General features: G+C 43.3%; 3 protein-coding genes and 1 non-coding gene across 6 annotated transcripts; all 4 read left to right on the forward strand.

The window, feature by feature from the left end:
- The first annotated feature begins 4,284 nt into the window (after positions 1–4,284).
- Positions 4,285–19,190, forward strand: LOC145393057 (immunomodulatory peroxidase-like). Its single transcript, XM_080267395.1, has 16 exons — positions 4,285–4,564; positions 5,638–5,746; positions 6,647–6,774; positions 8,079–8,256; positions 8,715–8,852; positions 9,120–9,207; positions 9,510–9,682; positions 10,401–10,518; positions 11,898–12,023; positions 13,469–13,639; positions 14,347–14,494; positions 15,635–15,801; positions 17,387–17,481; positions 17,861–18,004; positions 18,476–18,650; positions 19,119–19,190. The coding sequence occupies exons 1-16, from the start codon at positions 4,285–4,287 to the stop codon at positions 19,188–19,190; spliced, it is 2,310 nt and encodes a 769-aa protein (XP_080123521.1).
- A 3,370-nt stretch (positions 19,191–22,560) lies between these two features.
- On the forward strand, positions 22,561–39,196 carry LOC145393058 (salivary peroxidase/catechol oxidase-like). The gene is made up of 15 exons (XM_080267396.1): positions 22,561–22,689; positions 26,742–26,893; positions 27,711–27,838; positions 28,138–28,311; positions 29,494–29,638; positions 30,042–30,126; positions 30,565–30,722; positions 31,293–31,410; positions 33,150–33,275; positions 34,249–34,419; positions 35,283–35,436; positions 36,079–36,245; positions 37,177–37,271; positions 38,656–38,796; positions 39,157–39,196. Exons 1-15 carry the CDS (start codon positions 22,561–22,563, stop codon positions 39,194–39,196), a joined length of 1,983 nt encoding a protein of 660 aa, XP_080123522.1.
- Positions 39,197–47,609: 8,413 nt separating this feature from the next.
- On the forward strand, positions 47,610–65,785 carry LOC145392922 (uncharacterized). Of its 3 annotated transcripts, none has more exons than XM_080267203.1 (4): positions 47,610–47,644; positions 50,511–50,638; positions 57,609–57,908; positions 64,652–65,785. In XM_080267203.1, the coding sequence occupies exons 2-4, from the start codon at positions 50,519–50,521 to the stop codon at positions 65,438–65,440; spliced, it is 1,209 nt and encodes a 402-aa protein (XP_080123329.1). In that variant the 5' UTR covers positions 47,610–47,644; positions 50,511–50,518; the 3' UTR covers positions 65,441–65,785. The 3 variants fall into 3 exon arrangements, with proteins under 3 accessions (XP_080123329.1, XP_080123330.1, XP_080123331.1); XM_080267204.1 differs by lacking the exon at positions 47,610–47,644 and adding an exon at positions 47,837–47,859; XM_080267205.1 differs by lacking the exons at positions 47,610–47,644; positions 50,511–50,638 and adding an exon at positions 54,298–54,422.
- LOC145393073 (5S ribosomal RNA) lies at positions 48,389–48,507 on the forward strand. Its single transcript, XR_013896091.1, has one exon. It is a non-coding gene; the product is annotated as a 5S ribosomal RNA (ribosomal RNA).
- Positions 65,786–71,882: the final 6,097 nt, after the last annotated feature.

Consider the following 71,882-nt stretch of genomic DNA (forward strand, 5'->3'; position numbering starts at 1 on the left):
CTCACCTCATCTCACCTTCCTCCAGCCTCAGCTCACTCTCACCTCTTCTCTCCTCACTTCAGCCTCAGCTCACTCTCACCTCTTCACTCTCACCTCTTCAGATTCACTTCACCTTCACGTATCTCATCTCACCCTCACTCCAGCCTAACTTCACCTCACTCCACCACTCACCTCACCTCATTCCATCCTCATGTCACACTCGCTTCACTCCATCCTCACCTCACTCTACGCTTGCCTCACCTTACATAACCCGCATCTCACAATCACTTCAGTCTAACCTCCATTCCATCGTCACTTCATCCCACCTCACTCTATCCTCACCTAACTTCACTCTCACGTCACTCCAGTCCCCTCATCCCACCACACCTCACATCTGTCAAACTTCACTTCCTCCTAACCTCACCTCACTTTCATCACGTCACTTCACCCTCACTTCACTCTCCCCTCTCTTAGCTTTCTCACCAACCCCCATCCATATTCATAGACTTTCTTAAAACCTATTATGGGTATAAGACTCCATGCTTGTACTTAATTTTCTCTTATATACCTATAGTTTTTTCACCTTAACTTGGCCCAGATTGTCGTCCCTCTGCATCCTGTTTCACATCATCTCAGCGACAGAAAAAGATAATCCTGCGACTCTACATCCTTTCCATGGCACTTCTTCGTGACTAGCATTATGTTTTAGTGCTAGTCTATTGTACCAACTCAGCCTTCGAGAGAGAGAGAGAGAGAGAGAGAGTGTCTTTGCAGTAGTCTAGCTGTCAGGTCTGCGTCACACTCCTCTCCCGCAGCTGTTGACGTGTGACGCAAGGGTGACGGCGGAAGGGAAGTGACGGTAGGGCCTACGTAACACGCGTAACAGCGGTTTGTTTCACGCGAGGGGTAAAAAAAAAAAAAATCCTCTCTCTCTCTCTCTCTCTCTCTCTCTCTATCTATCTATCTATATCTCTCATTCTGCTTAGTTCTGTCTGGTTTTAATTTTGTTTAGATGATGATGATGATGATGATGATGATGAAGAAATCACTTAAAATTCTGGTTCCCTTTTGAATACATATTTTTCGATAAAGGAAAGATTCAGTCACTATAATGGTGTGTGTGTGTGTGTGTGTGTGTGTGTGTGTGTGTGTGTGTGTGTGTGTGTGTGTGTGTGTTATATTACTGACATTCTGGCTTTTATTTTGCTTTTCATGGCTTTTTAAAAACCGGTTCTATTTTTCTGAACCATTAAGGAAGTGAAAGACGAAGGATGAAGAAAGGAAGGAAGGAAGGAAGGAAGGAAAGAAGGAGGGAAGGAAGAAAGAAGGAGGGAAGGAAGGAAGGAAGGAAGGAAAGAAGGAAGTAGGGAAGGAAAGAAGGAAGTAGGGAAGGAAAGAAGGAAGGAGGGAGGGAAGGAAGGAGGAGTCAGGAAAAGCTACACGTCTGCTCACAGAATGGAGAGTTAGTTTTTTTTGAAGAAGAAGAAGAAGTGCTGGATCATCTTCATTTCCAAGTTTAGAAAAAAAAAGGAAAAAAATAATATATAAAGCTAGCCAGGAAGCTTTCACGAGGAAGGATGTTAACTCTCACTAAGGTGATTTATTCTTTGGAGTGTGATGGGAACTGTGGGGTAGGGCAGCGTGATGAAGAGGGACAGGGGGCCATGGAGGCGATCTGTTTGTGACCACCCCCTGCCAGGATTAGGGGATTTCATTACATATGGACCGATTTTGAGATTCCCTCGGATTTAAATGGATTAATGGAGGCTTAAGCTAATCCATCCAGTTCCAAAAATGGCTGAAAATAATAATAAATGCAACAAAATGGCGTCCTTAGCCTAAAGAAGTCAACAATTCTGCCGTATAGAAAATGAGGTATATACAAACTCTTTTAAATAATGGAAGGAGATGCGTAGGAGTGATGTAAATTGGAATGAGCGTAAGAATGAGTGTTCTAAATGGGACTGGGAGTGAGAATGATAGTGAGAGGGTGAATGAGTATAAAAGAGTGAGAGTAGGAATCAAAGAGTAAGAGAAAGAATGTGAGGGAAACTAGGAGTGAGAGTGAGTGAAAGAGTATGTGTGAAAATAAGAATAAGAGTGAGAGTAAGAGTGGAAATGAGAGTGAGAGTAGGGAAGTGATGCAATGTCTGGGAGGTGATGTGTGATGTGGGTAATGATCACTGGGAGGGACTTGGTGGTTCTTCCTCGCCACACACACCTGGCACCTCTCTCTCTCTCTCTCTCTCTCTCTCTCTCTCAGTCACACACACACACACACACACACACAGAACTGATTACATGTTGTTTGTGGCTCTAATATGGGGTGTCAGAAACGAAATGGACGAGGGCCGTGTTATAACTGGGCTTGGAGATTCCAAACACCTGTTCTTTAACGACTTATTCTGCAAATTACATTTAAGTATTCTCCTGTATGTTCTTGATGCAAACCATGTCGGTATTAAAATGACCTAAATAACTTGCAAAGGAATGTTAAGGCGTCATGTGCAAAAATAAATCGCCGAAACAGAGATGCCACGAAGTCTCCTACGCCACCAACAGACTAAAGGGCAAACCAGCAAGACTTGAGGCTTCGGAACCGACTCTCGAAGCTTCACTACCCCAAGTGAGTTCCAGCCAGTGACGATCCACGATTATACATTGGAAAGAGACAACCAATAGAAAAATTAATGGCCAAAATAAGTATTGGTATCTTTAACACCGTCCCTCATGCCATCTATTGTGGATAAGCAGAACCTTATTGTTTATGGGTCACTAATATAATATCGTGTCTGTTTATTTATTCACACAGAAACTATTGCAATTAAAGCATATTAAGAACACATATTAACTCAATCACCAGCATATGGATAAAATTTTTGATAAGCACTACATTAATAAAGCATAACAAACTTTGGCTTTGATGTCTAATACAGTATTCCAAACAGGCACTGGAGGCATATATATACAGTAGGTTTCGAACATATGCAAGTCAAAAAGCACGTCTGAAGCACATAACTACAAATAACTACTTAATGCACAAACACCTACACACTCGTAAAGTCCAGCCAGCAAGAGGGAATGCTGCACACCTCACATGAACACACACAAAAAGCCAAATGAAGAGCGAAATGAAGAGACACTGAGATCTGCATGTAAACAAACGCACTCACAGCTTCTCTACTGTATGTCACTTGGGCTAATGGCCAATATCCATTCATTACTATCACCTCACAACACTTACTGATCTGTTTCACTGAGAAGCTGATGATACACATATTCCGTGTGTGTGTGTGTGTGAGAGAGGGGTGGCTTTATCACTCACAGCAAGATGAATACGTACGGCCGACTGCGTTTCTTGTTTTCGGAATCATATATGAGAAAAGGCCAGCTCGTCTCCCTAAATACATTGCAAAACTACAACAGTACTTCCTTTCGCTGTTCCCTTCACTGTTGAATCGTGTAATTAAAACGTATTTATTCACATGTATGAGTCTGATGCGATCTCATGAATTATAAACAACTGTTTTTCAGGTATACAGAGGGTAAAATGACGACAGCCGAGATGTGATCATGGCGAAAGGTCTATGCCTCAGGCTGTTTTGTTTACGAGCAGACGACACACTTCTTCGCCAACGCCATCTGCATTCGTCAAATACTACTATATTACGCTGAGGCTCCAGTTACGTTTAAAGATCATATTTAGAGCTTCCCTATCCTCATGTGTGGTTCCAGCGCCACCTGAGTGTTTCGCTATGAACCTCGTCACTCCCTCTCTAACAACGGCGGTGATAGTGTGTGTGTATGTGCGTGTGCGACGGCGAGGCTAAAACGGCTCAAAATGCAAGAAATCCTCGTTATCCTAGTAAGTCTTGCTTCCATTTCTTCTTAGGTGATTTATATGAAAAACGTGGTTCATTCTCCTTGTGTTTATTTCAGCATCTGTTCTCACCGTGTACATTGTGTCTTTGTGTGTGACGGTGAGGCTGAAGCACCTCGTTTTCAAAATATTCTAGTTATTTTGGTAAGTTTTGTATCTTTAGCTCTTCTTTGTTAATTTGGAAAGCGTGGATCATCCTACTTGTACATATTTCGACTTCTCTCACGGGTTTTGTGTGACGGTGAGGCTAAGTAATCACGCAGAAGACCTTAATTATCTTCGTGAGTCTTCCTTGGTGACAAATCAGCCATCAGCGAGTAGAATCCACTGTCAAGGAGGGCTGTTGAAAGTGTTAGTGTGACAAATTTAACCAACAATTCAGGTGAGATGATTGTAGGTATCAAGGCATAAAAAATAGAAGCGAGATGATGACAGGTATTGTGTGTCGACAGGCCTTGTATGTATCGTGTAGGAGTTGGGGTCTGGCCGCGAACTACAATCCACAGTTCGACGACTCTCCTGACACCTTGACCTCCACCGCAACGCAGGAGGAGGAGGAGACGCCCAGCGCGAGTTTCAAAGTGCGGCCCAGCAACCTCCTCAACTTCATACCAGTCGGCGAGGACCAGGGGAAGGCTGGTTTACAGGGACGCACGGGAGCCACCAGCAACCAGATATCAGGGGATCAACCTCAGGGGGTCAAAGGTGAGACTAAAGATACTGTTGTTCATAAAAGTTCATGTGAGTGTGAGTTCAGTCCCCAAACCTTTCTAGACAGCGTGAATGTAACCCCAGGATGTAGATATCACGGGAACAACTACTGACGCTCCAGAGAGAGGCTAAAGTACCGTCACTCAGAGTTCTTGCGGGTTTTGTGTTAGTGTGGGTGAATCCAGCCTCAGCTCAGGGGAAAAGCTTCTGATGGGACAGGCTGAGGATGGGAGTAGGGTAATACATAAAGGTTCATTTGGGTCTGTGTTGTGTGTTTATGCTTGTGCCCTAGTGCGAATGTGCGAGTGAGTGAGAGTGAATGAGCCAGTTGGCAAGCTAGGGAAGGCATACACGCATGTACCCACGCACTCCATGGCATTACTATACTCCTTTTTTTCCTCTCTCTCTAATTTGGCCCAAAACTGGTATCTCTTCGTCTTTAATGCTGTCAAAACAAAATAACAATAGAATAGTATACTAGTCACGAAGAAGTGCTGTAGAAACTATGTAGAGCCGTAGTACTTTTTTCTACGCCTAAGCTACGTGAAATAAGCAGCAAAAGGAAGAAAACTTGGGCCAGGTTGGGAAGAAAATCATATAGTAGGTAACAGTGGAAGCAAAACAGATTTATAAATACAAAAAGCTCTTGCTAATAGTCAGGTATGTATTTTAGTATATCAACTTTTTTTTTTTTCATAAGGTACGATAAACTGAGGAAAATCAAGTGTAATTCATAGGTACCAATGTAATATTAGTTTGAAATAGTTTTGCAATCTGCAGTTGAATTATTGCAAAGGGAAAGGGATACATAAGGGAGATTATATCGAGATTATATCGAGAATGTAATGTCTGTCAATATCCAGACGCCTTAATCAATCAGGCTGCCCTTTCCACACACACACACACACACACACACACACACACACACACACACACACACACACACACACACATTCTCTCTCTCTCTCTCTCTCTCTCTCTCTCTCTCTGCCTCATACCTTCCAACCCCATCCCACAATCTTAACATATGACCACAACACCTGGACTAATTAAAGACTGTATTGCAGGTACCGATCTCAGCGTGTCTCCGTACTGGGCAGACCCTCAAGGCCGCACCCCGAACCAGGCTCCGTTGGTGGTGGCAGAGGACCTAGCTACCAAACTTCACTCCTGCATGTAAGTTAGGGAATCCAATGACGCCTGGTGATTCAGTGGGCCAAGGCGATCCAACCAAACTGAGCCATAGTGTACATCTGAAGGGTATTGGGGGGTTTATTGCTACGTTGTTATAAGGGACAGTAAGAGTGGATGATGGATGGATGGATGGATAGATAGATGGATGGATAGATAGATGGATGGATGAATGGTTGGTTGGAATGATCAACCAGCTTACATCACCTATTCTATCCCTATTTATCTACATTTATTCTTAATTATACTTTCTCTGCCCAACTTATTTGCTGGCTTCTAAACTTCATTACAAAAAAAGATATCCGTAGTCACTTTTCTCACAGACCTTTTTGTTTTGTTTTTTAAAGATATTTTGATGTTCACTCTACTCAGATCATTATCACAGAAGTTGTATGCATGAAGACAGCTTTATAATAAATGTTAATACGTGATTTAAGCTTAAGAGAGTTTATAAATATGGGCCCTGAGCCACGAGAAAAATATCAGCATTACCCTTGAGTTCTGAAGAAGCAAATACCTAGTTCTTTAAAAACTGATCTGAATGTAAACTAGACAGACACGTTAGCAGTAAAGAAAAAAAGAAAAAAAGGTAATTCACTCTCCTCTTTCTTTCGGTTTCTTGTTATTACTCTGCCACCAGGTGATCGTAGTTGAGATAGAGAAGGATAATGAGACGAGAGGTGGTAATTGGTTAGATGTGAGAGGGGCGAGTGGGATTGTAGGAGGATAGTGAGGAAGGCAGACCCATAGCATGCCTTCCTACCCGCCCCCCACCTACCCTAACTGTCCCTCCACACACACACACACACACACACACACACACACACACACACACACACACACACACACACACACACGGGAAAATTAATACTTGCTGTGTTGCAGAGAGGTGCCCGGTCCTTGCAATGCCTCCAGCCGGTACCGCAGCATCTCCGGCCGCTGCAACAACCTTCATTTCCCCCACTTGGGTACCAACGGACAGCCCATGCCTCGTATCTTCCCTGCGGTCTATGGTTAGGCATTGTTTAGTAGTAGTAGTATAGCAGTAGTAGTAGTAACAGTAGTAGTAGTAACAGTAGTAGTAGTACTAGTAACAGCAGCAGTAGTAGTAGAGTAGTAGTAGCAGTAGTAACAGTAGTAGTTGTAGCAGCAGTAGTAGTAGTAGCAACAACAGTAGTAGTAGTAACAGCAATGGTAGTAGTAGTAGCAGTAGTAGTAGTAGTAGTAGTAGTAGTAGTACAAAGGCACAGGGGGAACGAAGGTTTGTGTTAGATTCTGAGCAACATGTACGGCCGTGCGTGTGCGTGCTTGAGTGCGTGCGTGCTTTTTCCAGAGTTGGTGGATGGGTTGAGGGTCAGTCAAGAAAGAAACATTTAGAATAGGTCAAAGGTCAAGGTCACAGGGAAAAGTCAAAGGCCAAGGTCAGAGGGCAAGATCAAAGTTCAACCCATGTATCTGTGTGAGAAAAAAATAACTAAAACGCTTCTGGTCAGACTTGGATAAAACTTGGACGAAACTCAGACGAAACTTAGATGAAACTTAGATGACACTTAGACGAAACTCGGACGAAACTCAGACGAAACTTGGACGAAACTTGGACGAAACTTAGATGAAACTGACGAAACTTAGATGAAATTTAGATGAAACTTAGACGAAACTCAGATGAAACTTAGACGAAACTTAGATGAAACTTAGACGAAACTTAAATGAAACAGGTGAAACTTTAATGACAGGTGAAACTTAGATGAAACTTAGACGAAACTTAGACGAAACTTAGATGGAACTTAAATGAAACTTAGACGAAACTTTGACGAGACTTGGGCGAAACATATATGAAACTTAGATGAAATTTAGATGAAACTTAGACGAAACTCAGATGAAACTTAGACGAAACTTAGATGAAACAGATGAAACTTAGACGAAACTTAAATGAAACTTTGACGAAACTTAGGCGAAACATAGATGAAATTTATATGAAACAGACGAAACTTAGATGAAACAAACGAAACAGACGAAACTTTGACGAAACTTAGATGAAACCTTGACGAAACTTAGGCGAAACATAGATGAAACTTTGACGTAGGAGTGGCAATGGACGTAAGAAGTAAATGATGCAAGACAAACACGAGAAATTACCTGTCATAGAGGAAAAAGTGCGTATATGATGTCTGGTGTGTTGAGGGCACGGCTTGGTCTGCTGGTGTGGGCGTAGGGGTGGCAGTGGTAATAAGAAGAAAATGATGCAAGACAGACACACGAAATATTACCCAGCAGAGCGAAGAAGGGAACGTTACATATAAAACACCCTCCATTACAGACTCCGGCCTGATGCGTACCCTGTCTGCTGGTGGGGGTCTGCTGCCGAACCCCCGCCTGGTCAGTCTGCTGGTGAGGGACGTCCCCCAGGGGCCCCCAACAAATTTAAATCTCCTACTTATGCAAATGGGGCAGATAATAGACCACGACTTCAGCATCATGTCAATCATCCTGGGTAGGTAATGCAAAAACTATACTCTTTCCACCTTTACTTGACTCAGATTTTCGCTACCTAAAACTATACTCATTTCACCTGTACTTGACGCAGATTTTGGCCACCTACCTGTACTCTTTTCACCCTAACTTGGCTCAATTTTTCATCCATTTCACCCTAACTTGGTTCAGTTTTCACCCTTTTCATCCTACCTTGGCTCAGATTTTACCCTTTTCATCTTAAAGTGGCTCAGATTTTTGTCCCATATCTGTACTCTTTTCACTTTAACTTGGATCAGATTCACATAGGTCAGTGCCACACGAGGCAGAAAAAAAACAATGCTGCGGCTCTGTATCACTTAACTATACTCCTTTCACCTAAAACTGGCTCAGATTTTCTTCCTTGGGCTGTCATGCATGCGTCAATTTGGAAAGACAGCGCTACGGCCTCTTTGATCATGTAACTTTCACTGACAGAGCCGAGGGAAGTGCAAATGAAGTGTCGAGACTGTACATCGTGGCATAACCCGATCTGTGCCCCCATACCCATCCCAGAGACAGACCCTTACCTCCACCCACACACCTTCTTCTCAGGTGAACCCAACTGCCTCCCCTTCGCCAGGTAAGCTTAAAGTGACCTCATCTATTGTCTATCTATCTGTTTTCTAAGACCATTATGAAACAAACTAAATAGCCTGTCGTTAAAAAGGCCTAATCAAATTACAAGTAGACTATGACGATAAGGACGATGACGACAGCTGTGGTGACGATGACGAAGAAGACAGCGACGATGACGATACCGATAACAATAAAGGTATCGATGATGGTGATGATTAATGATGATGATGATTATGGTTGATGATGACATGATGATGATGATTGATGGCAGGAGCGGTGCTGTGGGCGGGCGAGACGAGTTGGGCAGACCCACTTTGGACCAAGTGACTTTCAACACAGCCTTCCTCGACATGTCCACTGTGAGTAATGCTTTGTTTTTGGCCTCACACATACATACACGGAAATACACACACACACACACACACACACACACACACACACACACACACACGAGAATGTATACTAGTAGGCCGACAATCGTAAGTGTGTCTGCTGCCTTTGGGTGTGAAGGGGAGAGCATTGTCGTAAGATGAGGTTGCGACACTTACGAAAAACCACGGAAGTCGCTCGCTCCTACAGGTGTACGGAAGCGACAAAGATGCGTGGAATGTCGCTCCTCGGTAGGTATGAAGATGCGACAAGTCCTTTTATCTTCCTGCAGGTGTATGGGAGCGACCATTGCCGTGAGAGGAACCTACGTCTCTACTCAGGAGGGCTGCTGGTGGAGGTGACTGCAGCGAAGGGCGGGCTGGGATTTCCGCCCATGATGGAAGGGCACAACTTCGAGAGCTGCCGGACAGATCAGAAAAAGTGCTTCTACACCGGTGACGAGAGGTGAGGCCGAGTATGAGACTTACACCTTCACATAATAATAATAATAATAATAATAATAATAATAATAATAATAATAATACCACCAGCCATTATTAAATTGTACCCACTATGGAAAAGACGTTCAGCAGTTACGGAACTACTTGGAACTTGAACTGGGGTCCAGGTTAGGGTAAGACATGATCGTTCTTTCGTTCTTTGTCGTTCCTTCGTTCGTTTATGGCTTGCATGCGTCGGCCTTGATCACCTAATGGCTGCTCTCCATGCTGCTCGATCTCTAGCAGTCTCTCTGTTCAGTCTCGTACCCCTGAGGTCACACTTTATTCCCTTTTTTTTTTTTTTCCCGGTCTGCCTGTCACAAACTTTACCCTCAGCGATCACACCTCTCACCATCGGCACCCAGTAGCTGAGTTTATTATTATTATTATTATTTTGGGGGTATCTTGAAAATAAACGGCTTTTTCATATGTACATTTCTTCCACTTGAATAATTCCCGGCACTGTGAAATAGGCATTAGATCATCGACCACTTCAAAGTAGAGAGTAAACTGAAGCACAATCACCCTGAGTATATTAAGTAGGTTGATTCAAGTGGGTTAAGTGATGCTCCCACGGTAAGCTTAACCCTAGTACTCTTTGCCAGCTTAGGCCTGATAATTATAGTCAACTGAGTGAGTCATAGGAGCCCGAGAGACCTGACCCCCCCCTTCTACCCCTTCAGGAGCAACGAGAACCTAGGCCTGATGGTACTGCACGTAATGTTGTTGAGAGAGCACAATCGCCTAGCAAGCCACCTCGCCGCCCTCAACCCCCACTGGGACGACGAGAGGATATATCAGGTGAGGCTAATTTTTTGCAGCATCCACAAGGGCAGTAAGATAGGCTAGTAATTGTCTCTGTCCGTGTCACATAATTACGTACTGGGTTACTATACTGTTTTGATGTGTGAGGTCCCGGCCTTGTGGGGACGTAGATGATCCATTACCAGTGGAAATGTTGTGTGTGTGTGTGTGTGTGTGTGTGTGTGTGTGTGAGTGTGAGTGTGAGTGTGAGAGAGAGAGAGAGAGAGAGAGTTAGAATTAAAACTCTAGCCTCTGTCTCCCTCTCCCACCCAACATTCCGTTTTGGGGAAGTGTTGTTGCACCTAGAAAAAAGAAATGTTGCACACTGGTAGACTTCCACCAGGACCAGGTTTTAAGTTGGGTTAAACCATCGAGGGTCAGCCAGGGGAGGTCCCAGTCAAATATGGTGTGCATGGCCATCGGTTTTACCCTCCAACACGAAATTTTGCGCAGGGGAAGATCTCCACCCGGACTAGGTTTTAGAGAGGGTGAAACTCCCCCATCCCCCGAGAAGGCGACCCTAGGATAACAACACAATAGTTTTTACTTATGAGCGCGAAATTTTGAACAGCGATATCCCTCCATCCGTACAAAATTTTAAGCAGGGTGGAACAAACCCCTAAGGGACGCACTCCACACGGAACAGCCCTCGGTGGCCTTGGTCAGTGCCTGTATGGACAACTTTTTCTTTTTTTTTAACTAGAAAAAAAAAAAATAAGTGGTAGACCTCCATCGAGCCTAAGTTTTGGCCAGGATGTGACCACGGGGGCCGCCTCTCACCCATAAAATAATTGTTTCCCCTTATACTACAACAAGGGTGGGTGCGGCTGTTAAATGTGTCCTCTGTCTTATGAGCTTCAGTTGCCCATGAAATAGCATGTATAGTATATAGTTGTCTTCATTCCGATTCCCGTGAACAGCCATGAGACAGCTTGTTTATACTTTTATATTCAATCATACAGCTACAGACACCTTATAGCCAAGTGATGGAAACCCTTTTTTTTTTTATTAATTTACGTATGGCCTTACCCGTTCATAATTTTGTCTAGTTCCTACGGTTACAGAAATTTCAGAGTCAGTGTCTGTTATCATATTAATTTGTAGCTTTAATAAGTCCTTTTGTATCGTGTGGTTGTTAAAGGAGACGCGAGGAGTGAACTTAAGTCCTTTGTATCGTGTGTGGTTGTTACAGGAAGAGCGACATATGAACTTACAGCATTAATAAGTCCTTTGTATCGTGTGTGTGATTGTTACAGGAAGAGAAAAATGAACATACAGCATTAATAAGTCCTTTGTATCGTGTGTGGTTGTTACAGGAATAGAAAAATGAACATACAGCATTAATAAGTCCTTTGTATCGTGTGTGGTTGTTACAGGAGGCACGGAGATTGAACATCGCCCAGTACCAACACATCGTCTACAGTGAGTTCCTTCCTGTGTTGCTGGGGAGGGGCAGGATGGCTGACTACCTCCTGGATCCCCTCACATCAGGATACTATGAGGTAAAGGCCATGGCAGGTGTTCTTAATAGGGATTCGGAACTAGTGGAGACCATATTGTATTCGCTCGGCTTTTCTTCTTTTTACGAATTTGGTGTCGGTGTCATAATAAGATGGCTATGCATCCTTCCCATTTACCACTTCTTCGTGACTAGTGTGTGTGTGTGTGTGTGTGTGTGTGTGTGTGTGTGTGTGTGTGTGTGTGTGTGTGTGTGTGTGTGTGTGTGTGTGTGTGTGTGTGTGTGTGTGTGTGTGTGTGTGTGTGTGTGTGTGTGTGTGTGTGTGTGTGTGTGTGTGTGTGTGTGTGTGTGTGTGTGTGTGTGTGTGTGTGTGTGTGTGTGTGTGTGTGTGTGTGTGTGTGTGTGTGTGTGTGTGTGTGTGTGTGTGTGTGTGTGTGTGTGTGTGTGTGTGTGTGTGTGTGTGTGTGTGTGTGTGTGTGTGTGTGTGTGTGTGTGTGTGTGTGTGTGTGTGTGTGTGTGTGTGTGTGTGTGTGTGTGTGTGTGTGTGTGTGTGTGTGTGTGTGTGTGTGTGTGTGTGTGTGTGTGTGTGTGTGTGTGTGTGTGTGTGTGTGTGTGTGTGTGTGTGTGTGTGTGTGTGTGTGTGTGTGTGTGTGTGTGTGTGTGTGTGTGTGTGTGTGTGTGTGTGTGTGTGTGTGTGTGTGTGTGTGTGTGTGTGTGTGTGTGTGTGTGTGTGTGTGTGTGTGTGTGTGTGTGTGTGTGTGTGTGTGTGTGTGTGTGTGTGTGTGTGTGTGTGTGTGTGTGTGTGTGTGTGTGTGTGTGTGTGTGTGTGTGTGTGTGTGTGTGTGTGTGTGTGTGTGTGTGTGTGTGTGTGTGTGTGTGTGTGTGTGTGTGTGTGTGTGTGTGTGTGTGTGTGTGTGTGTGTGTGTGTGTGTGTGTGTGTGTGTGTGTGTGTGTGTGTGTGTGTGTGTGTGTGTGTGTGTGTGTGTGTGTGTGTGTGTGTGTGTGTGTGTGTGTGTGTGTGTGTGTGTGTGTGTGTGTGTGTGTGTGTGTGTGTGTGTGTGTGTGTGTGTGTGTGTGTGTGTGTGTGTGTGTGTGTGTGTGTGTGTGTGTGTGTGTGTGTGTGTGTGTGTGTGTGTGTGTGTGTGTGTGTGTGTGTGTGTGTGTGTGTGTGTGTGTGTGTGTGTGTGTGTGTGTGTGTGTGTGTGTGTGTGTGTGTGTGTGTGTGTGTGTGTGTGTGTGTGTGTGTGTGTGTGTGTGTGTGTGTGTGTGTGTGTGTGTGTGTGTGTGTGTGTGTGTGTGTGTGTGTGTGTGTGTGTGTGTGTGTGTGTGTGTGTGTGTGTGTGTGTGTGTGTGTGTGTGTGTGTGTGTGTGTGTTTTTTACGGTATTTCATGAGTAAAACCTCAATTGCTCAGTGGCAAAGACAGTACGACGGCTCTACCTCCTACCCATATAGCACTTCTTCGTGACTAGCACCTTATTCTCCTCAGGGCTACGACTCGACAGTGAACCCCGGAATACTGAACGAGTTTGCCACCGCTGCCTTCCGGGCGGGGCACACCATGATTCCGGACGAGGTGTTTCTGCTCGATAGGAACTACCTCCCCCTCGCCTCCGTCCCTCTCGTTCAGACCTTCCACAACGCCTCCATGGCTCTCCTAGTGGGTGTTTCAGTAGTAGTAGTAGTAGTAGGAGTAGTAGTAGTAGTAGTAGTAGTAGTAGTAGTAGTAGAAGTGGTAGTAGTGGTAGTAGTGGTTTTATTTGGTGTTTTCTTGGCGTATTCACACTGTTTACTTCCGTTTTAAAGGAGTGTCTTGAACTGGAGGGGTTATGTTTTGTCTTTGCTCATCTCTTCAGAACGAGATGTAGTTTAGAAGCTGAATAAAGCTGATTCGAGGTAGCAAGAACAGCCAGACAGCCAGACAGCCGTAGACAGACAGATAGCCAGATACAGATGCAGTTAGAGACAGAGAGAGACAAGACCGACGCCGACAAATGGATAATCACGTCGACATGGAGGCAGACAGACAGACAGACCTACATAAACCCCTCTTCGTCTACCCCAGCTCGACAGACAGACAGGTAGACAGATACAGGTAAGCAGACAGGCAGACAGACAGATATACAAGTAGACAAACAGACACGTTAGAAAGCCAGACAGACAGACAAACAGACCTACATAAAGCCCTCTTCGTGTACCCCAGCCCGACAGACAGAAGCATACAGGTAGATACAGGTAAGCAGACAGGCAGGCAGACAGGTATACAGGTAGAAACAGGCAGGCAGACAGGTATACAGGTAGACAGACACTAGAAAGCCAGACAGACAGACGAACAGCCCTACATAAAGCCATCTTCGTCCACCGCAGCCCGGGATGTGTGACCACGTTCTTCGGGGTCTGATTGGCACGAGGCTCAAACCCATCGACCTTCTCCTGGTGGATGCCATAACTAATCAGCTCTTTGAGGACAGCCAGCACCCCGGCCAGGACCTCTTCGCCAGGAACATCGCCAGAGGTATGGATTGGCCTCTTCAGACTCCTTACACCCCTTCCCCAGCGAGTTATTTTTGGATATGGCTGACTAATATCCTTTTCTATGTTATTTAGGCAGAGCAGGGTGATAATACTATAATTTAACACAGAAGAGGACAGTCAGGTGTAATTAGCAAAATAAATCGCTTAGGAAAAGGCATCAGGGGGCTTCCTTAACCGACGAGAAGATGGCAGACATAAACACAATATTCCCAAAAATCAGAATGTCCACAATTGATCGTTAGGTCAGTATTAGAAAAAAAAAAATAACTCAGTCATACCTGGAGTAGCAAAATAACTGTTTGGAGAGATGGGGAGAGATGAGGAGAAGAGATGAAGGGAGATGGGAAGAGAGATGAAGAGAAATGCAGTGTGTGTGAATTTCAAAAGTGTACTATATACGGTAAGGATTACGTACCGAAATCTTTCCATAATTACATTTGTTCTTGATTTCTGGAGAAAGTGCAGGTGTATTTTTTTTTTTTTCATTCATTGCCAGACGCCATGTATCCCAAACGGGGTGGCCAAGGGCTTAGAGTTAATTGTTTTACAGGGAGGGGCACTAATCCTCCACCAACCCCACTTGACACGTAGGGAGAACTTTATGCCAACAGCATCTGGTGTTCCCAGGCGGTCACCCATCCAAGTACTAACCAGACCCAACGTATTTTGCTTCATGATAAGACACCTGTTGTTATGACTGGCGATAAGTAGAATGAGGAATTATTATATATATATATATTTTTTTGGAATGGAGGTAGTTATGTGCAATTAAAACAACATGGCCGCCTCTCTAACCACCTTTACTCAAACCACACACCCACTTTCCTAACCATCTCCACTCTAACCACTATCCACTTCTGTCTAACCACCTCCACTCCAACCACCTCCACTCCAACCACCTCCACTCCAACCACATACCCACTCTTACCACCACCACTCTAACCACATATCCACTTCCCTAACCACCCCCACTCTAACCACATACCCACTCTAACCACCTCCACTCTAACCACATACCCACTAACCACCTCCACTCTAACCACTTCCACTTCATACCACCTCCTCTAACCACCTTTACCTTCTTCCCTAACCACTCCACCACCAACCCCTCCCCCTACAGGGCGCGATCACGGTCTAGCCCCCTACATACAATACCGGGAGGCGTGTGGGGGGGGCGGCACCTCCACCTTCGAAGACCTTCTGGGGGTGATGTCTGTGCCGGCCATGGAGGCGCTACGAAGGACCTACGCTGCTGTACAGGATATAGACCTATTTACTGGGGGCCTGGTGAGGATAAGTGGATTTCAAGTGGCATGGGGTTAAGTGGATTTCAAGTGGCATGGGGTTAAGTGGATATTAAGTGGCATGGGGTTAAGTGGATATTAAGTGGCATGGGGTTAAGTGGATATTAAGTGGCATGGGGTTGATAAGTGGATTTTAAGTGGCATGGGGTTGATAAGTGGATTTTAAGTGGCATGGGGTTAAGTGGATATTAAGTGGCATGGGGTTCATAAGTGGATATTAAGTGGCATGAGGTTGATAAGTGGATTTTAAGTGGCATGGGGTTGATAAGTGGATTCTAAGTGGCATGGAGTTAAGTGGATTTTAAGTGGCATGGGGTTAAGTGGATTTTAAGTGGCAATGGGTTGATAAGTGGGTTTTAAGTGGCATGGGGTTCATAAGTGGATTTTAAGTGGCATGGGGTTCATAAGTGGATTTTAAGTGGCATGGGGTTCATAAGTGGATTTTTAAGTGGCATGGGGTTCATAAGTGGATTTTAAGTGGCATGGGGTTCATAAGTGGATTTTAAGTGGTTGATAAGTGGATTTTAAGTGGCATGGGGTTAAGTGGATTTTAAGTGGCATGGGGTTGAAAAGTGGATTTTAAGTGGCATGGGGTTGATAAGTGGATTTTAAGTGGCATGGGGTTGATAAGTGGATTTTAAGTGGCATGGGGTTAAGTGGATTTTAAGTGGCATGGTGTTGATAAGTGGATTCTAAGTGGCATGGGGTTGATAAGTGGATTTTAAGTGGCATGGGGTTGATAAGTGGATATTAAGTGGCATGGGGTTGATAAGTGGATATTAAGTGGCATGGGGTTAAGTGGATTTTAAGTGGCATGGGGTTAAGTGGATATTAAATGGCGTGGGGTTGATAAGTGGATTTTAAGTGGCATGGGGTTGATAAGTGGATTTTAAGTGGCATAGAGGGACTGATGAGAAGGATAAGTGGATTGTAAGTGGCATGGGGGCTGGTGAGAATAAGTGGATTTTAAGTGGCATGGAGGGCCTGGTGAGGAGACTAAGTGGATTTTTAAGTGACGTGAGGGGCTTGGTGACTTTAACCCTCACCACTTTCTTTATATGCCTCTTACACCTTCATACTCTCCTTTGTTATACATTTCCTTTATCAACATAGCTCCCCGTAGCAATCTGTATGAGGGGAGAGGTTTAATATGCAAAATAAACCACCCAGGGAAAGGTGACACGGTGTTATAAAAAGTACGGCCCTATGCTTCATCATCTGTTGAAGATGGTGTCTCACGAGTATTTTTTTCTTTCCTTTTATTTTTCCTTTTTACACTTCCTTCGCAACGGGTAACAATTTCATGGCAACTTTTGAAATATTGCAACTATCATACATGCCTTTCTAGTGACAGTCACCAAGTAAAGTCACCAGCAGTTCCCCAGAAGTTGCCGCGAAGATGAAGCTGACGGAGGGAAAGTTGACAGAGAATCCTTACGTATGACACCACCTTAAAACTTTGACGGAGGAAAGTTGGCACAGAAAGAGACCTTTCGTGTGACAGTCTTGGCCCACTGAACCACCAGGCGTCCCTAGGAATGTAAACTTAAATACTGTGATGTTTCCAGGCCGAGAGCTCTGTCCCCGGAGGCCTTCTGGGACCCACCTTCTCCTGCATCATTGGCTACCAGTTCCTTAATCTTCGAAGGGCGGACCGATTCTGGTATGGGGAGATAAGTATTGGTGTGTGTGTATGTGTGTGGGTGTGGGTGTGGGTGTGGGTGTGGGTGTGTGGATGTGTTTGTGTGTATTTGTGTTTGTGTTTGCGTGTGTTTGCTCTAACTTGGCCATAATATGTCCTAACTTTACGAAATCCCTAACTCCTTTCAGCTCAGTTGGTGGCCAAGTGTAGTCAGATTAGAGAGAAATCAAAGAAGTCCAAGAGTTAACTGATTCCATGGCTTCCTCCTACTTCTCCTCCTCCTCCTCCTCCTCCTCTTCCTCCTCCTCCTCCTCTTCCTCCTCCTCCTCCTCCTCCTCCTCCTCTTCCTCCTCCTCCTCCTCCTCCTCCTCCTCTTCCTCCTCCTCTTCCTCTTCTACAGGTACGAGACTCGAGACAACGGGCTGACACTCTCTCAACTCGACGCCATTCGCACCGCCGCCTCCCTCACCCGCCTCCTCTGCGACAACATGGAGAAGGATTCCACGCTCCCCACACACATCTTCTTCCTCCCCTCCGCCAGAGAGTAAGTACATCATCATCATCATCACTGCTACCACTACCTCGATCATCATCATCACCATCACCATCACTGCAACCACTACCTCCATCATCATCATCGTCATCATCATCATCACCATAATCATCACCATAATCATCACCATCATCATCATCATCATCATCATCATCATCATCATCATCATCATCATCAGACTGTTCTTCGTCTTTGGAAGGTGGACCGTTCTGAAAGGGTTATTAAAGGCTTTGTTTAACACCTACTTTCTCAAGTCATTTAGGTATGATGATGATGATGATGTTGATGATGATATTGTTGCTGGTGGTGGTGGTGGTGGTGGTTGTAGTTTGATGACTGATGATGATTGCTGCTGCTGCTGATGATGATGGTTATATTGACGCTGTTGGTGCTGGTGTTGGTGATGGTAGTGCTGGTGGTAGTGATAAGCATGATGATGATGATGATGATGCACACTTTCAGAAATCCACTGGTGCAATGTGAAAGAGTAGCGTCGATCCCGCTAGCGCTGTGGGAGGAACAGCAGCAGGGGGAGGCGCAGGAGGTGGCCTGTACTTACCAAGGACGCCGTCACCAGCCTTCAAGATACGTACCTGTCTCCCCCTGCTTAACCTGCCTCTGCCAAGCTCACGGACAGGTGTGTATCCGGCAATAAACAGGTAATAACGTAAATACAGCTTCATATTATTAGGCAGCGCAGCACCCGTCTAGCAGCACACACTTACCCTCTTTCTGTCCGTGTAATGCTTGATAACCGGTATTTCTGGCCTTCAAATATGCTACTGGTCAACTCAGGAACTGTCTCCTTCACTCTGTACTTCCCTTTTCCTCTTCATTCTCTATTTCTCTTTGCCTATGACCTCCAGTCTTGTAAGCAAGATGGTTTCAGACGCCTTGAAATGAACGGATCTTCTTTTCTCCTGTCTCTAATTTGAAAGATACAACTTTTTCGCGCTTCCAGCCTTTCTTTCTTTCTTTGTCTCTCATTTCTGCAAAGAGAGAGAGAGAGAGAGAGAGAGAGAGAGAGGAGGGAGAGAGAGAGAGAGATGAGAGAGAGGGGAGGGAGAGAGAGAAACTAATGATGTTGTTCTGTGTTCCTCCTCAGATGGACTGCAAACCCAATCTCGGCGGCTGTCAACAGGTGGAACAGGATGAACATTGCAAACTTCTGTGTTAAGTGCTGGGGCTGTGTGGTGTGGTGTGTGGTGTGGTGTGGTGTGTGGTGTGGTGTAGTGTGGTGTGATTTGTTGCGGTGTTGGAGCTGTGTAGTGTGATTTGTTGCGGTGTTGGAGCTGTGTAGTGTGTACTGAGGTGGTATGCGGTGTGGTGTTGGAGCTGTGTAGTGTGTTGTGATATGGTGTGGTGTTTACTGAGGTGGTATGTGGTGTGGTGTGGTGGTGTTGCGTGATGTGTGGTGTGGTGGTGTTGCGTGATGTGTGGTGTGTAGTGTGTTTACAAGAGCTACGAACTGCAGATGACTGAGCTGTAAAAAAAAATCCCTCTGATATTAAGAACGATTATGAATGTTATCTATGCTGCTTAAGTGACTATATAAATGTACTCTGAATTTATTACGGAATGTCAGGCGCTCATAGTGATAGGAAATTAAAAATGCTATTTGTTATTAATAAACGTAATAACAAAACACTGACTTTGATATATCCAGAATAAATATTGATGTTTGATATTAAATGTTGCATGTATATTATTATTATTATTATTATTATTATTATTATTATTATTATTATTTGTCTCCAGGCCATTTTATTCACAAGAGTACGTAGGGATGATTGGTTGTTGCCGAGTACGTAAAGCAAGTGTAAGTGTAACACTCAAGAAGGACTTTGGAAATGAGAACAGAATCAGAACGTTCCCAAAAATATAAGACAGTGATGAGGTACTGACACAGAGTAGCAAATAATAAACAAGAGGGTCTGACGTGGGCGATAACTGTGCATGTAACAGGAGGATGGGAGACTGAGAGACGTGGGAGAGGTAGAGAGCTTGAGAGACGAACATCATCTCCCTATGACCTTCGCTTGATTGATTTATTCTGCTGATTATACCTTACTGTCCATATAGTTACAAGAAAATCCTATATCGCCATTCTCTGCATTATTAAAACCCTATTCTCTGTTGCAAAAATCCGTCCCATATCGCCATACTCTGCATTAATAACATACAAAAGGATATTAACCAACCATATCAAAAAATAAATCGCCTAGGAAGAGGTGCTAGGGAGCCTCCTTACCCGAAGAAAATACGGGTCTTGAAGCAGGGGCATTTTTTAGAACTGGGCCAACTTCAGGAATGCGCCGGATTTGCTTTAAAATAGTGACGTCAGAATATCAACAAAGTGGGAGGAAGAGAAGCCCAGTCTGTCCGAAACCAGAGAGAGAGAGAGAGAGAGGGGGGGAGAGAGAGAGAGGGAGAGAGAGAGAACAGATGGATGATTGATGCTTAACTGTTGTCCGTTCCACCGTTAACAAACAAGAGTTCCCCCTCGTACGGTCCCTTGCACGGCAGACGGAAGGATAAGAGAAAACGTGTGCATATGTCTGCTTAATATGGATGACTAAAGTATTATAAGACACACACACACACACACACACACACACACACACACACACATTCCAGGGAAAACTTTAGTCCCTCTACCCAAAAGAGACTCATTTTTACCACATAACGAAGGCTCATCTAAATTCATGCAACCATAGCACTTCTTCGTGACTAGCACCATACTCCAGTGTTAATCTACCGGAAAAACTCAGCATTCAAGATGGAGAAACGGCGATTTTAGGCCAAGTTAGAGTGAAAAAGGTATAGTAGAGAAATAGTTTGCATATAACCCTTCTAAATCGAATAGTCTCCCCTGAACTGAAGAAAACCGTCTGAAAATAAGATACAGAAATAGGATACACAAATGATAAACAAAAAAAAAAAAATTAAAAATGCGTGACAGAAGTGAGAGTTAATGAAGGCTGTATATAATTCACCCCCCCCCCAGAAAATCGAAGTCTCCCCTAGACCAAAATGAGGATATAAAAATAAGATACAAAAATAAATAAGATACAAAATACGGATAGAATTAAAAAAAAAAAAAAACAATACGTGATGAGAGTGCAGGGGACGATTTTACGGCCTTGAGACTATAATTCGTAATCAACAGTTTTCGAGCAAGGTCGAAGCAACCGAGCTCGGAAACGAAATGACAGAGAGAGAGAGAGAGAGAGAGAGAGAGAGAGACGGGGGGGATACTAGAGTCGTTAAGGTAAGCAATCAAGTTATGCTAAGTTCCAATCTTCCTTTACAATACGACACGCAACCATCAACATTGAATCCAGGTTCCTAATTGTACCCGTGGATGAAGAGAGACGAGTGCAGGAGTACTAGATTGATGCGGGACCATACGGGCTTTGCAACAGCGAATCCCCTTGCCTTTGAAAATGCATAGGAGGCTTCAGTGAAACACCATATGAGGTTTCGCTAATGTGAAGCACCAAAACCCGAACACCTCTTCTTAAGCGATTTATTTTGCTTATTACTCCTTTCTATCCAGTGTCATTTACATCATTCAAATGCCACCATAATTAGCATAAATTACATACAAACCGATATCAAGCAGCCGTATCGAGAAATAAATCGCTAAGGAGGAGGTGCTAGGGAGCGTCCTTAATCGACAGGTGTGTGAGGGTGGAATTGTACTTGGCGATCAGACATGGGCAAACACCACCCAACGAGCATTCGCGAACGTTCGTAATAAAAGTAGGCTTCATTATACCCTCTACAATCACTCATATGCCAGAATCTTGAGTGAAAGGAAGGAATTTGCATGTGCTGGAATTATTAACATCTATGGGGCCTTCAAGATGATGTTCCAGCATCCATCTGAACCTTTATATATGCTCGTTCAGGTTCGACTATGCTCGCCAGGTTCGTCGCGCATGCCCACTGCTTACCTTCGTTAGTGTTTGTTTACGTTCGTCTGCCTCGTGTAACTCCACCCTGAAAATCGTTGAGGAGCTAAATCGATGCATATTAAGAAGATTCGCTAGACTAATGCATCTTACGTGTGAAAAAAAATTATGGTACCCACTCACGATCAATATTACTATCATCTTGCTTGGAATATTTCTCATCACAGACTGGGGAAATATTGATCATTATTACTAGCGTTACCAAGTCAGCTAATATTTTTGTCATTATATCAATAAAAATAAAATACTTTTGGATATCATCAATATATTACACAAATCTTCAACGTAACCCATGCGTGACCAATAGTACTGTCAATATTAAATACTGATCAATTGTTACCGATCGTGAATGGACGCCTTTAGGCTGATCAGGCCGCTCTTTGAGATGAAAGCTTCTAAAAAATCCTATGGCTCTACATCCTTTCCATGGCACTTCTTTAGCACCATATCTAGTACTAGTTCATCTTGTTACAGTTCAGCATTCAAGAAGGAGGTAATTTTAGGCCAAGTTACAGTAAAAGAAGGATAGTTAATTTATAGAAAAAAACAACGACACACCAAAAGCCCTCCATGACACCGCTTACCAACTCGACTCAGGAAGTTCGAATCGCGAGGGCTCAAAGGCGCGGTATCGTGTGTCCAGTCTCGCCCCGCGTCCCTCAGTCGTTCCAGAGACTTGGTGAAGTGTTGGTTGGGCTGGTAGGTTGGGACGACTTCGGTTTGTTCAGCATAATGTTGGTTATGCTACAGGTAGGGAGATCAAGTATGGGTCCTTACTTACTGCTGTTGTCGTATTTATTTCATTCCTTACAGTTGGCTTTATTTTCATTTTGCGATGAGTTTAGGTTGCAAGAGAGACAGTTAAGAATTTAGCCTTGGCGCCATGTTTACTTACATTACTGCGTCAGGTCGAACTTTATTTTTTTATTTACAGATTATCTTATTGAGAGAGTTTTGGAACTGGAAATTTAAATCGAATTTCCCAGATTCTATCTATCTATCTATCTATTGCCAGACGCCTCAATCCCGTTTGGGGTGGCCACAAACAAATCGCCTCCAAGTCGCCCTGTCCCCCGCCATTTTACTGCCCTGCTCCCAACTCGCACCCCCCTCTCTCGTATACCTCTCCACCCCATCCCTCCATCTCATCCTCGGCCTCCCCCTCCCTCTTCCCCCCTCCACCTCACTCACATACACTCTCTTCGTCAGTCTTTCACCCTCCATCCTCTCCACATGGCCAAACCATCTCGGTGTGTTCCTCATAACGCTTCCTATCACATTCACATCAACACCACAACGCTCCTTTATATCCTCATTCGTCAGCCTGTCTCTTCATGTGACTCCACATGCTCCTCTTAAATAACTCATTTCCACTGCTCTCACTCTTGACTTGTCCTTCCAACAACGTCCAAGCTTCACTTCCGTACGTTAGAGTTGGTATCACAATACTGTTATGTAGTAACTTTTTCACTTCCATTCCCACTTCCCTGTTTCTTATCACTGCTTTCAAAGAACCAGCAACCTTTCTTCCCTGCTGTACCCTTTCAAGCACTTCACCCTCCAAACCTCCATCCTTACTCATCACACTACCCAAGTACTTAAACGTACTCACATTTTCCAATTCCTCACCATCCAACCTCGCTGTCCATTCACTGACTTCACCTCTCTCAAAGACCATCACTTTACTCTTCCCTACATTCACCTTTAGATTCCGTTTCTTACACACTCTCAAACTCATCCACCAAGCCTTGCAGCTCCCCTTCGTCTTCACTCAACAACACAGTATCATCTGCAAACAACAGTACAGGGAGTTTCCAAACACTATCCTCTCTCACCAGGGCCACTCCAACATCCACTACCCTACCTTGTATCTCTTTTATTACCCCATCCATGTACAGATTGAACAGCCATGGAGACATGACACATCCCTGTTTCAAACCAACTTTCAAAGAAAAATCCACTTAGTTCATCATCCACACGTACTGCAGACTTCGCACCATCGTACATACTCTTCACAGCATTCAACAACTTCCCATCTACTCCATATATTCTTAACACTTTCCACAATCCTTGTCTATCCACCCTGTCATATGCTTTCTCCAAATCCATGAAAGCCGCATACAATTTCTTTCCCTCCTCTAGAAACTTTTCCACTAAAGATCTAAGAATGAATATCTGATCTACACAATCTCTTCCCTTCCTAAAGCCTCCCTGTTCTTCTCCAACTAATTTCTCTGTTCTTTCTCTAACTGTCAATAAGTATCCTATCATACACTTTTCCTATTATACTAAGAAGACAAATGCCCCTATGATTACCACACACTTCTTTTTCCCCTTTTCCTTTGTACAAGGGAATAATTATACCTGACTTCCAATCCTCCGGGACTCTACCTTCCTCCCAGGCCAATCTGCACATCTTCCACATCCATTCTGCTACTATCTCTCCCCCATGCTTCAGCATTTCACCACACACTCCATCAATTCCTGGGGCTTTCCCCGATTTAACTTTCTTCATTGCTTCCACAACTTCTATCCTACTGATTTCTTCCTGTCTTCTCACCCCCCTCCTTCTCCCAGCCATTCCCCAGCCACTTATACTCGCATTACATCCATCCTCTACGTTCAACAATTCCTTAGTGTTCTCTCCATCTGCTCACTTTTTCTCCCTTCACCACTAGTAATCTACCATTTTTATCTTTCACTCCCCTGCTAACTTCACTTCCACCCTGTCTTACTCTTTTCACCTCTCTCCAGAACATTTTCTTAGTCCCTCCACTTTACACTCTAATTCCTTCCAAATTCCCCATCCACTCTCTTCTTATTCTTTCTTACTAATCTTTTCACCTCCCTCTTTCTTTCTACCTAAAACTCTCTCTTCCGCCTCTCAACTTCTTCCACGCCCCTATTTCTCGTCCATTCATTGTATGCTTTCTTCTTTTGTGCCACAGTCTGTATCACCTCTTAAGTCCACCACGCTGTTCCTTGCACCCCCCTCCGTCTTCTCTTCCTTCCACACACCACATCACATGCTGCACATATTTCTTCTGTAAATATGCTACACACACCTTCCACGTCTCCCATCTGCTCCAATTCATATTTGCCCAATCGTTCCTCCACTTCTCTCTTATACTCTGCCTTTTTCTCATCCTCTTGTAACCTTTCCACTCTCCTTGCAACTACTCCTTCCTCTCGTCTTTCCCTTCTTCTATTCCTCCATCTTACTTGAATTCTAATTTTGGCCACCACCAAGTAGTTGTCAGAAAGTCCACTCCCCCAACCTCTATACACTCTTGCATCCTTTACACATCTTCGCATCCTTTCATCCATACACACATAAGCAATCATTGCCTTCCTTTCATTCAGTTCACCACCCACCCTTCTCATCACTCGCCATGTATACCTGTGGATCATTTTATGCCTGAAGAGGATATTGGCTATCACCAACCCCCTCTCAGCACAAATGTCCACTAACGCACTCCCATTCTCGTCTATCTCAGCAGGCACACCCCACTCACCAATTATTCCATCCACCTTCACATTCCCAACTTTACCATTCATATCACCAATCAAAAACACTCTCTCGTTCCTTCCAAACTTTTCCATGCATATTTCTATATTTGTCCAGAACTCTTCTCTCACTCTTCTAGCACGATCTTGTGTTGGTGCATACACACACACAATCGCCCACATTTGTATTCCAACTTTCAACTTTACCCACACAATCCTTGACCCAACTGATCCATACTGTCTTATGCTCCTCTTCCATCTTTTACTCACAACTATACATACTCCTTCCTTTGCCCTCTCATTCTCATCTACTCCTGCACATATACCCCATCTATACTCCCATTCTCTCACACTTTCTCCTCTCCATTTTGTTTGTTATTCCACATACATCCACTTTCGCACCCTCAAGCACCTGGACAATCTCTCTCTCTTTCACCTCATCATTCGCTCCCCTTACATTCCAAGTTCCAATTACCATGTCCTTTGTCCGGTCCTTGGTCGTCATCGTTTGGTCAGTCCTTGTCCGAGGTCGAACTTTTTTTTCTTTACAGATTATCTTATTGAGAGAGTTTTGGAACTGGAAATTTAAATCGAATTTCCCAGATTCCATTATCGTAAATACTTCTCCCTTTACAAAACCTGATGGTAACTCTATGAAACTGGAAGGAATTAATGTAAACTTTTACAGTCCGTTGTTGGTTTGTATTTATTTTTAATTGATTGTTCTTGGTTACTTTCTTGCAATAATAGTATATATTTTTAAATCTTCCAGTAGCCCTGACCTCGTGGTTCAGTTTTCACTATAACATGGACAGTCCTCACGGGCATAGCGTGTTTTAATTTATTAGACTTTCAGTAGAAAATAATTAACCACTTCCCATAATATCTGTATTGTTTCGAGGAAGTTAGACATTTTAAAAAAAAAGAAAAGGCTTAGACCTGTTCGCCTAAAGGTTTGTCTTGAGTTACTTACGTTGGTTTGAATCTAATGACTGCCGTTTAAAATTGCAGTATGAGTCAGTTTGCTTGCCTGTAATTTGGTGGATTTTGTTCAGACTTCAGTATTAGGACCAAGTTACGCAGTACACTATTAAAACCGTCCTCATTTTCTCATAGGATTTTGGTAGTTAAATCCTTTTAAAACTGTATTATATAGGTCTGCTTGCTTGTGCTTTGGTGTATGCTTAAATTCTGGTGTTTGGAACCTATTAAGCGGTGCTGAATTAGAACTCATTTTTCTTTAGGTCCTGGTGTTGGTAGGGGCCATCGACGCCCTATCCATCGCCCATCCGCCCGCCCACGTCTCCCCCTACTGGGCCGACCCGGAAAACCACACACCGAACCCTCTGCCTCGACTCGACCCGGAAGACTTTGAAACACCGCCGTCACAATGCCCGTAAAGATGGATTCAAGACTTTCCTTCCAGTATCCTTTTCCTTTTTCATCTTCAGTCCGTAGTTTTCCATGACTATGCCTTACTTTCCCTTAACTAGGCCTAGAATTTTGTGTGGCTTGGTGGCAGAATACACTACTATAACTGCTTTAGAAGATTGAGATGGTAGTGAAGCGGTAAATAGTGTTCGTTTTTTTTTTTTTGGTCTAATTTGGACCAGATTCTCCTCCTTTCTAGCTAAATTTCACGTTACTCAGTAGGCATATCAAACCTTTTTCCTGTTTTTATACTTCCAGATTATTCTTTCACCGTTCAAGACTGTTGTAATATTAAAACAAAATGGCTGAATGAGAAGTGCTAATTCATGTAATTAAGGTGGCATATTTCCTAACTCTCCCTTGGTGATTCATTTTGCTTGTTAGACTTTGTCATGTAGGTTATAGATTTAACATGACGTAATTATCTATCGCTTAACTAGACACTCGTGTAATTTGCTTGGGGGCGCGGTAGCACAGTGGTAGCGCGCTGGACTTGTGATCGGGGGATTGCAAGTTCGAGCCTCGCCCGGGCTGCCGTGCCGGGAGGGGTAGCTCCCTCCTGTAACTCTAGCGGGGCTATATAGTCCAATACAGGGCTTAGCTCGGGGGAATTCCATTTCTCCCATTTCTCATGTAACTTGCAGAGGATAAGGAAGACGTTACAAATTCATTTAACTTTCTAAAATATAACCATAAGCTTCCTCTGCCTCCTACAATGTCCCCGAGGCGCCATATAGTCCCTGTGGCTCCCAGTGTCCCTCTACGACCCCTCCCTCCTTCAGGCGTGAGAGAGGCCCCTGCAACGACAGCATCCAGTACCGGCCGGTGTCAGGGCGGTGCGTAGACCCCCAGCATCCTGACGCAGGCGTGGGAGGACATACGATGATCAGGATTGTGCCGGCGGTGTATGGTTAGTGGACATGGTTTGGTGGGACAGAGATGGTTCACTGTAGACAAATTTAAGGTCTTTAATTATGGGATAACTTGGATGAGGCTAGTCGCTGTTACAATGTCAACAAGGGATTCGTGTTAAGTATAAGCAGTTTTGCAGTGGATTTACTCTTTAAGCGTTGTTTTACATGGTTTGGGGATCTAACATCACATTGTTTTCATGTTTCAAACTTAAATCTAGAAAGTAGCTAGTAGAGGCAAAGATTAAAGCCAAATACAGGTAACTATTTCCTGCTCAATCTATTTCTTGTTCCGCAGACGACGGCGTGATGCGTGTACGTTCAGCGGTTTACGGTCTGCTTCCCAACCCCCGCGTGGCGAGTCTCAGGGCCCGCCGAACCCCTCCACGGTCCAACCAACGCTACAATCTCCTCTTCATGCAGTTCGGCCAGTTCATCGATCACGACTTTTCCATCACCACCACCATCAAAGGTTCGGGGAACTCATTTCGTCGGTTAAAAATTTTACTTTTATCTACAGTATTAAATTACGTTCTTTTGTCATAAGTTTGAATTAAAATTGTTGTTCTCTTTTCATATATACAGTGTTTTAAACTTTAAATCGCCACGTTTACAATTTCTCAACGATCACTCAAAGGAATTTTACCCCGAGCCCAAATTAATCTTTATGTAAATAACGTGAGGATTTGGATACCTTTTTCAATCGCCTTCATACAGGTACTTTACGTGGCAGTACTTACCTCTTGACGCACATGACATTTCAAACACCAGGCCAGTTTATCAAATATTAAGACTTATCACACTCGGGTGGCTCACTCTTCAGGCCGAATTAAAACAGAAGTGAGCGGAAGGTGTATGAAAAGCTAGATTTTGACTCGAGCCCTTCAAGTTTGACTACCGCACTTCATGTCCCTGCTATCTAGTCAATTCTCTGAAGATTTATTGGGATCTTTGCGAACTAGATTATACGCACCCATCTCTTAAATTAACTGCTGAAGAGCCTCTGTTAATTGTTAGTCGGGAAGAACTGAGAATATACCAACGGGATTTTATATTCAAACTGAAGGGGTTAAGCATATTCGGGCGGATTATTATTTTTAGTAACGATAATTTCCTGATTTACTAGTTTATATTCTAGTAATTTATTTTATTTTACTAATGAATGTTAAGCATAGTTCCTGGTTATATAAAAAAAAAATGTAAATGACCACTGAATGAAAAAAAGTTTGGTGTTTATACCGTAGGACTCTGAGCCCATATAGAGGAGGAGGAGGAGGAAGAGGAAGGGAAGGGGAGGAAGGGAAGGAGAGGAAAAGCCAGAAGGGGAAGAAAGGGGAAAGGGAAGTAGAGGAGGGAAAAGAGGAAAGAGAGTAGAAGAGGAGGAAGGGAAGGGGTAGAAAAGGAACGTAGGGGAGAAAGATTGCTAGATAAATACTTCCTAATTGTTTATATCACAGAGGAAAGTAGGAGAGGAAGGAAGGAAAGGTGAAGGAAAGGAAAGAAGGGGAGACAGAGACTACCAGATTAATACCTCCTGCTTCAGTGTTTATGTCCTAATTTAGTGTACATATTCGACAAAGTAACTGGAATCCTAATTTAGTGTACGTATTCCAGAAAAAATAACTGGAATCCTAATTTAGTGTACGTATTCCAGACAAAATAACTGGAAGGAAGAACTGTAGGCCGTGTGAGTCGTGGATGGACCCCGCCTGCATCCCCATCCTCCTTCCAAAATACGACCCCTATATCTCTCCCACCATCCAGGGCACAGGGGAACGCCGCTGCTTGCCAGTGACTAGGTTGGTTTATTTTCGTACTATCCTATAAAATTCCCCGCGAGTCTAACCTTCCATACGTAACAAATTTTCGCAGGTAACTCGTACCTATAGAATCTCATCATAACCTGTCCTTAAAATTGTGACAATGACCAGGTTAGTCTTCTTTCTTTCTTTCCTGTAAAATTTCCCTTGTCAGTCAAAAATTTCTTTATTAAATTTTCGCAGGTGACTTAATTTCCTATACACCTTGTTATTCTAATCTTCCATCCTGCCTTTGATTTTTCCAGTCTGTATTCTCCCCCCCCTCCAGTCTCTTGAACCCCTGCCCTACCTAAAATGCTTCACCCCTCCTTAAATAGTTGCTGGATCCGCCCTCCGTCTCTGCCTTAGGGTTTCTTTGCAAATACCCTTCCTTGTTTTGCAGGAGTGTTGCAGAGTTTGAGGTGCAACAGGGACAAACCAAGCTGGAGCAGATCAACCTCAACACGGCCTTCATCGATCTTTCGCAGGTAAGTAGAAAAGTCGGGTGGAAAAGGTAATATCTAGACCAATAAGATGGAAGGAGTTGTACTGTCCAGAGAGGAAGGATGAAATGGATGGAAGGAGTGGTAAGATCTAGGGCAATAAGATAGATGGAAGGATTTGTAGTACCAAGAGAGGAAGGGCAAGATAGATGGAAGGGGCTGAAATATCCGGAGATGAAGGATAAGATGGATGGAAGGAAAAGATCTAGAGCAGGAGTAAGATAGATGGAAGGATTTGTATGAGTAAGATAGATAGATAGAGGGAAGGATTTGTATGAATAAGATAGATAGATGGAGGGATTTGTATACTATCTAAAGAGGAAGGATGAGATGGATGGAAGGAGCTGTATTATTTTGAAAGGAAGGATAAGATGGATGGAATAAGTTTCAAGGAAGTTCTCTCGATCTTCCCTCGCCTTTCAGCTCTACGGCAGTGATGAATGTAGGCTAAGGACTCTTCGGACCTTCTATGACGGACTCCTTGCCTCCTCGGCCCAAAACACCGTGCTACTGAAACCCAAGAACTTCTTCCCCGCCTGCCGAACACCCGATCAAATGTGCTTCTACTCTGGCGATCCGAGGTGTGTTTAAGTTGACCCAGAACGTCGAGTATACTGTTAGGTGATTCTAAGTTAATAGGGAACTTAAGGGTCCACGTTTGAAGTTTCGAAGCCTAAGTTACTGATGACTTCATGGGCGATAGTGGTTTCCCTCCCAGTTCACCGTAAAAGCTGAACTATATCCACTGATAAGAGCAAACAATCGCGTTTAGTAAAAAGTCGCGGGTCACTCTATGTATCGGTGATCATGGGAAAAGTGGAAGTGTGTAAGTCTTTGGGTATATATCTCGACGATATTTCATTATTGCTGCCTACAGATAATTTTTAGATTCTTCACACTTTGCATGATATTTTAATTGATCCCCTTGACTAAAAATATGTAAATCTAAATCGGTGTGGCTGGTGAAGGATAAATATAACTTCTTGTAATTGCTTTAACAGGTGAATTAAGTCGCTGTTACTACCTACAGTTCATAGATTTCTTAAAATTTTCATTACTAAATTTAGCCTTCATTCTCCTTACTTCAGATACCGTTATGTTGATAGGCATTAATCTCGGCCTTTGTTTCTTCTTCCTACGTTGTCCTGCAGGTCCAACGAGAACGTGGGTATGGCAGCAATGCACATAATCTTTCACAGAGAGCACAACCGCCTGGCCAAAGCGTTGAAAGTCATCAATCCACACTGGGACGATGAGAGGCTGTTTCAGGTAAATAATACAGTGCAGTTGTACCTCCATATATTTAAGGCTCTTACATTCATTTAAAACAATCATCCACTCGCGTGATGTAGTGCTACCTACTTCTTACACCTTTATCATTTTTAGTCTGTCCGCCTCTTCCTATTTCTCCCTTTTTCCCGTCAGTATTACTCATCTTTGCTTTTCAGGTGGCTTAACATGGGCAAGCCTAAGTTTCCTGTAATCCCAGAAATCATTTATAACGCTGGGTAGTAACCATATAATCAACCCACACGTAAACAAGTAGGTTGGTGGAGGGTCAGTGCCACTCCGCCTAGAACTCGTACAAACTGCTACCTTTTACGGGATTATGGCATCTGGCTATAGTTTTTTTTTCCCCTTATGGATTTATTTTCACTAGAGACGGACCAAAATTATCTTGCCAACAGTCTAATTCTAGAACATAGGCCTACTTAGTCTCAAAAATTTGCAGCAGTGCCTAAAAATGCCAGGTGCTTAGTTACTTGGGAAAATGGCCAGGAAACGGGGCTGACTTAAAATTGGTCTTTCTTTTGCCCTAGTGCGCTATAAGACTGTACCCATCTGCTTCTTGCCAGACGCCACAGATTCCTTAACGTCGTCCGGTCCTCTGCCGTTTGACTGCTTCTCTCCCAGTACGGTTCCCCTCTCTATATTTCTCGGCTCAGTCTCTATTGTCCACGGTCTAACCCTGTTCCTCTCCCTACACGCCCCTCCACGTTCTGGTCTTTCTCTATACTCTCAAAATGGTCAAATCATCTCTCATTTCTCTTAATAGTTCGTCACCTCCACATAAACACAAAACTTTTTACTATACTGTATATCAAACACCATGATGAAACATTTCAGTATCTTTTTGATAGTCGCCACCTGCACGATGTAGTCAAGGTTACAATCGAATTACATTAAGTGTTAGGCCTTTCTTGTTATATCTTGGCCTAAAATTTCCATCGTGAAAGCAGTTATAGCAATAGATTTAACACAACTTGGAAGGGCTATGGAAAGCATTTGGAGCCGTAACTAGGCCACATTAAAGGCTGCGGGAGACTATTTGCAAAGGAAAAATCTGGGTCAAGTTAATGTAAATGAGCTATAATCAAATTATGGGACTTGTTTATAATTTGGTAAGTTTTAATACGGCCGATACCAGGCTTAGCGTATAGTGCTAAATATACTGCGGCAATAAGTTATAAATTGGTGAGCAGGAGTCTCGGCGAATGAAGCACAAACACTCGTGTGGTGTGTGATTACTTGGCTGTGGAAGAGTAATTTGGCTTCCCGTAGGCATGTCTGACTTGCTACAGAAATACGCTGCACAACAACTTTATTTGTTTAATCCTTAGATGCCTTACTGGGTTATCCCTTCTTAGCTCCCATGCTAGTACTTTTCACTCGTACAAAAGCGTTCCTTCAAGTGCTAGATTCAAAATTATCCCCGCCTGTAAAGCAGGGTATCCACCAGCGTCTGCTTGGGTATAGGATAGGAGTGATAGGAGTTTGATAACGTGGATAGGTGGGCAGTGGACTAAAAATTTACTAGATTTTGAGGTGGATTCGGATCTGGATGAAAATATCCAACTTTACCGGCATTGGAGGAGATAGTGCTGACTAAGAGAGCCTAATTGACAGACTTATACGTAGGAAAATAATTACAGCAGTGAATATTTTTTTTGGCGTTGATGGAGGCACGCGTTCTGGAGTTCTCCAATTCTTGCTTTTATTAATTGCAGGAGGCTCGTCGGATCAACATAGGGCAGTATCAGGAGGTGGTGTACAACGAGTATTTGGTGCCTCTGATCGGGAAGGACATGGCGGTCGAGAGGGGCCTAGTGGCACTAAAATCTGGCTTCCTGCAGGTATGGTTGCCCTTGATCGGGTTTCGGCTTACTTTCAAACGGTTCCATGTAGCAGAGTTCCAGGAGCCTGAGAGTTAATACTGGTACAATTAACCTTCTCATGGAGGTGATGACTGACATGAGGCGGCGCTGACACGTACTTGGTCAATTTCAAAGGGACCTTTGCGCCAGCTTGTAACCAAACAGTCATTAATATAACTGAACAACAGTACAACTAGGCACATTACCATACAAATTGCCAGACCCTCTTCAACAACCAGCAGTCGGACATCCTACGCTGACAATGAACACCCACTTCAGACACGGGGCAGTACAAGCCTGTCGGATCTATTCAGGCCCCCCCCCCCCCCAAAAAAAAACAAAAAAAAAAAAGAGCTGATAAAGTTCATTTAGCAAAAGTTCGATCAGGAAGTTCAAGACACCACCCAGCTCAACTAAGCTACCAACTTTAATTCGTAGCGTCAAACATGAACCCCGCTTTTAGACTGAGCCCACAAAAGACACAGAGCACTACACAGCACATGAGACACCTAAACAACGGCGTAGGGTACCTGTGGGGGCTGAGATGTTTTTTCCATAGCAAACCACCACCACCACCACCACCACCAAGAGATGAGACTTATGCAGGTAGTGGAGCAGGTAACCTCTTCACCAATTTAGTTTTCATTTTACTCTTCTTACGGTCTCTACTTCTCGGCTTCAAATTTATCGAAGTGAAGGTTTAGTAGCAAGAAAATGAGGCAAAAAAATCTGAAAGCTTTAAAACTTCCTCGTTCTAGCTGAATCACAGGATATTTTTGAACTCCGGAAGGATCTGTAATGGTTAGGTTTTTAAGAGACTGCAATAAGAGTAGTGTACTTAGATTTCATGGTATTCTTAACATTACACCGAAAGTTTTACAGGAAGTTAAGGGCAGAAAAGATTGTTGCTCTGGAAAAATCTCAGGGTTAATATTTTACTTTTTTTTAACAGCACAGAAACATTGGGCGAGTTGCAGCAGTCTACAACGAATTCACCACAGCCGCGTTTCGTATGGGTCACTCTCAGATCCAGGGCTGGCTGTCGTTCCTGGACTCTGACTACCACGAGTTCGATTCCGTGGACCTCGTGCATACCTTCCATAACGCCACAATCCTGCTGCAGGTAAGGTAGTTAAAAAAAAAAAAAAAAATTGCGCTTGAAGAACGGAGGAAAAGTTGCGTTAGCTCTCCCATAACAGCCCGTACTGTTGTCTGCTCTCTAGCACCTCTTCCTAAGTGATTTATTTTAGGATATGGGTGGCTAATGTCCTTCTCCACATTATCTAGGCAGTGTGATATTACAAGGATATATGAAAGATGGGATAAGTAAAATAAGTCACTCTGAAATATTTTGAAGATCCCTCCTCAACCGAGGATACGGGCTTAGGGTTTTCATATTTCAAACCCTTCAAATCGGTTACTTAGGTTCTTATTCTAAACTGGCATCGGAGGCTTCGCAGGGAGGGAGGGAGGAAGGGGGAGGAGGGGCGGGACTCTTGAAGTTGCTTGGCCGTGGGTATAGTATAAAAGGAGGATTAAACTGTGAATACAAAGTTTCTCTCAACTAAGAAGTATTAGCTGGTAGACCTAAAGTAAATTCAGGCGAAATTTTTACCAGACTGTTTCATCGATGGACTGATAATTCTGTATTGCTTGATATCTAATGTTTTTTAGGTTTTGGTATTCCTATAACCCGAAAAGGTGAAGGCGCACCTTCGTAGCAATGATCCAGACTATATCATTTAAAGAACTCTGCTCCATGGTAGCAAGAGCTGTGATTTATCAGCATCTCCACTGAAAAAATATTGGTCTGGAAACTTCGATGATAATGTGCATAAAACAGTGGGAAGAAAACGCAAACTGTGGAAAGGAAATCGAAAATGACAGGATGGATATAAAATGGTTGGAAGAAGGTAAGTCTTGGAATTGAATAAGAATGTTAAAAAGTATACTGAAGACTAACACGTTTTCCCCCATTTTCCCCAGCCCCTCAGGTTCGACTCATTGCTCAGAGGGTTAATGGCGCGACTCATGGGCCCCACAGACCTTAAACTGGTGGACGAGGTGTTAAATAAGCTGTTCAAGGTTCGCACACAACCACACTCTGGCCTGGATCTCCTGGCCATCAACATCGCCAGAGGTTAGTGCCCACGGACTGGTCAGACTGGCGGGCACTGACAGTGAAGAAATTAAGGTCAAGTGGGTGGAAGGATTGCCTTGGTTACTGTATTTTCTTTAACTTTGACCACATTTTAGTTTGTAGTTCCAGTGGTCCTACAGTACTAAGCCTACAACACAAATCTACCGCAAGACGCGCAGGTGTAAAAACTCCTAATACAAATACACCGGTCCTGATGAAAGAACCCTAACATTTATTCAATATAGACGCTAGGTGTTGACATGCTTAAGTGGTGGCATGTGGCGGTGTGTGGCACGTAGGACTGCTGGGCTGAAGGGACTGGTTGTCTGAGAGAGACGCATGAAGTGACAAACAAGAGTGGGTGGCTCGGCATTCCCTCCATCTGTATCATACTGCAATACTTTCATCCCGTTCTTGATGGCGAGATGGCAATATTGGGCAAAGCGTAAAAAGTATATAGCAGTAAAATCTACCATCGGTTCTAACTACTCTTGGCCACTCAGTGTAGATGATAGGACACAGAAATTGGTAAAATATTGAAGTGTACTCTCTAATCTGACGTGGGGTAAAAAATCTAAAGGGTAAAAACTAACAGCAAAGGGTCAAATTTTTTTTAGGCTCCTAGAAATGAATGTCTTACAGGGAGAGACCACGGTTTGGCGCCCTACACTGCGTACCTGGAGGCGTGTGGGACCCTCAGCGCTACGGACTTCAACGACCTGCTGGCGGTGATGTCCTCAGAGGCGTTGGCGGCGCTCAGGGATATCTACAAACACGTCAAGGATATCGACCTTATAGTTGGCGGGCTGGTAAGTGGGCTGGCAAGGATGCATGTTTAAACCCTTCACTATGGCGACCTCGTTAGTTTTGTCTTGATTTTGTCCTTACTACTGTCATGATTTTGTCACGGCTATTAGTTTGTCCCTTTCTTTGTCCTTGGTGCTTTAGTTTTGTCGTCACTTATAATTGTCTTTCTCTCGGACTATTTAACAACTCTTGAAATAGTGGCAGATTTTATACCTTTTCTAATCTTTATGTTGTTGGACTACCTCTCCTTGGTTACTTGTTAATACTTTTCAATCTGACTACACTTGGCCATCAACTGAACTGAAAAGGGGGGGTAGGAATATTTGAGGTTGGAGCAAACTAGCTATAGAAACAGAATGCCCAGTGAAAGGGGGAACATTCTTAAAAAAAAAAAAATCCTAAAAACACAAATTTCAGTGTGCACGGCTGATTTTATTACAAACACTACATTACCATAGAGATACACAAATACACTGGTTACGGGAGAATCAAGATTTTTTGGGGGGAAGTGGGGTCTCTTCTTAACTGACCGCTTAATTCACAGTAAAGTATGTAGCCGTTTATCTTTATTGTGCAACCATAAACTATAGAATCGGTAAAGGTTACACGAATTTTTAAAACTATATTTTTAAACTTGTTACGAAATCTCAGGTCTTGGGGGGGGGGGGAAGGGTCAAGGGGTCCGGACTCCCCCCACCACCTCTTTGGACTCTCCTTTGTTGACAGTGCTGTGCATCCATATCACCAAATCCTTTTCCCCATCTCAGGAGCATAGGGGCCCTTGGTTAGACCACAGTTTCTCCACTAAACAAGGGAGATCAGTGGCTCGTCCCCGAGTGGCATTTAGCAGTTAACCCCTATCCGCTTCTGATATAAACCCTTGTTCCACGTCAGACCGAAGCCCCTTGACCCACTAGTCCACCATCTTTCCAGGCGGAGACTCCTCTACCCGGCGCCATAGTGGGGCCAACTTTAGCTTGCATCATTGCCAGACAGTTCATGCTGGTTAAAGCTACGGACAGGTTTTGGTAAGAATAAACTGTTTACCCTCTGCTAGACGTAAAACTCTCTAAAACTCTCTTCCTTAACGGTCAGCTGCAAGAAAAGATGAATCTATCTATCTATCTATTGCCAGACGCCTCAATCCCGTTTGGGGTGGCCACAAACAAATCACCTCCAAGTCGCCCTGTCCCCCGCCATTTCACTCCCCTGCTCCCAGCTCACACCCCCCTCTCTCATATACCTCTCCACCCCATCCCTCCATCTCATCCTCGGCCTCCCCCTCCCCCTTTCCCCCTCCACCTCACTCACATACACTCTCTTCGTCAGTCTTTCACCCTCCATCCTCTCCACATGGCCAAACCACCTCAGTGTGTTCCTCATAACGCTTCCTATCACATCCACATCAACACCACAACGCTCCTTTATATCCTCATTCGTCAGCCTGTCTCTCCATGTGACTCCACAGGCTCCTCTTAAATAGCTCAAAGATGAATACTTAGTGACATTCCCTAAAACGTGGCCAGAAATTAGTACCTGTTAGTCTTTCATCAGCTCAAAGAAAGTGACATTGATGCTATACTGGCCACTTTAACTTCCCTGAAATTGCCATACCTCAGTCTTCCAAATCCCGAGCTGTAGCATCAGATTCATTAATATGCTAGACGGGAAATGCTATGCACAGGATGTAAGGCCGCGTTGTCTGACTCCAAGCTACGGAAAGTGGGCCAGATTTTACGGCAAACTGATCCTCGTAAACTTATGGCACCTCTTGCCTTATTTTCTTCGTAAGGCATAGTGTTAACCCTTTGTCCGTTGGTTTATAATTGGAGGATCGGGGTGTACCATGGAAACTAACTTAGAAAAAGGTCAGGGTTTCGTGTGCCATAAGTCTTGCTCGCATCTCTTCCTTAGCGATTCATTTACCTGTAGTTTTTTGCTTAGTTTGTCACATTGTACAAATAAAAAAATACCAGAGGGGAAAAAATGCTAGATCTCCAAAACTACAATGAACCAAAATTACTCAAAAAATCCAGAAATGATCCTAGTATCAGGGACTGGCAAGAAATTACATTAAAATTCACAGTCTGAGGATGAGGTGTTGAGAAATGACCAAAAATCGCCCTAAAATGATCCATTCTGGTAGGTTCAGGGGTCATACTGTCCCTCGAGTTAGTCTTCACGTCCTTAGAAATTTGCTTGAATATGGCACCTTGGTATAATCTTTAAGTTGGTTATGAAAGCTGATATTGAAACGAAAATACAAGAGCGTAATAAGCAAAACGGGAGCTATAATAAGCAAAACAGGAGCTAAAAGATTTAAAATGTATTAATCAAACTGAAGGTGACCTAGGAAGCCTGTCACTTATAATAACTACCTGAAATTCTGCCTATAATCCTAAATTATTCCAGGTACGAGAAGATGGGTTCGGGACTTAGCGAGAGGCAGGTGCAGGCCCTCCGCGGTACACTGTTTTCCCGCATAATATGTCAGAACATGGACCAGCCCGGCACATCTGTACCACTCCAAGCACTCGCCGTACCAGACGACAGGTACAGCCCTAACAAATATTTACGGCAGTGTACAGCAGTAAGTTCTAAAAATATATATAAAAATACTAAAAAATCACTAACGGTTTGCCTGTGTACTGTTCGGCAGTGGTACGAGTAAAGATGAAAGTATAAAAAAGCAACTTTAAGCACTCCTTACTATTACAAAACTTTAAATTTACACTTTGAAAGACTAGGGTCCTCAGATTGGGGCATCTCTCACCATATAACCTTCATCCACAGTTGTTATAACGCCTCATCATTGGATCCCTGTCGTTTGCGCTTGTAAAAAAAAAGTGTGGTCAGCCCTCAGATGGTACTGCCAAGATCTTATACCATTTACCATTACCCTACCGCCCGCAGACCGTTCTTACCATCCATGGATGCAGGCCACGGTCGGTAGGGCGAGGACTTTCACAGGACTGGCAAGCTTTACCAGTGGTCGTGCCTCTTTGTGACCTTAATGCAGTTGCTCAAAACCCTGTGCCTGTCTCCTCCATCCTCTACTGCGCTGAAATCTAACCATGTTGTTAGATCCCTCCAGAGATATCGTTACCAGTGTCGCCAGGGCATTGTTGGTGAAACCCGATCTTTTGAGGGCGTCAGCGCTGTTAGACGCAGACATCCCTCTCCAATTGAGCACCACCGCCTCCACGGTTGCGTTTTGCCGGGTTGCCCACTGACACGCCGCCGCTCTCACATCTGGGGTGTCATAGTATTCAACCTTGCGTGACACACCTGAATACAACAAGGAATAGCGGGCGTCAGATGTTACCGTAATGTCAAGAACAACCGTGGTCCCTGTGATGATTAGAAGATCTGGCCGTCTCGTGACCAGTCCTGCACGCAATAGTACTTCTTTCCCGACACGATAGTTGGGACGTGCTCGCTCAATGTGCCCCTGGATGAAATCAACGAGCCTATCGTGCCGGGCGACGCTAATCTCGTGCGTCAGAGCGCCCCCCTGGAGGACGTGGTTCAGGGAGGGTGGGGTCCCACATCCACCCTCACAGCGCAGATTGGGTCGCTGTAACTCACGTCCTCTGGAAGATCTTGCGGGGGTGTTCTCGAGGTTGCCACGTAGCTTAACGGCTCCGATGTATCTGGAGCCGCTGAGACGACCAGAACTTTCATAAATCCACTTGTGCGAAGTCCCGTGAGCCTGCCTAGCGCATCCCGTCAGACCCTCTCCATCACACCGCCTACAGAGGTCCAGAGTCCACTGATTCGCCTCAATGCGACGATCAGTGACCTGGACCCCCTGTATGAGGGGCCATCTGGTTCTCGCCAAGCAGTCCCTGATGTAAGGGTGCTCACTGAGACATGTCATAATCGGACAAGGTGTCCTTCCAATTCGGAGCAAGCGAGCTGCCTTGAGCGGTGGTACTCTGGTATAATATGAGGGAATCCCAAGTCCTCCACCCTTCAGCGGCGAGTGGAAGAACTCTTTCGGGGTGTTGGCGAGAAGGTGTAGTATGTCCCTCACCGATGCCCTCATGCTCCGATCTAGGTCCTTAAGTGCACCCAAGGGTACCCCCGCTAGGACAAGTCCGTGAAGTAACCTCGGGTACACCACCTTGGTAACCACCCACAGCTTTTGCTGAGGGCGCAAGGGCGCTGCATGGACTCGCCCGAGCATTTCCCTCGGCGTGTCCCAATGCACACGCTGGGACGGCCTCTAGCCCACATACACGCCTAAGTACTTTGTGGTCTGCGAGTCACTAAGCGTGGGGATTACGTGACCATCAGTGGTGAGGAACGGGTTGGCCGACCAGATGTACTTCTTGGCCTTCCCGTCCTGCACCATGGCAATAGATTTGCACTTGTCAGGATTTACCTGCAGGCAAAGTTGATCCAGCCTGGTCAGGGCAGAGTTAACTAAGGCCTGCAGGGAAGGCTTGGCGGGTGACGTAAAGACTAGGTCACCAGCGTAGGCATAACTACCTGAACAGACGCGCAGTGGTCCTGTTAGTACTCTTGGCTTTCCCTGGCTTTAAATTACGTTCGGACATACCAGGAAAGAGTAGATTTCTTTATGTACACTCGAAAAAAGTCCTATGCAGCTCATAATTTAACCCTCGACCATCTAGGCGTCGAAGAATGAGGCGATGGAAAGTGGTAGTAGTGCTGACCTCAAATGCTTCATGGTTTAGCCAAGACGGTGAACTGCGCGGGACTTGAGTGTACAAAGATTACACACATGAGCACAGCATAAGTACATCTACAGTCACTTGGGAAACTCTTTAAAACCAGTTTGATATTGTTCGTCAGACATGGGCAGCAACGTTCTGTTTCGGTGGGTTATATAAACTACATTCTACAGTAATTAACTTAGGCATCATAAAAATGTCATCGGATTTACATAGCTGTTGGTGTTTTTAATTTTCGTAGTAGTGAATGAGTTACCTATACACCCACAGCAACCCATTGATGGCGTGTGGCAACCTACCCGAGCTGGACCTGGAGCTGTGGCGTGAGGTCTCCATCCCTGTCCATGGCCCCTGCATCTTCAGAGGCACGGCCTACAACACTGGCGCCATCGTTCCGGTCTCTCCCTGCCTCGACTGCTTCTGTCAGCTCGGCAAGGTACGCAGAAAGCCGAAAAACAATGAATACACCTGTAAATTGCTAGCGCCAGCGTTCCTCTTTTCATGACTGTCTGTAAACCCTGCAAAGTACTTTAAACAGGCATAATACTTGGCACTTAGCAATGGGCACAGAACGATTAACAATTAACATTGACATATATTACCAACGCAGTCATTTCTCTCTCCCTTCTCTCCTGCCAATGTCAGTTCGGGAAGGTAGCTAGGTTTAAAAGAAAAAATAGCGACAGCACTTGGCACTTTAACATTCATTCCAGTCTCCCTGCATCTCTAGTGCCTTGTCACTTCGGCAAGGTACGCTGGATTAAAATTTAAAAAAAAAATGAACAGGTTTGACATTGCATTTAACACTTCTAACACTTCAGACCGGTGCAAACATTCCTGTCTTCCCCTGCCTTCCCTGCTTGTCAACTCTGCATGTTGCGCTAAGTTTAGTCACTGATCACTTGACATTATTGGCGTCATGGCTTCTTAAGTTTAAGCCAAGAATTTTATTGAACATATTGCTGTATATGTCCTGGGCAATGAACAAGTGCTTTTCGTTAATACTATTCATACCAAAAGTATAGTATAGCTTTAAGTTTTTGAAGTATGTGACTTACACGATAGCATTTTGGTTTGTAATGCGTATCAAACTTTCAAACCCCGTGGCTCATGCACCTTTGTCTGCAGGTGGTGTGCGGGTGTGACTCCTCTGGCTGTGGGCATCCCGGAGACGACCACTTCTGCAGGAGGGTGTGCGGCCGGCTTTACTAATAAAAAAACGGAGGGTCTTGTTCTTTGTGGCTTTGAAGTTCTCGTAAAACCTCTTCGTTACTTTCTTTAGTGATTTATTTAGCACACCAGTACCCTTTTGTATCCTTTAACAAATGAGAGAATTTAGTGTTAGGTAAAATATGTACTACGAAGCCTCCTGTTATAGTCTGCGAAATATATAGGTGGTTCCTCTTTCCTTTACCTGGATTTATTTTGCATGAGAATTTAACTTTCGTGTAAGCTTTCATATAGACATCCTATCAGTAAAGAGGTTAAAGACTATATTAAAGATGTAATAAGCAAAATAAATCACTGAGGAAGGTGAATTATAAAGCTACTTGTTATGACCCAAACACTGGACGAGATCAGTCTTTATCTGGACTGTTAATGACAAATTTATTTAAATAAACATGTAAATATCTTTACGGGATTTCCTTTTCCAGTTGTTTAAAAATCTCATCTTGTTAGGACAATCACACGATGTCAGAAGTTATTCAGCAGTTAGATCATATTGTTAATGTAAGATGCAAGCACGTTTATAAAGAGTCAAAAGTACTTGCATGAGTCGGCCTTGGTCATCTGATGGCGGCTTTCCATGCTGCAGGTATTTCTCGGTCTGCCTTCCGCACCTCTACTTCCAACGTTCACACTTACTTTATGCACCCAGTTGCCCTCTCTCATCCTCGCCACATGTCCAAACCATCTCGATCTACCTCATAACGCCAGTACACGCCAGTCCCTTAATTTTACATCGTAAACCTAGCTCCCCACCCCCACCCCAGGCTTCTCATTCAAAGACCAATTGCACATCCACCTAATCATTATCATTTCTGTACGTTTGAGCCAGGGAAAATGATGAACACGAAAATGCTCTTTTTCCAGACATGCTTAAGGGTAATGGCTGCTGTCTTCCAAAGTTTAAAATTTCGTGTACCAAACTAAACTGATCCTTTAGAAATGAAACCAATCTGTTAATTCATAAAACTAAAACATCGCCTTTCCAATCCCTTAACCCTTTCAAGTACTAACTATACAGGAGCACTCCAAGAACATTTATTTAGTTCGTTCATATAGCCAGGTTATAGGGTGGTGCAACTGATTTAATCTCTAGTATGAGTTATAAAGCACTATATACCATTACCTACCATAAAAATTTGACCTAAAACTGCAATCTATCCCCAAAGTAGAGTTCTAAATAAATATCTGACGTTGAATAGATGCCTTAAATTGTCATTAAACCATGAAAAATTTGAAAGTTAAATGTGCAAGCTAAATACATATGCGGAAGTGTTGACCTAAGTTTATTAATACAAAGTCGAAATACTTCCTTCTAAAAGCTCCAAGCTCGCGCAAGGGGCGGAGCATCGGGGTGACGTAGACTGGCTCTGGCATGATGAATATGAACCCCAGTGCTCAGTTGACTCTTGACCACGATGGTGAGTGAATGTTTGCTCCACTCATCAGACCATGACACATTTTCAGTCCGGAGAAGTGAGGGAAGGGACTGCTATGTGTGAGGGAAGGTGTAGGGGTGTGAGGGAACCTACTGCTATATTATAGGGTTAAACGAGTTTGCACTTCTTCCCCTTCCTCATATTCCCTAATCATAAATGTTTGAGTCTGCCCTTTTATACATTTTCTGGTACTTAATCCAGCTGACGTCACGCAAGCCACGCCTCCCTGCTCACTGACGGAAAGTGATTCGACTTTGTATTAGCAGACTTACTGTAGGTGCCCAGACTGTCTTGCTGAAGGGGCTGATGGCTATATTTCAGTCCAGTAGATCTGCGGAGTTTAATATAATCGCCTGGGAATAAGAAAAGGCGAATATTTAGATTAGAGTAACAATATCATGGTTCAAGGTGCGAGAGAGTTTTGAGGGGAATAGTGAGGGGTTAAGGAAGGTTTTCACACACAATTTACGAATGCAGAGGACTTACCATTATGTGAACAAGCAAAACAAACTTAGAAAGTAAAACAGTAGCCTTCCTAGATAATGGAAAAAGCACTCATCTAAATCGCTCGGAAGGAAAAGTTGACGTGAATCAATACCAATACTGTTGTTGGCAAAATTTACACGATGGATTAATCTAGATGAAAACTAACTGAACAAGGCGGATTTAACAGTGATTACACGAAAATGAGACCCGCATTAAAACTATTAATGTGATCGAGAAAAAGTTGTGCATTGTATTAACTGAGAGCATTTGACTGAACTGTAATATGAGATGAAAGTAATTTGAGGAAAAAACTTAGGGTAAAGTAGCAGATATGTAGTTGTTTCACTTTAACTTGGCTCATATTTTAGTCCTTTTGTTGCTTCACGTCGCATAGTGGCAGAAAGACAATGCGACGGTTTACATCATCACCATAGCACTTCTTCGTGACTAGCATCATATTGTAGTGCTTATTATAGTAACAACTCTGCACTGGTTGAGATGGCATTTTCAGGCAAAGTTTTAGTAAAATGAGTACAGACTACAGATTGCACTGCTGCTCTTGGTAAACTCCACAGTGATAGAAAATAATAATGGATACTGCTGCCAGTGTTAGGGCCCCAGGCTCCTCTTAAACAATACGGACCCGGTGGATTGTAACTTAGGCTTCCCATTCTGGCAGTCCAGAATTCTACTTCAGGTGGACAGGAAGTTAAGAGGCGCTTGTATAACTGGGTAGCTCCACCGGCCTCTCATGCTTTTTTTTTTTTCTTTCTTTTTTTAATGCAGCCTTGCTTATTTCACTGCAATGTTGCTAACTTGGCGGAAAATCTGCTAGTTCTAGTAGACTGGCTTGATCGAAATGCTTACTGTTTGAGTACACGTGACTGAAATGTTTGTTGTATACTTGGCTTTCAAATAGTCTATTTTTTACTAGTATTTTCACTAAATTTGGCGGATTATTATTAGCATTATTTATTTCTCAATTATATTTTTCTCTTCTTCGGAATTAAAGTGTTAATTGAAGTAAAATATATTATAATCTGCACCCTAACTCACGAACTTCTCGTCACTCGTCAGTTTCAAAATCCATCTCTTGAGCAGGATCTGTCCATTCGCGAAGAACCTATGAGAGGCAGACACCGAACAGAAGGAGAAACCAGCATTCTCACTCCAGGAGTAGCCAGGGAGCAATCATCATTGGCTGGAATCGGGCGGTCTTCACCATTTCAACCATGCAGAGAGAGAGAGAGAGAGAGAGAGAACTAGTAGTGGAGGAACCAACACTCACTGCTGGGAGAACCATGGCAGCCAAGATTCTGGGGTAGGTTAAGTGGTTCCACGTCCGGAGAGGCTACGGCTTCGTGACTCGCCGGGACACGGGAGGGGGGGGGGATGTGTCCCTCCACCGCCCCTCCATATGGCCCCCAACCCTACCCACCCTATTCCCTCTGTTGCTGCTGTTGAGGAGGTGGAGTTTGTTGTACGGGAGGATGCTGAGGGCACTGCAGCTGCTTCTGTCACCGGCCCTGCAGGCCAGACAGTGCGGGGCTCACCCCACGCCCTCCCCCATCGTCGACGTCGGCGTCAGTCACCATATGATGATCCTGCCTCCTCTGCCTCTGCCATCATCCATCATGTGTGTGGAGGTTGCCAAGGCCTTTCCGGGAGGAAATATGGCGGTTTTTGCTCGGCGCCTGCCCGTTATTTTCCAGGCCAACGGGCTCCCTGCCATATCCATCCCAGAGTCTTTTTCCTCCACACCCATGGTACAGAGGAGGCCTGGGAGGAGGGCTCTTCGTCCTCGTCCTCGTCGTCGTCACCCTGAGCCCTCTTCGACTCCCACCTCCTTGGTCCCGCGGGTGCTGCAGCTGCAGCCCTCCACTCCCCTGACGAGGATCCAGCTGTCTGGGCGTGCTGTCTCCCTCCAATCTGCCTCTCAGCCCTTACCTGAGGTTCCCATGGAGGTTGGGGACACTGAACCCTCATCTCCATCCGAGATTGCTACTATGCCCCTGTATCTTCAGTGGTGACTCCTGCTGTGCCTCATCCATCATCAACAGGCCAGGGTTTGAAGAGTGCCAGATCCACTATAGTTCGGCCGGCAACTCTCTTGGGGCGACTTTGCCTCCCTCCCCCCGCTTGGCCTCGAGATTCTGGAGAACCAACTTCTCCATTATCAAGACTCTGCACCAGTGGAGTCTGGATAGCGAAAGTTTTCCAAGGGGGACTACCGGCAGGCGTTGCTCTCCTTCACCGAGCTGCGCCGCGGGTCGCTCTAGGCTGTTACCGACCCTGAGGAGTGTCGTATCCTTTCCTACACCCTCAGGGCAGTGCAGTCTCATCTCGCCGCAGGTTCAGACTCGACTCAGACCCTGCTGCTTCAACGGTTTAGTCTCAGCCGTCACTTTTGTTGCCTCTGCCTTCCTGCCCTACCGCTCCTGCTTTAATCTACTGTCCCATTTCAACTTGTGTGGAGACAGGATATTTATATGTATTTGTACATATGTATGTGTGTGTGTGTGTGTGTGTGTGTGTGTGTGTGTGTGTGTGTGTACATATGTACAGTATATGACATTTTGGCGTAATGGCCAACGTTATGGCCGACAGCCATTAAACCAAAAAAAAAAAAAAAAAAAAAAAAATCGCGCCCGTTAATACACACCACCTGACGCGGTATCCTCCGATACTGTGTGGAAGCACTGAACTTGGCCCAACATATACTCACTGCAGGTAAAGAACTGAAGTCGAGGCCTTTTCATAATTAAAGGACATGGGTTTAGGTTACACAAAAGATGAAGGCTTTTCGCATATTCTGCAAACGTGGAATGAAGGCAAAACTTGGTGATCTGAAGAGACATGCAGCGTCAGTAAAACATGTTAAATCTACTGAATAATTTTCTGTTGTATGGCAAACAAAGGTAGCCTACCTTTCTCTAAGGTTACCTTCATTTTTGTATGATGTATGCATTTGGAACCATTGGCCGTGTATAACTATTTTGGGGAAGGAAGTGTGAGGGCCAGCGGCACGACCGACCACCACCTTTTTATGGTACAGTATGTGTATACTCCCAAACCCTGTAAATTTTCACAACAAACATTTCCATCAATCAGGTTAATGACAATAATAAACCAAGTGAGGTCGGGGGGACGATAACGACGGTAGTGCCTAAACATGCTGTATTTTCAACTTTAGATCATTTGTCGGCTGCTTGATTAAAGTAGCTCAGTGAACAGTGGTGTGGTGAAAAATATGAAGTTATAACGAACCAAGTTTTCATTAACATCATAATCAGTCACTATCATCAGTATCAAAAACTGGCCCAAAGTTCCTCATTAGCCTATGCCTATGGGGACGGAAGAGGAAGAGTGCATGTGCTAAGTAATTTATTTGGCAACATACGAATATTGTGTGGGAAGTGAGTGCTAACGTTTAGCAAATTTTACAGGTTTAACGCGCATTCTCATCAGTCACACTTGGCACCACTGCTCCATCGACCTTGGAATCTTGGAGAGACCGTATGTAAACACGTATTGGCAGTTGTTAGGCGAGTTCTTCCTGTTCCGAATTTGGAATACTTTGTTCTGTTTATTTTCTGTCGTCTAAAATCAACTTTTAAGTTGTGTTCAATGTTATATCAAAATGTGGGCAATTCGCTCATTTGCCTCTATTTTATATAATGTAACATATGTATAAGAGGGCGTGTGGATACACCTGGATGTTTAACCACGCAGTGGCCACACCCACCAATGTCCAATCACTAACTGTATGTAACTTGATTGGCTGAAGAAGGTGTGTGGGAAGACCCACTACCTTCTTTTGATGTATAATCACTCTGTACCTTTTACAACAATATTTAATTCAAGCCACAGGTCTACTGCCTTTCAGCTAGTTTTAACCCCTCCCCCTTCCCAAGGTTTACGTTCTTGATGGTTGGGTGATTAATTTGCTTATGACACATATCTGTTGGAAGTAGATAGCCTTTTTTTGCAAAAGCCCCACACAAACTATTTAGCAATGGGGAGAACCTGTGGGGAAAAAGGATTTTTGAGTGGGAGTGGCCAAAAAATTATTTGCAAGGGCGCCGGAAGTGAGGAAACTAAGGGGGCAAGGGGCAGTTGTGTCCCCCTCCTCAGTTATTAGCAGGGAGGGGTGCAATTTTTGTTTTTCTTTTGCCACCCCAATATTTTGTCATTTAGGTTGTGTGTTAAAGATTTTATGATCAGTCTGGTGTGCATTGGTTAGAGGTGGAGTATTGCGTCAAATGGAAATGCATTGTTGATTATGGGAAAGTAGCCAACGGCCATACCACGTTGAGTACACCGCTTCCCGTCCGATCAGCGAAGTTAAGCAACGTTGGGTCTGGTTAGTACTTGGATGGGTGACCGCCTGGGAACACCAGATGCTGTTGGCATCCCTACGTGTCAAGTGGGGTTGGTGGAGGAATAGTGCCCCTCCCTGTAAAACAGTTAACTCTAAGCCGTTGGCCACCCCGTTTGGGATACATGGCGTCTGGCAATGAATGAATGGATGATGACTACTGGTATATCATGATCTGCCCTGCTGAAGTAAATGAGGACAATAAGTTAGTTTTTAAGGTAGCCACTGTATATGGTTATGACTCTCAAGATGAATATGAGGATTGTGTCGATGAAACCCAGCTCCCTTCAATTTCAAGTGTATACATAGTTCTCACCAGGAACTCCGTCCAAGGTATGGCCACATGGCAGGAGATCCTACAGTTATCCTTGTTTAAACATGCACTCCTTACATCCTAATCTCTGCATTGGGGGCAGGGTGGCTCAGTGGTAGAGCACTTGATTCGATACCAAAGGGTTGAGATTTTGTGCCTTGCACAGGTAGCTGCCCTGCTGGGAGGGGTAGCACTTTCCCATCACCTAGCATGGCAATGTGATCTATTAAGGTCTAGCTCTGGGTTTTCCCATTAGAAAAAAAAAAAAAATCTCAGCATTCCTCTCCTCACAGTTATATTCTCCCCAGCCCTCCCAGCATAGTGGTGTCCCTCTTACCTCTGCACCTACAGTTCAACTGAGATATACTGTACTGCATTTGTAAGTTCACTTTATATATATATATATATATATATATATATATATATATATATATATATACACAGTATATAATTATATGAAAAACAGGGAAATATGGGATTTCATAGAGGTGAAATCAGGTTGGGGCACTCACCATCCACTCACTTGATGTAGTACTGCTCTTGGGTGCCTGCCTTTTCCTCTCTTCCTTCTTTCCCTCCTTCCACTTCTGTCTTTCCTTCCTTCATTCTTTCCTCTTCCTTGTCTGTGGGTGACTCTACACTGTCAGATAAGCCAAATGGTTTCTTGTACATTAGGAAACTATTTACTATGCTGGATGGTATCCACATAACAAAATTATGGCGCCTGGTGGTTTAGTGGGTAATTAAAGCACTCCAGTCAGATTGAGCTGGTGCAGGTTTATATCCAAGGGGTGGTTGAGGTATATCGCTCATGTGATGCCACTCAGGGATGAGTGTCAAACGTCAGGACCAACTTGCCTAGCCCCAGGCTTCTCTGCTTCTCAATGGGCAACACTGGATTAAGTGATGAATGAATGATGAAATCAGGTGCAGAGCAAATGCTGAGTGAAAAATACCATAATAGGAAACTTGAGCTAATGTTTAGCCTTGTGAACACGCAGGAACTACCATAGCTAGTTTCAGCAATGAAACATTGGATATTCATGCCAACTGTTGATTTTCAGAGTAAGACCTGAGAAAACTTGAAAATTCTTTATATCTGTAGCCAAACATCATAATGCTGTAAGTGGTGTCCGTTATCTTTGAGTTAGCTAGTTGTATCATGAGGAAGGGCACTAACCCTCTGCCAACCCATTTGTTGACATGCAGGGAACAGGTATAGGTTGGTTATATGGTTACCACCCAGCATTGTAAATGGTTTCCTGGCTTACAGGAAACCATTAGACTTGTCACTCAGTGTAAAACCACCTGAAAAGGAGAGAAGAGTAATAAAAAGTGACAGGAAAGATGGAAGAAATAGGGAGAGGAGGGCAGACACTGAAAAAGAATGATAAAAGGTGAAGAAGGAAGTAGACAGCATTGCATCAAGTGAAAGCAACGTTGGGTCTGGTTAGTACTTGGATGGGTGACTGCCTGGGAACACCAGATGCTGTTGGCATCCCTACGTGTCAAGTGGGGTTGGTGGAGGATTAGTGCCCCTCCCTGTAAAATAATTAACTCTAAGCCATTGGCCACCCCGTCTGGGATACATGGCGTCTGGCAATGGATGGATGGATGGGAGTGAATGATGGTCGTCACTTGAAAATTCAACACAAATAAATTTGGCACTGTGGTATACTGTATAGTGTATTAAGTTATTGTAACCCTTTTATCTGATTTACCAGGACCATTAATGGGAAGGACATCAAGAGGATACAATAGAAGAAAGAGAAACACAAGAGTAGAATTCATCCCCACGATGAGTAAGATACCATGCAGCTGCCCTCGAAACTTGAAGGAACTACTGCCATATGTAGGTATTTAGTATAATGATATAGTGTGTTCTTAGTCACTGGTATTTTTACAGGACTGAGTTAAGCTTGTATTCCCATGTCTTCATTAACTCTTTTATCATATACCGTATGTATAATTAAGATTATGAATGGATTTGGCATGCACTGCTTTGTAAATTTGTGCTCCATGAGTGTGTTGTCTTCACTGGAAATTTATTATTTCTTTATACAATATCTTTATAACCTCTTTATGTTTTTACCAGTTGTGTTGACTTCAGTGTCAGTATGTAGTCTCTCTTGTTACACACTCTTACAACATTACCACAATGTATCTCCTCATTTTCGTTTTTCTGTCTTCCAGGAAAAGTAAGTCGAGCCTTTCAGCCTGTCGTTATAATTTTATTCACACTGTCTTGTGGCTGCTTTTTGCACTTTTTTTTTCCCTTTAAGTTCCAGGTTCAGTATTGCTGTATATTTAAGTGTTGGGCAAATGAATGTTGTAATTTTATTCCTGTGTTCTCATTTATAATTATTGGTGCTCTGTTTCATATTTGCCAGCATCACGTACATATTGCGTATATTCAGTACCGTTTGTGGTTTTCTGGTGATAATTTTTAGTGAATAATATGTCATTCCAAAGTATTTTTCTTTTTTCTGATATTTGCAGTAAGCTATTTTCTCATAGTTTTTACTTGCATTTTTCACCTGCTTCCACATTTTCTAAATTTGTTCTCATCATGTTGTTTATAAAGGCTCCAGCATGTTTGCGTGTGTTGTCCTTGATCACATAATGGCAGCTCTCCACGCTGCTGTATCTCTGACAGCCTCCCTATTCAATCCAATATCCCTGAGGTCACACTCTTTGTCCCAGGTCTTTTTCAGTCTGACTTTTACAGCCCCACCTTCAGCATTCACACCTCTCAACTTCCTTACCTGATTGTCATCTTCCAACCTCTCCAGAGTCTCAGACTATCTCAGTCTACCCCATTTCATCACAGCAGTAATATATTCAAGTCCCATCCTTAACTCTTCATTTGCAATCCAACCCCCTCCCCCCAGGCCAGTCATTCAAGGATATACTACACATCCATCTAATCATCATCATCTCTGTGCATTTGAGACTGTGAATATCCTTTTCTTTACTGTCCAGGTCTCACTACTGTACAGAATTACATTCCTAACACATGCTGCATACAAGGACTCTTAAGCATGGAAGGAGGGTGCACTCTGTCAGGAGAGACAATAGCTCCCTGAACTTCCTCCACTCCATCTTACCCTAGTTACAAAGCTATCTCCAGTCCCACCTCTAGCACATAACATGTTCCCCAAATAACAGAATTCCTCCACACACTTAAAGACTCTCCAGCAAGGTCAGTCCTTTCCAACTTCTCAGTCTCTGCATGCTCCCCACTGCTACACACTGCATACATGAAATCAGCATTACTCCACAGCCTACCTCCAATACCACTACATCTTCTTTGCACCAACTTACCACGAACACTGCACGAGATGGAGTTACTTCCCACACCTTTGTGATAAACTGCATGTGGTTATACTCCCTCTGCTTTAACAGTACCACCACCAGCCCTAGATATCATCACATTTGTTTTATCTGCATTTACTCTCAAGCGCTTGTATCCCATTCCATCTCTCCACTTCCAAAGGTTGTTTAGATCAGATTCTGTATTTGCCTTTTGGGAGATAAAGAGAGAGATCATGTGGGGAATGCAAGGTATTGGTATGTGTGGAATATGCAGTGAAAAACAGAAACCGTAACACTGAGCAGGAAGGAAATGTGGAAGATTTTACTTAATGTATATATTACAGTACAAACTCCTAAATCCAAATATTTGAGTTCCAGAAGCCTCCACTTTCCAAAATTATTTTTCATGCAGTAAAGAGATGTTGATATTCCATATCTTCTCACAGCCATTGCATATTTGAGGGCAGAAATTCATTTGTGGACATGTACAGTACTGTATAAGAGCAGATAATAAATTACCAGTGCAAGGTACTTCATTATAATTACTCTTAACAGGGCTCTAAAGTATTTATTACATGATTTTCTCATACTTATTATAATTCCACTTTCCAAAATGTTCCATTTTCTGTAAAGCCTTTGGAACCAAGCATTTCGAATTTGAGTTTGTTCTGTATATGTTTGATGCTGTAGAGAGATGTCATCCTGTGGTGGCACCAGTATAACCAAGCAGCTCCTGCCTGGTTATGCAAATGTTTCTGACCTGTCTTCCTGTACCCTTGAAGGAGGATGGTGGACTGCAGGAGAAGGGCAGCTTCATCCTACAGTCTACCAGATTCACATCCAGATAAGCCTAGAGTCAAAACAACAACAACATGGATGGAAGGGAATGATAATAGGGTATTTATGTTCATGTCAAGGCAAGTGTAGAGGTAGAAGCATGTTTAAGGAAGTTCAGAATAGTATTGCGGTAAGGCAAAGTTGTGTAATTCCTCAATAGTTGTTCAGTATACAGAGTATGGATGAGGTTAGAGGGAAGTTAAAGGGGATTGAAGCTGGTGAGGAATGAAATATCTAAAATTTTATGTATGCAGAGTGAGAGCAGTGGAAATGAGTTATTTAAGAGGAGCTTGTGGAGTCACATGGAGAGACAGGCTGACGAATGAGGATATAAAGAAGCATTGTGGTGTTGATGTGGATGTGATAGGAAGCATTATAAGGAACACACTGAGGTGGTTTGGCCATGTGGAGAGGATGGAGGGTGAAAGACTGATGAAGAGAGTGTATGTGAATGAGGTGGAGGGGGGAAGAGGGAGGGGGAGGCCGAGGATGAGATGGAGGGATGGGGTGGAGAGGTATATGAGAGAGGGGGGTGTGAGTTGGGAGCAGGGCAGTGAAATGGCAAGGGACAGGGCGACTTGGAGGCGATTTGTTTCTGGCCAGCCCAAACGGGATTGAGGCGTCTGGCAATAGATAGATAGATAGTTAGATTATGTATGCAGGTTATATTGTGCTGCTTTTTAATAGTGAAAGTGACTGGTACAGATTGATGCGGAGTTGTATGGATGTTTGTGAACAACAAGGTCTGATAGTAAATGTGCCATAAATAAGATTGAGGAGGTGGTTGGTTAGATTGAGAGTGATAAAACAAGTGTTGTGCATGTGAATTTAATAATAATGTCCCAGTATTTGAACTGATGGAAGGTTTTAAGTATCTCAGTGCTGTGATAATAGAGTTTTATGGGTTAAAGAAGTGTGGGGAGGATAATAGTTTGGTTAGGTGAGCTTCTAATGCTATAAAGGCCTTGATATGAAACAGAGATCTGAGTACTAAGGTTTCTGGAGGACTGCATGAAGGTATGTTAGTTCCAACATTAATATATCGATATGAGACTGATGAGGCATGAGTTTGGATAGTTTAGAGAATAGCAGATGTGGGACTCTTAAGGAATGGTATATGTTGCTTTAGTTTGGCATGGTAATGAATTGTCATTTATAAACCTTGTGGAGTAAGAAACTTTGGCAATGAAAGGGTGGAAGAAAGTGTGCTTTAGATGATAGGTATTTTCAGAGACATTGGGCATGACTACATTGGTGGTGATTTGGTGCAAAACTCATTTGAAAGTAAACTTGGCAGACTGCAGGCTGAAGCTGCCTTTTCCCTACAGTCCACCATCATCTTTTAAGGGGAATTGGAGGAGGCTGAAGGGCATATTAGCCCTGCATCAGAACCATGCAGTCATATCAGTGCCTTCATGTGAAGGATCCCTCTCTAGCACTGTCATCTTGTAGAGAGAATAGGCATGAATACAATGCTGTTAAAGGTATTGTATACAGTACTGATTTGTATAATAAGTGAGGTGCATGGAAAAAGGTATTTGAAGGAACTGCTGTTTCCACAAATGTTTGTGACATGAATTCAAAAATTTTTTATAATAAAATGAAATACATGGATGGCTTTCCTGTGATGTGAAGTAATGAATTTTGAAGGCTTAACCCTTTCAGTCCAATATTGTACAGTATTTTATATTCGATTCTTACTGCCTCCAGATTATTCTGTTGGGCTCTGGAAAGCTTTATCGATCTAAAGGGGTTAGATACTGACTTCAGTAGCCCCATCATTACTAGTTCTTGCTCTGGGTTAATTAAAATCATCTGTGGAAAGTATGGGGAATGACAGTTTGGTGCAGAAAGTGAGAAGTGTGAACAGTACAGGTAGGGTTGCAAGAAGCAGACTGAAAAATACCTGGGACAAGGTCATTGTGTGTGACCTCAGGGAGGAGGGACTGAATAGGGAGGCTGCCAGAGATCAAACAGCATGAAGACCTGCCATTAGGTGACCAAGGCCAATACTATACTTGCAACCACGTTAGAGCCTTTATAAAGGAAACAAGATAGCAGGAATAAGGTAAAAATTATGGTGAATGTTTGGCCCATTGTACTGGGTTCTGTGGTGATATTTCCACTTCTGTGTTTTCTTAAACCTAAATCTGAATCCTTCCCTTCCGTTGGTGTTTCAGTAGAAGTATGATGGGATGGTGATATGATTTTCAGGCAGTTCATTTATCAGGGGGGGATGGTGGATCAAAGGCACTTTAAGGGGATTTCAGGTAAAGAAAGGTTTAGAACCCCTGCTGTTAGTTAATTATTCCCTAGTTTAATGAGTGGATTGCATTATTGGAATCCCTTAAAGTAAACGAGTACATTATAACACTGGTTAAATGGAGATGTGTTGTTGATTTAGACATTTTTCAAATACTGCTGTAGGTACAAAATTATCATGAACAAAACCAGCATACGCAAAACAAATTAAATACAGTCCAGTCCTGTAAGACAGTTTAAAGTTGATTGAACTTTCACCATATTCAGGTCAAGATAATGTCATGCATCCATCCAGTGTCAGAGACTTACAAGGGATCTTTGGCTTCCCAAAAGAGGCAGTGGCTTGGCTGGATACTTACTTCTTGAAAAATCATAATCTTGATTATCACAAATGACAAAAATATCTCTACAGGCTCACACTGAACTTAACAAAGGATGTTGGTACAGTACATAACAGCATCGGTGGCCCAGTTTAATGTCAGACTAGCAAGAACATAAGTTATACTGTACTGCTTGAACTCTAACTTGGCCTAAAATTGCCATCTGTGCTTCACAAATATGGAGTTACAGCAATATTATAACACTGCAGTAAGGAACCAGGTTTCATGGCATCCAGATTGGCGAAATCGCTTTTTGGTTGTAGCCCAGTCGGTAGAGAGGTGGCCTGCAGTTCTACTGGACCTAGGTTCAAATCACTGCTGGGGCAGGGAACAGTTTAAGGATTTGAATTTCATAAAATCAGACTTTACTTATCTACCATATGACCCGCCGACATGTCATAAAAATACTCCCGCTAATACCACTACACCATTCCTGTGTGAGACAGCCCTAGCATGTATTCAATATGGACGGTGGGTGTTAGCACCGAAGTGATGACATATAGAGGTGTATGGTATGTAGGAGGGCTGCTGGACCTTGGGAACAGGCTGTGAAGCCTATGCCCAGAGTCAGACACACACACACACACACACACACACACACAATATCAAATATTCTCATGATTGCACGTTCACAACTAAAAAATGCACTTTCGCGCCCTCCAGCAGCACAAGTTTCAGATTCATGCCACGGCGATGGCAGCACCAGCACTCAGATTCGGCCTGTTTCCCGCATATTTTCAGTGTGTCCCCAAGTTCATTGTTACACTCTCGCCTCCTTGATCAGTAATTGATGGACTGAGTGATGGTGGAAATGGTGTAAGAAAGCATGAACCTGGAACAGCAGGTGGTAAAGGGAAGACCAAGCATGACTACCACAAGGGGGTGAAAAATGCAAGTACTGTATAATGACAAGTTAAAAAATAATCCTGTGGCAGAAATTTAGGAAGGTGATTCAGGGGAGAAGCATAACAGAGTGAATGTGCTGCGTCAAAGGGCGCAACAAGAAAGGAGTGGTGGTGATGGAGAGTGTGGTGGGGCACACTAGCCCAACTCAAAGCCTCAGATACCTCTGAGCATCAAGTCCATTAAGCCCTTCACTCAGGTTTTTCTGGTGAGTGTTATGTTTGAATAGAGGGAGTGGGTGTGTTACACATGTAAGTAATATTCCTAATACATACTGTATTTAAGTATATTTTATGTTGTTTTTATATTTATATTGTTAATGTTTTATGAGTTAATGTGTTAGTAACATTTCAGGTAACTTAGGATGTATTTAAAGTAGGAAATACACTTGGGGGTGAGTTTTCTTATGAGCCCAGTCCCTCTTAGCTTATTTCCCATAAGGTCAGTGCACCAACTTTGACGGCACTTTTCATGGTCCCTGTTAGGTGCAAAACCAGGTGCCTTACTGTAGAAAATTTTGCTAGTCATTAAAAAGTGGTCTGGAAAAGAACATAGAGCCATAGTACTGTTTTATTCTGCTACAGCAGCATCAGACAGGTTGCAAAAAGATGAAAATCTGGGCCAAGTTAAGGTGAAAAGAGTACAGTTAGCACTTTTTTTTCTTATCATTTTTTAATACTGTATATACAAGAAGGTAAGTGAAGAGATTGCAGAGCATAGCATAGCATATGTGGTAGATGGTGTGGGTAGCTAGTGCAGAGTAGCAAATACTTGGTTCTGCCCATGGTGGCTACTTTGGATAAGTAATAAGAGATAGCAACACAATGTTCTTTGTTTAGCTAATTTAGCTATCAGCTGAGGCATATTTTGTCACTGTTCAGTAAGTGTTGAAAAAATATATCCTTTTAAGCTAGCTTTGATTAGGACAAATTTCTGCTTGTCACTAAACTAAAAAGAATGTTGAAAAATTATCACTAAATCACATTACTGATATTTATGGATCCCTGTTTTGTTATGTATGCAAGACAGATTTGTTTAAACCATTATTATTTACTCATTGCAGGGAAATATAGGTACAGCAGGAAGGTTTCAGTAAATATTAAAGAACTTGTTTTATGCTGATAGGCTCCATGTGAAGCAGCCATTCATGGTCTGAGAAAGGAGGTGAGGTCATATCTCAATGATGGTGGTGATGTCAATGCTGTAACCCTGGAAGAAAAAGATGTCCCAGAAGGCCTCACCCTCCTGGCAGCCGCCTGTATCCATGGCCAGTACGAAGTGGTAGAATTCCTGGCCACACTTCCCAGTATCCACTTAAATACTCGCCATCACCTGGAGTATGTGAGGGAGTGTACACCTCTGTGGCTTGCTGCTTACCATGGACATGAGGAGTGTGTAAGGATCCTCCTCAGTTCCAACACTAAGGTATGCAATCTTCTCACCAATCCTGACCCAAAATCCATGTTACAGTATATGCCACCTGTTGTGTGCTCATCATCCTTCCATGTTTATTACTAGCCCAGAATATTGCATACAACTAATGAACATCCACAGTGTCATCACTGTAATTTAATGCTTCACAACACACATACCTCAGTCCACTGTGCCCTTACTGTAATGCAGCCCCTCACAACACACTAAACCTCTTGCAGCTCACTCTCACGGCACAAATAATCCTTCAACATAACTTCAATGAAAGATCTCTGGGAGCATCCAGCTGAAGTGACCAGTTCCCTACATGTCATATGAGCCGGGAGCCACTACCGTACATCACTAAGAGTTGTCATAATTTATTCTTTTAATAGTGTCCCTAATTGATTACAAAATATTTATCCATTAAAACTCCATTGCTAAGTGTAAAGTAGATTTTCCGGTTACTCCTGTTTTACAATACTGTACCAATTGCAGACATCCCTCGTTATACAGTCAGGTTCGTAGCTAGAAAACTGATCAGATATTGAATGAGCATACAAGTATAGCGAGCACATTACAACATGGGTTCAATGGAGATGCATTTTAGGACTCTACCAACCCCAGGACCTAAGCACTGTACACAGAATTCACTTTTCCCACTCTTGTACAGATAGCATTTTTTGAGAAAAAATCACACATGTACAATATATGTTATAGGACTCTGTTTAACCAGTGGTTTCATGAAATCCCTAGGGAATTCATGAAGTGAGTTTAAATTAGGATGGGTTAATTAAGGTTAGGTCAATTTAGGCTGTGATACTCTAGGTTAAGCTTAGATTAGGTTAGGCTAGATTAGTCAGGTTAGATTAATTTCTATGAATGCCAAGTTATGTGTTCATCAGAATTAACCTAATGTAACTAACCTAACCTGAACTTAACTTAGATTATCCTAGCCTTATCCAACTGCAGCCTAATTTAACCTAACCTTAATTAACCCATCCTAAAACTCATTTCTCGAATTCCCTAGGGATTTCATGAAATCACTGGTTACACAGATTCCCTGCAACATATATACTGTACCTGCATATTAAAACATTTCAAATGAAAAGATATATTGATTAAAGAACAGCTGAGTAATACCAGCAATAGACATATTTTTCTGTACTTTAGACAGTAAATCTGGTCTTGTCTAGTCCAAGTCGTCATCCCCGTGGGGACAGCTAAATATCCCGGGGCACCCACTCATCCTTAAGAGTAGGTGGATCGGATGGGTAGGGAGAGGTAGGCTTGCTAAGTGAGGGAGAGCGGCAGTTAAGGGTGAGTGGAAGGGAGACATATGTGAGAGAGACAGTGGTTAGCAGGCTTCAGCGGCTTTTTTGAAAGAGATAGGTGGTTGTAGCCTCACACGGGGCTCAGATGGAGTCTTTCACAATGAGGGTTTGTTTGGGATAGTGTAAGCAAGTATGGCAGTGAGAAAGAGAAGAAAGTGATATATTATTGAGATTAAGCAGTTGAAAGTAAGGTGTAGAACATGTAATGAGGGATGTAAGTGGAAAAATTGTGATATTTGGAATTCATCTCTGACATTCAGTGAGGCCTATCTTGCTGCTGTTTTTTTTTTTTTTTTTTTTTTTTTTTTTTTTTACTGGGGTGCTCACCATCTACACACTCAATGTAGTGCAGCTTTGGGTGTCTGCCCTTGCCTCTCTTCCTTTCTTCCTCTTCTGTCTTTCTTTCCTTCATTCATTCCTCTTCCTTCTGTCTACGGGTGACTTTGCACTCCCTTTTCTGTCTCTTTCCATCGTTCTTTCCTCTTCCTTCTGCCTGTGAGTGACTCTACACCGAGTGACAAGCCAAATGGTTTCCTGTACACCAGGTAACCATTTACTATGCTGGGTGGTAACCATATAACCAGATTATGGCACCTGATGGTTGGGCGCCCCAATCGGATTGAGCCTGTGTAGGTTTATATCCAAGGGGTGGTTGGGGTTTTATTGCTCACATAATGCCACTCAGGGATGAGTGAGGCTGGTCGCTCTCATCTTAAATGTCAGGACCAATTTGCTTAGCCGGAGGCTGTTACACTCTTCATGGGGCAACATAGGATTGGATGATGGATTTTTTTTTTTTTTTTTTTTTTTTTTTTTTTTTTTTTAGTAACACATTTATTCCTCCAAGTTGGGCATTTTTTTCTTTTAGTACTACTGTATATATTTTTCAGCCTGTATGTATCATGTATATTACCACTTTTGCCAATGAACTTTGTATTGTTTATGAGTAATATTTTTTGAGGTGCGTACGTTTTGAACACTAGGAAATTCGTTTGGAAGAACTGGTGCTTTTGAGAAATTATCAGGACCAACTTGCCTAGCCCTGGGCTCCTACACTCCTCATTGGGCAAGGTAGGATTGGATGATGGATGGATGGATGGATGGTGACTTATTATTAGTATTAGTATTCATCCATCATCCAATCCTGTGTTGCCCATTGAGGAGCATAGGAGCCCGGGGCTAGGCAAGTTGGTCCTGACATTTAAGATGAGAGTGACCAGCCTCACTCATCCCTGAGTGGCATTACATGAGCAACAAATTTTATTATTATTAATGCTACTGCTCCTCTTACTACTACTACTACCACCCATTAGGTAGTTCTACAAATTGTGGTGTAAGTTAATTACACTAATGCATAGTAGTGATCATTACCTTGAAGTACTGTAATGTAGGCTAAATAAAAACAGTAGCTACAAGAAAAATTTACCTGACTGTGTTAAGCTTAGCTGCCTTGTGTTCTTGTGCTGCCACAATCTTTTTAGTGTAATAAGTCAAAACTACAGGTATCCTTCATTCAGCAATGTACTGAATAGTCATATTTCACTGTAATGCTGGCAGTGGTGGTAGTTTGGGGCACCCATCATCCACTCACTTGATGTAGTGCTGCATACGCCCCTCACTTTAATCATTCCTTTTCTGTGTTTGCTCTCCTCTTCCTCTTTTCTGTCATCTATGTGGTCACCACTTATTACTGTATAGTACTTTTCTTTCCACTTCAAGTGACTACACAGAGTGACAAGCTCAACTTTTTCTTGCAACCCAGGGAACCATATACAAGGCTGAGTGGTAACCACATAGCCAAATAGCAGGGTGATGTGGATTCCACTATGGTATCCCCATTAGCTGGGTGGAAACACAAATGCAGCATCCAGCCAGGAATAAAACCACACTCTTTCCCATGTTATGCTGTGGTGAGGTGCCAACTACAGCAAGGAAATATTGGTTCACTGCATGGTATGGCCCTCCAGTAGATGGGTCTGCTCTACCTGACACACCAGGATAACTCAGTACAGCAACAACCAACGTCAGCAGTTTTTTTTTACATCCTTTTCAATCAACAATGCCCAATTTTCATTTTAATAGTGGCCAGGAGAAACAGAATATGATAATATTTGTAGTGATTAGTGTATTTGATTTGATATATATATATATATATATATATATATATATATATATATATATATATCTATATATATATATTCCCAGACACATTAATCCCATACAGAGTGGCCACAAACAAATCGCCTCTACGTCACCCTGTCCCCTGCCATTTCACTGCCCTGCTACCAGTTCACACACCCCTCTCATATACCTCTCCACTCCATCCCTCCATCTCATCCTTGGCCATCCCCTCCCTCTCTCCCCCTCCACCTCACTCACATACACTCTTCTCGTCAGTCTCTCACTCTCCATCCTCTCCACATGGCCAAGCCACATGAATGTTTTTCTCTTAACGCTTCCTATCACATCCACATCCACACCACAACGCTCCTTCACGTCCTCATTTGTCAGTCTCTCTCTCAATGTGGCTCCACAGGCTCCTCTCAAACAACTCATTTCCACTGCTCTCACTCTTGACTTGTGTCCCTCCAACAACTTCCAAGCTTCATTTTATACGTGAGAGTTAGTATCACAATACTGTCATACTGTGAGTATGTCACTTCCATACTCACTTCCCTGTTTCTTATCACTGCATTCAAGGAACAAGCAACCTTTCTTCCTTGTTGTTCCCTTTCAAGCACTTCACCCTCCAAACTTCCATCCTTACTCATCACACTACCCAAGCACTTAAATGTACTCACATTTTCCATTTATCATCCAACATCACTGTACATTCACTGACTTAACCTCTCTCGAAGACCATAACTTTACTCTTCCCTACATTCACTACATTCACCTTTAGATTCCGTTTCTTACACACTCTCCCAAACTCATCCACCAAGCCTTACAGCTCCGCTTCGTCTTCACTAAACAACGCAGTATCATCTGCAAACAACAGTACAGGGAGTTTCCAAACATTGCCCTGTCTCGTAATGGCCACTCCAACATCCACTGCCCTACCTTGTATCTCTTTTACAACCCCATCCATATATAGATTGAACAGCCATGGAGACATGACACATCCCTGTTTCAACCCAACCTTCAGATAGAAAAACTCACTCAGTTCACTATCCACACGCACTGCAGCCTTAGCACCCTCATACGTACTCTTCACAGCGTTCAACAACTTTCCATCTACTCCATATATTCTTAATACTTTCCACAATCCTTGTGTATCCACCCTGTCAAATGTTTTCCCCAAATCCATGAAGGCTGCATACAACTTCTTTCCCTTCTCCAGAAACTTTTCCACTAAAGATCCAAGAATGAATATCTGATCTACACAACCTCTTCCCATCCTAAAGCCTCCCTGTTCTTCTCCAACTAATTCCCCTGTTATTTACCCAACTCTGTCAATAAGTATCCTATCATATACACTTCCTATTACACTGAGTAGACAGATGCCCTCATGATTACCACACACTTCTTTTTCCTCTTTCCCTTTGTACAAGGGCATAATTATACCTGATTTCCAATCCTCTGGGACTCTACCTTCCTCCCAGGCCAATCTGCACATCTTCCACATCCATTCTACTACTATCTCTCCCCCATGCTTCAGCATTTCACCACACACTCCATCAGTTCCTGGGGCTTTCCCCATTTTGACTTTCTTCATTGCTTCCACAACTTCCATCCTACTGATTTCTTCCTGTCTTCTTACCTCCCTCCTTCTCCCAGCCATTCCCCAGCCACTTATACTCACATTACTTTCATTCTCTGTGTTCAACAATTCATTAAAGTGTTCTCTCCATCTGCTCACTTTTTCTCCCTTCTCAACTAGTAATTTACCATTTTTATCTTTCACTCCCCTACTAACTTCATTGCCATCCTGTCTGACTCGCTTTACCTCTTTCCAGAACATTTTCTTACATTCCCTCCACTTGACACTCAGATTCCTCCCAAATTCCTCATCCACTCTCTTCTTACTCTCTCTTACTAATCTTTTCACCTCGCTCTACCTTTCTACATATAACTGTGTCTTCCGTCTCTCAACTTCTTCCATGCCCCTATTTCTCATTCATTCATTATATGCTTTATTCTTTTGTGCCACAGCCTGTCTCACCTCTTCATTCCATCATGCTGTTCCTTGCACCCCCTTTCGTCCTCTCTTCACCCCACACACCACCTCACATGCTGCACATATTTCTTCTGTGAATATTTTGCACACACCTTCCACATCCCCCATCTGCTCCAGTTCATATTTACCCAATCGTTCCTCCACTTCTTTCTTATATTCTGCCTTTTTCTCATCCTCTTGTAACCTTTCCACTCTCCTTGCATCTACTCCTTCCTCCTGTCCTTCCCTTCTTCTATTTCTCCATTTTACTCGGACCTTGATTCTGACCACCACCAAGTGGTGGTCAGAAAGTCCACTCCCCCAACCTCTATATGGTCTTGCATCCATTACACATCTTCGCATCTTTTCATCCACACGCACGTAATCAATCATTGCCTTCCTTTCATTCAGTTCACCATTCACCCTTCTCATCACTCACCATGTGTACCTGTGGGTCATTTTGTACCTGAAGAGGGTATTGGCTATCACCAACCCCCTCCCAGCACAAATGTCCACCAAAGCACTACCATTCTCATTTATCTCAGCAGGCACACCTCACCCACCAACTACTCCATCTACCTTCACATTCCTTACTTTACCATTCATATCACCAATCAAAAACACTTTCTCATTCCTTTCAAACTTTTCCATGCACACTTCCACATTTGTCCAGAACTCTTCTCACACTCAGCTTGCATGATCATGCGTTGGCGCACATATGCACACAATCACCCACATTTGTAGTCCAACTTTCAGTCTTACCCACACAATCACCCACATTTGTAGTCCAACTTTCAGTCTTACCCACACAATCCTTGAGCCAACTGATCCATACTGTCTTATATTCTCCTTTCTGTTACTCACAACAGTACACACTCCTTCTTTTATCCTCTCAGTCTCACCTACTCTTGCACATATACCCCATCCATGCTTCCATTGTCTCACACTCTCAGCTCTCCATTTAGTTTCATTTAATCCACATACATCCACTTTCACACTCTCAAGCACCTGGACAATCTCTTTCTCTTTCACCTCATCATTTGCACCCCTTACATTCCACGTCGCCATCCGTATCATGTCCTTTATTCGGTCCTTAGTTGTCATCTTTTGGTCAGTCCTGGTCCGAGGCTTCTTGTTCGTATTTTTAGTTAGTTGTTTTTGAGGGAGGAGCACTAACCCTCTGTCAACCCACTTGCTGTCACTGTTTATATAGTACAGTTTTATGTGCACTGTGTTAGAAATAGTTAACACTAATTTCTGTTTTTTAGTGCCACATCAACCTGGGGAATGTGGCAGTGACGAAGGAAGGTGAACACTTGACACCAGTCATGGCTGCTGCAAAGAAGAGACACTGGGGCATTGTTGAGGCCATCAGTAACTCACTTGCTTCACTGAGTCATTTAGAGGCTGCCTTTATTATGGAGGAGGCTGGGAAAAATTGTCAGTGGGATTCAGTCAAAAGTATTTTAAATAAGAATTTAATGCTGTCAGCCGATATTTACTCTCCATTTTTGATCAAAGCTTATGAAGATAGTGAATGGGATGTTGTATGTAGATTTTTGAAGCAGAATTTCAGGCATAAAAATGATTCAGTTTGTGAGATTCTCTCAAAAACTGTAGAAGCAAGAGACTGGGACAGAGTGCAGCATGTTATCTCTGTACTGGATAATGATCTCAAGTTAGATGTAGAGATGGTTGAGGCTGCTTTGGCTGAAAAATGCAGTGATATGAAGGCACTCATGAAGAAATTAGATAATGAGACCCTAGATGGTGTAAGACTGGCAGTGGCTGCTGGTGGTACGAGCGATGAGGCAGCCTACCATCTGTATTACAGCAATGTCAGCAACAGGAAGTGCGTCTGGGAGAGCTGCCTTTATCTTGCTGCTATGAATGACCGGTTAGAGATCTTGCCACATATTCTTTATTATCACCGCAAAGCCCTGACATACAGTATCTTGAGCAGAGCAAGGAGAAGAGCTGCCAAAGATAAGCTGCAGGATGCTGAGGCAATCCTCGAAGTTGCCTTGAAAGAAAAAGCCAAGTACTTTTGCACATAACTAAACTGCACTGTCTCACTTCCCTTCCCTGCTTTATGCTGTATAAAACTTAATGTTTTAAGTGCATAGTATTGGGTAATTTTTGTTTTAGATGGTTACCCTTTTCAAGGGTGGTACATTTGTTGCTTTATCTCCTGAAAATTGGCCTTATGTTACAGAAGCAGCCATTTATGATAATAATGTCCTTTTTCATGTAGCTGGTTTGTTTTGTTTTTTTAGCCTCTTTGGCCTGGTGACATTTTAAAATTTAATTTGTGTAATCTTCAGACAGTTTTATTTATTGCAAGATCAACTTTTCAGATCAGATGAGTTAAATATAACTGTCGTTACTTGAGATATATCTTACGTTGAGTTTCTAGTCCTACATCAGCATCTGAACCATTTTCACAATACATGCGAAGCTGTCAGTTGTTTTGACACTGAATAAATAACCTGTATGTCACCTTGTATATTGACTGGCCAATGAACTTTTTTTTTTGGCATATGGTGGCACAGCAGTAAACATCTCTGTATAATAGCCTGGGGTGGAGTTCTCAAATATACTTACAATCCCTTATGGTGGAAAAGACATTATCAAAGTGAAGGGGTTGAAATACAAGATTAATGGTATTTCATGTAGAGGTGTGTGGTATGTAGGAGAACTACTGGTCCTTGAGAGCAGGCTGTGAAGCCTATGCCTAGAGTCGAACACATTAAAAAAAAAAAAAAAAAATGCAGTTAAACTTTGATTGCTACTGATGATGAACGTACGATATGCCAGTTTCACCTAATTTACATTGCTAGATTTATGAGAAAGCTTTGATAATTTGGACAACTTCTCCAAAGCACAATTAAGTATTTAAACCAACTTTTGGATGCTCTGTTCTCTGTTAAACTGATAGATTATTGCAGAAAATCACTATTCAAGTTCTGTTAGTACCATACCATTGATCTGCTAGTTTCCCCTAATTTGCTGTTCTGTATATGGAAGGTGTTTACATCCTTAGAAACACTATGGGATGGAATTCTCAAACTTACTACCCATCATCCCCCTCTTGTAAATCACATTTATTTTGAAGGAAGGACAAGAAAAATTTAGAACTTTTCCATGTCATAATTACAGAAAGAAAATTATCATGAACTAATTTTTATTATTTGCTGGAAGAAGAAAAAGGATGAGAAAATTCCTGTTGTCTGTTGACCTTCCTGCAAATCATAATGTAAGTTACAAAAGGGAACTGGCCATACACTTGTGAGCGAACCTCATCCGTGGTGTATAATGTAGGCTTCCCATTTCTAGATGGTGTATTGTAAGGTGTGGATTGTGAATTCAGAGTTTTGAGCCATATACAAGCAATTATTATCTTTGGTAGGAAAGGATGTGTTCCAGAATATAACAACTTTCTTAATACAACCAGTAATATAATTTGTGATAAACTGATAATACAGCTTTAAAGGTAGACAAGCCATTTTGATAATCATTGTTTCTGTACATTATTGTAGCAGGATAGGATTAAGGTAGATGGAGACCCTGAGACAAATATGTTTGTGAAGGCATTGTTGTATAAAATACACAATTATGGTGCTTTTTTCCTATATATGAATGTATATCACACTTTATGTACAGGTGTCTGAAAAATTAAATAAAAAATAGTGCTTGTGGATAATAATGATTTAATACAGCACTCAGAATGTTCATTCATTCATCTAATCTGGAGTTTCCCCATGAGGAGCATAGGAGCCTGCGACTAGGTAAGGTGGTCCTGACATTTAAGATGAGAGTGACCAGCCTTACACATCCCTGAGTGGCATTTCATGAGCAATAAACTCCAACCATCCCTTGGATATAAACCTGCTCCGGCTCAATCCGATTGGAACGCCTTAATTGCCCACTAAACCACCAAGCGCCATAATTTGGTTATATGGTTACTACCCAGCATAGTAAATGGTTTCCTGGTAAACAGGAAACCATTTGGCATGTCACTTAGAGTAGAGTCACCTGTAGATGGAAGAAAGAGGAAAAAATGAAGGAAAGAAAGACCAAAGAGGAAGGATGGAAAGAAGGAAGAGAGGAAAGGGCATGCACCTGAGAGCAGCACTACATTGAGCGAGTGGATGTTGGGCGCCCCCACCAACCAAATGTAAAAATTTTGTTAATCCAAACAAAGTTGTTGTGGTTGCTTAACCCAGATCTGTGTAGCCGAGCAGACCCTTTGCCCACAGCTAAGCAGCTGCTTCAGTGGGCTATCCTACAGGCACGGTACAGAACATTATAGCACATACTGTACACCATGCAGAGAACCAACACCCCCATGTGGTCAGGCCAGGATCTTTCCCCACAGTGAGATGTAGGGAAACAGTATGAGGTTTGATTCCTGGGTGGATACTGTAACTGCTTCACTCCACCCAGTGTACATTTCACCACCATGTCTAGGATCTTGTCATTGTCTCAACATACAGTTGTTCTTGAGTAACCTTGGTCTGTCAGGCTGTTAACCCATCAACCACAGGCAAGCAACTGCCCCTGCAGGGCCACCCCATACAGTGAACTGATAGTTCCCCTGTGGTGAACAGCACAGGGAATAGTGTGAAGGTTTGGTTCCTGGATGGATGCTGCATTTATGTTGTCTCCCAGTTAATGGGCAATATAGTAGGCTCTGCATCACCCCACTACTCGGCAGTATAGCTACTGTCCAGTGCAACAAATGGCTTCCTGGGTTATGGGAAACTGTTAGGCTTGTCACTTTGTGTAGAGTCACCTGAAGGTGGTACAACGTCAAGCCAGTAGATGATTGGCACCCCTGCCTACTACTTGCACATGCAGTAATTGAATATACTGAACGAGCTTCTGCCATTATAACTTTAGAGTAGGCCTAATTGCATTATATGTAGATTTGACACTACCCTGTACATGGTTTTTCTTTTCAATAGTGTGCAAAGATCTAGTAAAGTGGTGAAGATGTAGAAATGAAAAAGCATGGCAACATTCTGAGTGAAACGTCATAAAATTTGAGATTAGTAATCTACGATTCATGCCAGTCCCTCTCTCACACTCAAAGCAGCTAAGGTGTTAAGCTCAACTGGAAAGATAGTCTGGTACCACTTTTAAGCCCCATTATTACCTCCGCCAAGGAGGTTATGTTTTCACCCCTGTCCACTTGTTTGTTGGTTGGTTGGTTTGTGAGTAAGATTATACAAAAACTACTGGACAGATTTCCACGAAACTTGGTAGAAGAATGGACCTTGGCCCAGAAGAGACTCCATTAAATTTTGGTACTGATCAGGATAAAGGTGCGGATCCAGGAATTTTTTTTCACCTTTTAACATTGCGAGATAGGGTGTTTTCCGACATTTTAGTAAATTTTTCAGTGAATATTGCATGGATCTTTATGAAAAAAATCAGGCATATTTAGGATGTTGGTATCTACGAATGAGTACAGTTTGGTCCAGATCCATAGAAAATTCTGGAACTGCATGTTGGGCCTTGGGGGAGGTATGCGCTCTACTGAGTGCCATTGTAGTTGTCAAATGAAATTTGACTCGTGCCAGTGCAGGCCTGTAGCCGCTGGGGGAGGGGAGGTTCAAGAGGGTTGGACGACCCCCCCCCCCCACCTGCCCAAAGGTTAACTTTCTCATGGTTTGTTTTTAATATGAATGGAAAAAGAGTCACTCTCCATTCTGAAGGTTTGTGCTGCTTCTCAGCGTCGTGGGTGCAGGCTCAGCGGTAGAACGCCTGACTCGAGACCAAAGGGTTGAGAGTTCGTGCCCCTCCCAGGTAGCTGCCCTGCTGGGAGAGGTAGCGCGCTCCCGTCACCTAGCGGGGTTTTATGATCTATTAGGGTCTAGTTCGGGGTTTCCTCATCTTTAAAAAAAAAAAATCAAAATTCTCAGCGTTGTTTATGCACATACCCAGACCCCTATAGCAAGCATTCAGCAGACCTTTGACCATCCGGCTGCTATGCAAATCCAGATTCAGCAATAGCCCCTCTCCCCCCCACCGAAAACTCTGGCTACGGGCCTGCAGTGCAAATAATATTTGTATAAAAAGTGCCCTTTGATATTCATTCATCTGTGCTATGACTGCTTCAATTCGGTACTGTTGTTATATGATTTTATTTAATTATGGAGAGCCCCTGCTCAGAGCCAGGCCTGAGTTCTCTGCGTTATATGTGTATGTCAGTGGCAGATCTAATCTTGGGAAAATTCCAAGGACTCGAATGGCAACGCCGACTCGGTCCGACGCCGCTCCCTTTTCCCCCGCCCGTAGCGAGTTACGGGACCGTAACTGCGTTAGTGCATATTCAAAGCCTCTCACCTGTGGAAGAAATTTGTCTGTTTTCTGGAAGTGGTACGTAACAACTTCTAATTAGGCGATTGGCAGGCCGGATTTTCACATTCATACTGGCGTGAATATTTCAATGTTTTCGTGCATCAGGACTAGACGTTTTGTTTTAAACCAGGTGTTTTCAAAGCCTCTCGCCTTTGGAAGAGATTTGTCTGTTTTCTTGAAGTGGTACGTGACAACTTCCAGTTAGGCGATTGGCAGCAAGGATTTTGGCGTTTTTACTGGCAGGAATAATTGAATCAGTTTAAATGCATTAGAGGACGAGACTTTTTGCTTTAAGATGCTCCTGGTAAGATATGTTCCATAGTGATGATACCAACTGTGCTGCACGTCACTAAACTCTATAGCTTGTGAGTGCAATACCCTTTAACCGTGGGTGTCATTCCAGAATGACGTTGCAAAAACTGGACCAAACCGCGGGTGTCATTCTCGAATGTTTGTGAATATTTTGAATACCCCGCGTTTTTTCCGTGCGCCAATTGTTTCAAGGGAGAGTAGCTATTAAGTTCTTTCACTCCAGCCGACCCCCACCTCCCTCTTCTCCCCCCTGGGGCCCCACCTCCCACCCCCTGGGCCCCCCACCCCACCCCTGACCAACAGGGTTGCCAGGTGCGCGCGTTTCGCGCCAGATTGGGCGACTTTGGAAGATAATTTGCGCTTAAATTTGAACGGCTGCGCGTTGCGCTTTTTTGGGCGATTTTTGAAATAAGTATGAGCATATTAGTCGATTTTGTTATATGGATGCAATGTTAAAAAAAAAGAAGTAAGAAGACATGGCGTATGCATGATGTACTAATACTCGTATGACTCAGTAATCATTTCCCTGCCACTCCCCAAACGCATTGTGAAGCCCCAGCTACTTTAATTAGCATCTCTACCTGACCTGCGTTTCCATGACCCCAGTGTGTGTGTGTGTGTGTGCCTTTTGTTTTAATTCTAAGTCCTCAAGGCGCAAGGCTACGCCTTTCTAGTGAGTGCAAAGCTGGTCTTGTTAGTCTGTCTTCATATGGAAGGTTCCGAATATCATGCTTCATTTTTGTCATTCTTGTCAGCATTTTCGAACGAATTTATATCCACTCCTATATGCTGCTATTACAGTGCTAATGTCCATCACTGATGTGCAGTACAGTTAGCACCAGAGTCATAATGACCACCCAGTTCCTCCCCTACACCCTTTACCAAGCCTGCCCAACCCAACCCTGATCCCATAATTACTGACAACGCAAAGCTCTCTCCCTCTACCCCATATACCACTCCATGCTTTCTGTACCATCCTTCTCTCTCTCTCTCTCTCTCTCTCTCTCTCTCTCTCTCTCTCTCTCTCTCTCTCATCCAGATTAAATCGTCTCCACTCATCCTATTATCCCCCCACCCTTCCCCAAAGAGCAATTGCCACCTCCTTGTAAATGTTACACAGGCGAGGCCGTCTGACCCTCTCTCACCTGATCCCACTCTTCCTTGGTCTGACTTTCTGACCGCCACCTACTACTACTACTACTATTACTATACCACACACACACACACACACACACACACACACACACACACACACACATACACCTCTACGGGTTAAGAATAGAGAAGAATTACTATAATTGGCTCTCACCACTTCTAAGACTGATGGAGAAGTGTGTGTGTGTGTGTGTCATTTTGCTGTCTGCGCTTTTTGGGCGCGTTTTCGGGATGGATTGGGCGCCAACAGCACCCACTGACCTGGCAACACTGCTGACCAAGCACGCATCAGTATCTGTCCAGCTGTGTGAGTGAGAACACATGCTGATGTGGCAGTGAAGTGCAGGCAATTACAGTGCCTTTTACCTGTCTCAGTGAACACAGAGTGGGTGTTTATCGTATGTGCAGTGTTCATATATGGTTACAGTATTATTATCAGAATGTGATTGGCATTTGTTAATGGTGTGTGAGCGAAAAATAGTGATTACAACACCGCTGATGTGGCAGTGAAGTGCGGGCAATTACAGTGCCTTTTACCTGCCTCATTGAACACAGAGTGGGTGTTTATCGTATGTGCAGTGTTCATATATTTTTATAGTATTATTATCAGAATGAGGTTGGCATTTGGTAATGGTGTGTGAGCGAAAAATAGTGATTACAACACCG

The sequence above is a fragment of the Coenobita brevimanus genome, chromosome 23 (assembly GCF_032717465.1).
Source record: "Coenobita brevimanus isolate Jiangsu-jjx chromosome 23, ASM3271746v2, whole genome shotgun sequence".
Taxonomy (NCBI): domain Eukaryota; kingdom Metazoa; phylum Arthropoda; class Malacostraca; order Decapoda; family Coenobitidae; genus Coenobita; species Coenobita brevimanus.

Coding starts and splice junctions, on each gene's coding strand:
- LOC145393057 (XM_080267395.1), top strand. CDS start 4,285: ATGATGACAGGTATTGTGTGTCGACAGGCCTTGTATGTATCGTGTAGG. Junction 4,565..5,637: donor TCAACCTCAGGGGGTCAAAG/GTGAGACTAAAG, acceptor ACTGTATTGCAG/GTACCGATCTCAGCGTGTCT. Junction 9,683..10,400: donor TTCTACACCGGTGACGAGAG/GTGAGGCCGAGT, acceptor CTACCCCTTCAG/GAGCAACGAGAACCTAGGCC.
- LOC145393058 (XM_080267396.1), top strand. CDS start 22,561: ATGACACCGCTTACCAACTCGACTCAGGAAGTTCGAATCGCGAGGGCT. Junction 35,437..36,078: donor GGCCATCAACATCGCCAGAG/GTTAGTGCCCAC, acceptor AATGTCTTACAG/GGAGAGACCACGGTTTGGCG. Junction 38,797..39,156: donor CTCGCCGTACCAGACGACAG/GTACAGCCCTAA, acceptor TACCGCCCGCAG/ACCGTTCTTACCATCCATGG.
- LOC145392922 (XM_080267203.1), top strand. CDS start 50,519: ATGGGAAGGACATCAAGAGGATACAATAGAAGAAAGAGAAACACAAGA. Junction 50,639..57,608: donor TGAAGGAACTACTGCCATAT/GTAGGTATTTAG, acceptor TTATGCTGATAG/GCTCCATGTGAAGCAGCCAT. Junction 57,909..64,651: donor TCCTCAGTTCCAACACTAAG/GTATGCAATCTT, acceptor TCTGTTTTTTAG/TGCCACATCAACCTGGGGAA.